Genomic DNA, 72,089 nt, shown 5'->3' on the forward strand with positions numbered 1-72,089 from the left:
AGCAATGAGATATCTTGTAGACTGATGAAAAAGAGAAACTGTTTTGACTCTAATTATTTATGTCTCCAGAGGTAAATGTTAGAGGTTAAAGGTAAATGTACCTATCTGGTTGAGGTTAGACTGTGTTTTCCCACAGGGAGAGCCCTGGTGTCACACACAGAGGTGAGGTCAGACGGAGCACGATAGCAGACTCAAATCACATGGGCAACATGAAGTGGATTTCAAGAAATGACTTGTCAGTTCAATATGACATAAGATAAGCCTTTGTATCCTTTGAATGATGTAGAATTATCAAATTTTTTCAGGGACGTTGACTTTGATGCTTAAGTTGAATTTCCTCTGCAGTAGCTCTCTCTGTCTCTGAACCGCCAGCTGCATGCATGGCTGAGCTGCGAAAAAAAGGCAATGTCCCATGATGATCGGACGACAATCCACCGGTTTGTCAAAACCTGGCAGAATCTCTGGCTCTGGCAATAGCACCTTGTTAGATTGAGGTGCTCAATCAGGGGAGTGCTGGAGTGCCCGGCCAGGTTTGAGAGTGGTGATTACCGGGGCACGGCTGTCCAAAGCTAGTGAAATGCTCCACCTCTCCACAGGAGGCCCTCTGACATTCAAGCCTGCATTTTCTGAATCAGTCTTGAGTGATTAGGGCAGCGACAGGCAAAAGGACAGATCAAACAATTATTCCTCCTCACCCTCCTCTCTATCCTTTTGACATGTGACAGAGCAGGAAGAGTGCAGCTCAGAATATCTACAGTGTTCAGTCAGGCTTACTATAAAAGCGTATTCAGGTGCCTTCTTTTATTTTTGATAAATACATGATTTTTTTCTCTACATTTTACACAAATGTAAACGGAAGTTTTTCACATTGCGTCAAATTTCAACTACAAACTCCAATGTATTTTTATTGGGATGTGACAGATCAACATAAAATAGCACCTCATTGTTAAGCGGAAGGAAATACACATGATATAATTCTTTTGTACAAAATAAAAACTAAAAAACGGTGTGCTTATTGGGTGAGATAAAACACACACACATATACATATATATATATATATATATATATATATATATATATATATATATATATATATATATATATATATATATTGTATATACGTATATATATATATATATATATATATATATATATATATATATATATATATATACTATTTTATCTACATACAATATAGCACATTTGGCTGAAAACTAATTTTGCATGGTAAAATAAGGTGGCGGCAGCAATGCTGCATTAAATTGCAAATTTGTGAGGTGTCTTAAAATTAAAATGCTCTCCATCCAATCTGAGCTTGAACTAGTCCATCTTCACATGTGCGAAGCTGGTAGAGACAAAATTTTATTGTACAAAGTGAAAAGTGAAGGTAAATACAAATGCATGACATTTTTCTCAAGTTTGTACTTGTACTGAGACAACATGTGAAAGCTATTTTTGAGTAATGGTGCTTTGTATATTGGAAATTTGGAAGAAAAAAAGCGTCACCTTGCTTTCTGAGTCATAATTTGAAAGTAGTTTCACAGAAAATGTAACTGCAGTGCTCTTTGTTCCTCCTGTCATTACTGCACCAGGGACACAGCAAAAATGAGTCAGAATGAACAGTGGGAAAGCAGTACAGTATGTTTCAGAGCACAAGAGGGCAGTGTAAAATCTCTCTGACACTCATCCATCCATTCTTCCCAACTAACTCACCTCCCACCTGAAACAACAGCCATAAAACCTGTTGTAGGCTGCCAATCTCCAGTGACTGTTTTCTCCCATATAGCACAAGGCCTGAGATCTGATTACACAGAAAATACTGGATGACAGTCAGGAGGCAAGAGGGTGGTTGGGGGTGACAGTCTTCTGTAACCCTTCAGTGGGTGAGGGAAGTTTCACAGGGTAGAGGACTGTCCATCTGAACAAATGTGCTTTCAGGCATAATAACATTCAGAATTAATACATCTTGTATGGGGCTGGTCACATCATGTTCTGTGGGTGTTTTGCTGCAGGAGGGACTGGTGCACTTAATGCAATAGCTGACATCACAAGAAAAGAACATTATGTGGCAATACGGAAGAATCAGTCAGGAAGTGCAAACTTGGGCACAAATTAGTTTTTAAAATCAACCTAATCTTGCTGCCAAACAAGGTACCAAGTTGCAGTATTTAACTTTTATCGTTAAAGAAATATTGTAAAACATGACAGTATAATATGAGACAGATAATCTGCGGGAAAAAAATAGAGCTCCTCTGCCTCTCCCCCTGAGGTCCTACTGCCATCTGTAGAAATACAGCATCCTATCAGAAACAACCAAAGTCAGAGGGAGGGTCCCTTGTCAATCACCATCATGTATGCACTACACACACTGCCCTCTATGCTCCACGCTCTCTGCAAAACTACAGCTCTTTTCCCACAACAGTGCTTGCAATGAATGTACAGGCTAGTTAGCATGGCATTAATGGCAGCAAATAAACAGTTTTCCTGTAAAGTTACATTGTTTCTCTGCTATTAGCACAGCTGCATTGCATACACAAACATGATTGACAGAGATAAAATCTTCCTCCTGGCTCTGACTGGTTATCTTTGACTGGGAGTGGCGTGTTTCTGCACATGGCAGTAGGACCACAGGGAGGAGGTAGAGTTCAATTTTTTCACAGACTACCTATCTTATACGATTTTGTCACAAAATAGTGACAGTTTTAATAGACATGTAAAAAACATTTTTTATTAACGTTACACACCTCATCTTTAACGACAATGGCTGCATGTGACAAATTTGGCAGAGCTAGAATGGTGTTACTGTGAGCAGCATGTGAAAAGATACCCAAAACATTAGACCCAACTCCAATGCTAAGGAAACTAACTAAATGAAGCAATGTTGGACACACGTTTACTCTACACTTTGACTGTGTGTCATTGTGTGTCTTTGCAGTTTTTTTCAAAAAGTGTAGACTTTAGAAGTGTTCCAGCTCCATAAAAGCCGAGGGATTAAACCTTGGTTTTTCTTCTCCTCTTTTCATTTTTATCCTTTAATTAATATGACCGAGGGGCGGGTGACAGCACCTGAAAAGTGGACACAGCCGCCAGTACCCTGCTGCGGCCAGAGAGCACGCCACTACCCACAATGCACCACAGGCCGATTCCATCAAAGACACAATGCCACACTCACCCCATGTTCCTACTCAATAGGCTTAAGGCTATCTTCCCGTCTCTTTGTTTGCTTCACAATTAATTCATCTATCTGGTTTTGAGAAACCAAAACTAACAAATGCAGCAGACGTGTGTTTGTCCAAAGTAAAACAGGATGGATTTACTGTTTTGTTGTGCTTTTAAAAAAAAAAATTAGGGTAAAATTGTTGATGTGTTTTGTGGCCTTTCGACTCTTACATGTTCATTTTCACTTCCTACCAAGTGGCAAATGATGGCACTTTTGAAGCCTGATCAGCTGTTATTGTCCTTTCCTCAAGTGAATTCCAGTGTCTGGACTGAACGTTTTCCTTTTTTTCTTTTGTACTATATACAACTTCTATTTCTCCAGACCATTTGCTACAAACATAAATGAATGTATTTAGATTCCAAATTGAACAAATAATCTCCCCGCTTCTTGACACATGCTGTTTCAAATTGGACATTTTCTTCTCCAGTTATCTCATGCCAGAGACAGGTGGAAGGTTACGCTGCCGACAGCCGGGATGCTGATTTGAAACTGCCAGCAGTTGTTCTGGAGTATTCCCTTGGTTTGCTTTGAAGTCTACACCCCACAGAGCGTCCTTACTTCTATACGGAGAGCAACGGCTGTATTTACGTCCTATGGGAGAGTAGGTCCCACTGGTATGTTTTTTTTGTTTTGTTTTGGAGGGTATCTCAAAATGTGATTATAGGTGCTCTTTTTTATTGGTTAAAAATCACATGTGCATCCTCAGATATTCATACAGCAAAAGCACCTGCATCACAGCCACAGAGTCCAAACCAATGCAGCTCTCACAATTCTCACAGTCTATTGATTCTCTCTCTGAAATTTATGTTGCTTTCCAGGGGAGACCCCCTGCTGTGGCCCTCGCTGCTTCGCCCCGACAGGAGGGTCACTGTGACACAAGAGCGTTGGGCCAGATGCCGAGTGATCCCAACTGATACACCTTTTGCTTCCAAGAGTCACATTCATCGCGACTGCAGGACAATCAGAGAGGACCTCAATGAAGTACCACACACCAAACCTGAATTACCAGCAGAGCTCACTCTGCTGCTTGATTTTTTTCTTCTTCTTCTTCTTTTTTCTATCAACTGCAAGTGTAAATCTCCGGAGCAAATGCTTTGAGAAAACGATTGAGGATGATGAAGAGGTGGGAAAACTGAAAGAAAGAAAGAGGAAAAAAACAAGATGAGAACAAAACAACCCAGTTGGTGCACCTTTGCCACTGCAAGTGAGTGAAGTCACCCTGTGTTTTTGTAAGGGTGCGTGTGAACAAAATCTGCTTTGAAGTGCGGGTACAGCACTGTACTGTGGCATCACTACGGTCACTACTAAGCCCCCGCAAAAATGTGCCGGGTGATTATAGAAAATGCTATAGAATCCAGTCATAAATCAACTAAACTTTCATGCAAATAGCCCTTTCTATGAAGCATTTATGTACTGTGTGTATAGTGGCCTCAATGGTGAGTAAAAGGAACATTTTGCGTCTTAAAAAGAGAAATCACTGAGACATCACAGCACAGACACACACTGAACCTTCAAGGTCAAAGACTGCGAAATAATAAAACACTGAGTCGAAGAAAGAGACACACACACAAACACGCAATTGGGAGGTAAGACAAAACTAGAGAGTCGTTAAGGCTTTTATCTTCTGGTTTGAAGGAGAAAGATCCACCTGACATCCCAGAGGGCGCTGATCAATCACGGCCTGACTGGTTCAAACTGTTTGTGCTGGATTCCACATTTATCACCATCCGATGGAGCTCCGTGTCCGTCTACAGCGCCTGAAAAAAGAGGGAGCACATTCAATTAGGGCATGGTAAAATAGATTCACTTCTTGATTTATAGTGCACGACTAATTACACAAGGCCTTTTATTTTCTTCAAAATGCAGATGGAGCTGAGACTTACCGTAGTACCTAAGGATCTTATTGTGCTATGGTAAAAAAAAGAGAAAAGGTTCTTTATGTTACGACAAATGTAAGAGACGCTTTGATGTTTTGAAACAAAAAATACTTTTAACTTTTAAAACATGTTTCATTTGAGACTTCACAGAAACATCTGTAGATGATGTTTCTGTGAAATGGCATGTAAAAAAAATCATGAAAACAAAGTTAGAATAGTTGATCTTTAATGGTGATTTCATGCAAAATTGTAGATAATATTTGTATTATTACTATGGTAGCATGTTTAAGCTATGCTAAATAACATTAGGGCTAGGAAACTAATCAGTCCCTTGATCTATCAAAAGTCACTGTACACTATAATTTATTTCCCTTTTTATTAGGGAATATATATATATATATATATATATATATATATATATATATATATATATATATATATATATATATATATATATATATGGAATTTATTTACAATCAAAGATAAATATTTCCTTTTCAGCTAAGATTATAATCAGAATCAATCAGAGCTAGTAATCAAAAATTACATCTAATTATTAATGAACGACTATAGGTTTTAAATGCTACACTGAAGAAAAGAAACACAAACAAACCCAAAGACTAACTTTGATTCTAATCTCTAATCTAAAGAGAGGAGGGGAAGGAAAATTACCAATGTCTTTAACTGAGATCCATGAGCCTTCTGCATCATGAGGGAAATAAAAAGTTGCAAATCTGTAAACCCTATTGTTTCATGGAGCATTTATAGATTCTTATAAATGTTGCACAGCTTGATTTAGGGAGTGCCCCAGTCAATAAGTAACTGTGTATTCAGCATGTAGAGGAATTTTGGCTACAGGTAGCCTGGCCTTTGACTCCCTGTGCAATTCATCTTGAAAACAAAATTCTTCCTCCCAGCACAGACTGGGCTTTCTCCCCTTGACTGTCTCCGGTCGATTTTTGACCGGTCCAATCAGTGAACAGAAGGAGACAATGCTTTATTTTCTGCGCTGTTTTAGAATTGTAGTCTGCCTGTAGTTTTTGCAATGGCAGCTGAGGAAGTGAACAAAGTCGTGCAGTTCGTATTGGCCATGTTTCCAAAAATGTAAACCTTACTTAGGTCGGCACTTCCCTCTTTGGAGGAGGGTTGCTTACAGCACAGGCAATTTCCGGTAAGCTTCTGAGTATCATACTGCGACATTACATTACATTACCCATTGTTATGGGCAAAAGTTAGCAATAGGCTAAATTTAAAACCTCAACACAGTCCACACTTTCAGGAAGGCAGCAATCATTTCTCAACAGCCGAGAGCCCAGACCCTCTGTGTAGTACACAGTGCTGGTTTTTACCAGGCTACTGGTACTCACTTTCAAAAAGAACTATTGAGTTAAGTTATCTAAAAAACAACTGACAATTGTTCACTTATCTGCACTGAATCAAGTCTTTTGAGTAGATGTTTGTGATCTCGTGAATCTTTGACTACATCAAAAAATAACATAGCACTGGCTAATGAGTTGATGTTATCATTTGTAACCAGTGCTACTACTGTAACTGTGCTATAGCCTGATGTAAAGCCTGACAGAGCAAAAATATTATTATTTATTAGAAACTGTATGTTTATGTCATTTCTTTAAGTGGAGACACTAGCACGCCCCTTCAGGGGAACATAAGAAAGACTTAACAATAGGTACAATCTACAGGCAGATCACCAGGGCACACATCGGTTCATGAATATCATTAAGTGGGATCTGTTTTTGTATTACACCGGGATTACATCTAACCCTGGAATGTAGCCTGATTGTGAGTACACATGAAAAATGTAAGAGCACAACTAATTAATCATCATGTTAAACCATCCCAGTTGGTATTTTATGTAGCAAAGATATTGATGGGATGGTGATAAAGATTGAGCCTTTCTCTCTCTCCCTGCATATAGCACATATAGTCAGTTCCTTCTGGCAGCTGCAGGATCTAAAGCGTTGCAGGCCTCACTTGCCACAGGTAATGAGAGAGAATATTCTGCAGATTGATGAGACAAAAGTCTAATCTTGAAGGTGTGCATTCCTTTCCATTTGATATAAAAAGCATGTCAGAAAAATATATATAGTCAAAGTAGTAGTACCATGAATTCTTCTCTGATGAAAATCATCAAGGAGAATATCAGGTTGTTATTTCGAAACCTTATGCTCAAGCACCCTTGGATTATGTAGCAAGAGAATAAATCAAAGATCATTAGCAAGAACATGCATGTACATGGATTTTCTTAATAAATAAATAAATGTTTTGTAATAGTCTAGTCAAATTCTAGATGTAAATTAGACATTTTGGTGACATAACCAGGTATTGGACTTAGTGGCCACTTACTTTCTTATGTAAGCTTAAGTTGGCTTTGAATTTTTCCCTTAATAAACTAAATACCCAGATTATCTGCCACATAGCAGAACTAGCCGGCTGATTTGAACTATTTCAGTAAGATAAACATAAAAAAAATCAACAGAAATAAAACCTCATGGCACTCTATGCTATTATTGACTGTATAAAACAGCTTGATGTAATATCCTGTTATTAGTTTTTATTGCTATTTTATCATGAAATAAAGTGATTAAATGGATCTAATGGTGAAAAATTAAAGTACTGAATGGATAGTGACACATTCTTTCTTGCTAGATTTGTCTTGTGTAATGTAGAAGAGTTCTCTCATTACAGACATTTTATGTTCTAATTTATAAAATGAAGAGGGGACACAGCAACCTATCTAACAAAAATATTAAATGCAGTACCTAGTGTGTTACCATAGTATCATCTAATGATAGCATCTCTCTTATTAAATTCACAACTGATTTGAGTGTTTGAAGTTGCAAAATATCTTTGAGTTGAATATTTACACCAACAAAACTGTTGTGCTAAGATAATAGACAGTTGTGGTTTCACAAAAACCGAGGATATTTTTCGAGTGAAACATTTGTACAGTGACAGTTTTGCAAATTCATGACAGCTTTTGTGTCAACAACTTGCAAAGTGATGCAAACATTTTTTAAAGTTAAACAGTCAGAGTTTACCTGCCTTTTTATTCTCAGATTTGCAAAAACGGCAATAAGAGACATTATTGATAAGTAAAAAGAGTACTGACTCCTGTTAATTCCAAACCACACGTGTCAACTGATCAATATTGAGTGCCTAAAAAGGTAGTAGTGACACCTCTTGATATTTTCTTTCACTCTGATAGAGTGTTTTAATAATCTAAATTAAGTGATATTATCAAAGAATAAATACAGAATACAAAATTAAGTACAATACTCAAAAAACTACCTTGATAAGAATACTTTTTCCTGTTAATTCTGTTTTCTTCCTAGTAGATTTTTGTCATAAATAAAAGCACCCACATTCCTAAAAAAAATTCCTCACTTTGAGGAAGTTTTTGCAATCCCCAACCTTCCAAGTTATTAATCTATTTTCCAGTCTAGTTTCATTCAGTAAAAGTGAGGTTGGTGCCGCAGCATCTATAACAAAGTCAGTTATCTCAAGCCACTGGATCCGTGCTAAGGGAAGGTGCCAGAAACTTGGTGTAAAGTTGGAAATGTAGACACTTTTTTCTCTGGTAAACCAAAAAGGATTTCACACTCTCACTTAAAACAGTTGACACCCCCTATTAGGTGTTAGGTCTCACATGAGAGATGAGAATATGATGTTGGCTTGAAGAGAAGACTGTCCCTAGGGACAAATGATGAGAACCACATTCTTGGGAGACTTAAGCCACCATAAAAATGATTATGATGAATAATAATAATGCACAAAAGCCAACATGAGACTTTTGAAAAAGATTTATGTATAATTTTAATGTAGCTGTTTTACCTGACAAGAATTCCAAATTATGCTGAAGCTTATAATTCTAAATACCTTAAACAAAGTCCCTGTGATTGCTAAAAGAGGTTTTCTTTGGATTTTCTACAACAAGTTTTCATAACTGAGATGTCTCATTTTAATTACACAGATTTATTTCTTTAGCTTTTTAGGCTACTTGTTATGTTTGATTAGATTTTTTTTTCAAAGAAGGATTTGAAGTTGCAGTAAAAAGAGCTTAGACTTAAAAAAAAATAAAACTGCTTTGACACTGACAAGAGGTTCCACTCTGATTAAATTTGAGAGCTGCTGATCAACCTCCAGTTAAGGCCAACCGATCAGGACCGAGGTGTCAGCACAGAGCTTAGCTGGAGACATGAATGCCACACTCCTTTTTTAAGCGAGATGAAAGAATGTTCCGCTTGATATGTACACCTCCTAAACACTTTGACGGAGGCGATCGACCAATCCCTCCCCAAAGACGAGCGGTGACAACAGATGATCTACTCAGGTAAGCACCATCTTGCTTTTCAAAGTGCTTTACACTGCAACTCATCATAAGAGGTTGATTTCAAAGTCATTGCAAGTCTGCAGCGCGACAGATTTCCTGCCCATGTGGATATGTGACGAAGTCACGGATGTCTTGGAGGCACAGGTGATAATAGGGCCTTAATCGCCCTGCTGGTTCTGCTTGTCCCTCTCAATGTCACATATCCGGATGAATGCAGTAAAAATCAGTCCTTAGCTGGAATAATGCCACTTTATCTGCTTTTGTCAGACCAAGGTCTTGGTCACAAGAAGTGGGTGAAAGATGAAAGGTGTGCATGATTTGTGAAATTTTTAAAGCCAGTGTGCTGTATAATCACTAGGTTAATACTATTTGGATGGTACAAGTTTGAAACTCAAGGATTAAAAATAAAGCTGAAATGCATATTTTTGCATGCAAGATGTAAAGGCTTTTTGAAATAGAGGTGGCTCCTTAGCATTTTCGACACATGCAGGTGATCAGAGCTTAGGCGTGTAATGATTTCACCTCTTGGTCATTGAGTTGTGTTTAGCAATAACACTGTTGTTAAAAGGACATTAAAAAAGCTGATAAGTTGCTGATGTTTAACCAAAGTGCAGTATGGTCATTGCAATGCACTGACCATACTTTTCTGCAAAACTCATTTTAAATCTACTACTTTACTTTTAGTGACATTACAAAAGGCATCAGGTGACCTCTTGTGGCTTGTGTTTTTTTTTTTTTCTTTTGCTTGCATTTGGATGTCTTTGGTCAAATCCCCCTTTAACTGTGTTTTCCTATATTCTGCATGGGTTGGAGGAACACTGACAGCTATCATGGACATTCTTTGTGAAGAAGGACATTTTCATTCTGGAATATTCAGATTCAAAGATCTTCAGTGATATTTTAAAGCAAGGTTTAAAGGAACATAACATGGTCAGTTTGTTGAATTTTAAATTTTCATGTTTCCATGATGTTTTGTGCCGCACGTCATATATGTTTACAAGTATGTTTTTTACAAGTTAAAGTCAAGTGACTTGATATAACATTTTCACAGCAAATGTAAACCATCTAGTTTACCTGAAACCATGGCATTGTCTCAGGTTATCAATTCAACTCATTAGCCTTTAACTTATTTTACAGAAGAACATTTCTATTTGTTGTATTGTGAACATACTTTATATTGTTTTGCACCACAATTTTAAAGGCAAACAACAGAAAACACAATTCTTCCAGCAGGATTGTCTGACAAAGAAAGCTCTCGGCCACTCTACCTTCTCTTACCCCTGACTCCGCTCCCCGTACCTCATTGAGCTTTGCCGAACCGGCCCCCCTGCTGCGCGATACCATCTCATTTGTCATGTATCAAATGCAAACTTCAATGTATTGCCCTCACATATGCTGTGGAAGCAAAGAATATGATGGCCTGGCTGCTGTCCAATTCGCAGCTGAATAAACACAAGGGCCATTTGCAGGTTGGCAGACGCCAAGATGTTTGTCTTTCAAGGCAATCTTCCACCATCTCTCCCCTCCAGTTTGCCCCACTGTCAACTCAAACACAAAGGTGGATAGTCGATGAAAACTAAGCACTGAACAAGTCACTGTGCTGCTCATAGGCTGACATAAATTGTTGTGACAGGCGGAGAAACATGAAATAATGTGTAAGATAATAAATCAAATAGAACAAAAGGCTGGCTGTGCAGAGGTGCTGCATTGTGCTTGACACAATGGCACCACTAATGTTTGGAAAGACATGGATAGAACCTGTGGGGTCTGGACTTTGCTGAAGTGTATTTGCTGGAGGGTAGTGTTGTTAAGCAGCACAACCATAAATGATTTAAGTGTAGCAACACACACGCACTCAAATTCAAAAATAATATTAGTTGTGGAGTTATTTAACCAATTACAAAGGACCCCTGCCAATCTGCAGTTCAGTGTTTGCCAATTCACCTATTCACAGATTTTCCTATGAAACTTAACTCCAAATTGGTCGCAGAAGGTTCAGCTATTCATAAATGTTTTTTCATAGAGTGTATGTAAAATATTCTAAAGAAAATTCATATTGGAAGTTTGAAAAAAGAGGCATAATGGGCATCCTATTTAAGGCAGCAATCCAGGAGCGACATTGATTTTCCTCACTGCTGATTGACTGAACCCTCAAAAGTGGAGATAAGTAAGGCCATAGATGTTAGATACCGTTGCAGTGCCAAGACAGTTTCCACCACATACTAAAGAATATTAATATATATTGTATTTTCAAATCATTAAAATGGGCAGCAATAAGAGTTTTTAGAGGAGTCTCAAGTGTTTGCGAATTTCAGTCCCTATCCTCCAGTAATACCAGAGGTTCAGGATATATAGCCACGAAAAATTCAAAAACAAAAAATGTAAAACTGTGAAAGCTCCAAGTGTGTTCCAGTAAAGGAACATCCATAAGTTGTTGTGATAGATTTATGTTTTTGGTCAGCATAGGAGATGCATAGAGGTGAATCAAGTAAATATCAGGTGCAAAAACATATGATTTTGTCTTTCAGAGCATTTGGATCTTTACAGTGGTGACTGTCAATACATTAATTGTGACCCAAACTTCTTTTGAGATAAAGATATGATAAACATAATTTCCATACAGAAAGTTAAAATATATTTTAAATTTTTAAATCTTCATTATATTTTTAAAAAGAATTTGTAATGGCAAAGATTGGCTCCTCTAAGTACAAGTTAAAAAAGAAAAAAATCAGGAATTGGCCTGCAAAATTTCTGAATTTCTATTCTAAAGGCAGTAGGAGAACATTCATGCAAGTGTTATTTTCTAGTAATTAGCAGCAACAGTTTATATATATATATATATATATATATATATATATATACATATATATATATATATATATAGACAGAACTTTATTAGTTATGTCTATATATATATAGACAGAACTGAATGTCTAAAATGTGCTATTTTAGACATTCAGTCATTCAGAAAATGTAATTGGACTTTTATCATATATTTTTTTTAATTATTAGTTAGTTATACATAATATATTGTCACCTTCCTAAAATAATGGCCTTAGTCTTTTCTTTGTGACAAAATAGTTTTATTTATTTATTTAGTTAGTTTTGACATTTGGCAAAAAAATTACTTAGGTCTTTATTTTAGGAAGGTGATGATATGGAAGACAGGTTTATATTCCAACATATAAAATAAATATATATACAATACATTCATAAAAACTGTGTATGTCATTCGGTATTATACTCTACTTGAAAAATAAACCCTATTGGATGAACTCAAAAAAGTTGGGGGACAAATCTACCAACTGGAAAACTGATCAGAAGAAACAACAAAACAAAACAAAAAGCTGCTACTTCATCTATTCATGACCAGGCTCTTGTTTGGAGGTGGCCTTTTTTACAAAACACAAAAGCAAGCAGGTTGTCCAGTTTCTGTCGATTTAAACAAATAACGATGCAACAAAAGTGCTTCCAGTGAATGGGAAATACACTGCTGAATTACCAGTGGAGCTCCACAATAGTTAGCCATGCATCACAACAGCCAGGACAGGCTCAATATTAACATTTCCTTTGACACGTGGCAAAAAGGGTTTTTTAACCCACCGAGGTTGAATAGGAATCAGTGAATAATAAGAAATTAAAAGCTACAGAGGACACAGGGGAAGAGTGAGGGAGAAAGCCAAATCCTTGCCCCGGGGCTTAATGTTAGAACACAATGGCCGCTGAAACAGCAAAGGAGTTGACGTTTCTTATTCGCCCCCTCCTCCTAGAGCCACCTGCATCACAATTAACCTCATGGCAACCTTGAGGTCTCTGATTAGTGATGGCCTATTGTCTCGAACCCATTAATGCTCGGCCCCCAGTCTGCCCTCAGCACACTTGCATCAACAAATCAAACCCGGTTTCCGGCATGGGCTCTTACTGTAGGGAGCTGGCCTCTTTTGCGGGACAACTAGCTAAGAGTTGGGAGCCGAGAGGGCCTGCAGGGAACAGCTGTAAGCACCTGTGACCTCAAGTAAAAGTTGCAAGAAGAAATGTATAAAGTATACTTAAAATTAAATCAGCATAACAAGATTTAGCCCCATACAGATGTCTTTTGTTTGTGTCCCACTTTAATATTCCGTATTATATTTTTGTTCTTATTAACCACCTTTTGAATTATGTTTTCCTTTATTAAAGGGCCACAGCTTTCCAACCCAATGTACCATTGTGAGAGAAAATAATAGATCCTGTTATTAACTCATGTATTAACTTAGACTGGCCAAAATTTATAGAGAGCTAAGTTGATTCTACTAACTATACGCAGACCTGATTGCTACCAGTCCTGTAGAACAACAAAATTCCTTGTGACAACAAGTAGACTAGAAAATTCAAGAGCAAGTGATTCACTGACAACTGTTGATCTGGAAAGGGTCCAAAAGTTATGAGGTTTGGGACAGCAGCAATCTCAGTTACAGCCATTATCTATGAATTTACAATAGAAAAATTGTGGCTCACCTTACCAGAAGTAGCCAGGCTATAACTGCATTTCTCTACAAGCAGATTGATGATGATCAAGACTTTTGAGAAAGTTTTTGTGGTCTGATAAAACATAAATTGACTTTTTTCGTAGAACTGTAAACCACCACACAGTTTTAGAAAAAGCACATAATATTAAGAGTAAAGCATAGTGATAGTAATCTGTAAGTTTAGGGCCACTTCTCTGGTTCAGGATCTGGACAGGTTACCTTTAGCTCAATTGCCCTTAGCTGATGCAGCAAGATAATGTTCCAAAGCATAGCAACGAGGCCATATCTGCTTGACTGAAAACAAACCAAAACACACAGTATGGTCTGAAATAAGACTGAGATGATGAGAAATGATCTTAAACAGACTTTCACGCTGTCAGTTATTGCAAACGTTTGATCGCAGTTGTTGTCACCAAGGGTGCAATGCTATTTGCTAGGTTTGGGGAGCATTTGCTTTTCATACAGGCTCAAATTTGTTTGGATTGATTTTCCCTTAATAAATAGCAACATCATTTGAAAATTAAACTTTAATTTTCCTCAGGTTGTATCGGTTATTTTGGAACGTTTGTTCAATTGCCTAAAACAGTGAAGCAAAACCTGAAGAAATCAGCAAAGAGACAAATATTTTCACTCTGCACTGTACGCCATTGTATTTTTAATAGAATACTGAGAAATGACCTATTCAGTCTAAGGAATGCATCGGTGACTCTCTGGAGAAGTGAAAGACTTAGAAGAGGGAGCATTCGAGGAATTAAAATCGTGCCAGATGTTGGGAGCCCCTCAAGGACTAAAGCGACACATTAAACATAATATCACCTCGTGCACTGGAGTGCAATCACTAGTTCTCTCCAGGGAGCTGTTACACTATGTGTTGCTGCCACAGTTTAAATCTCAAGAAGTAAAAAGTAATGCAGCACAGACGGGGGGTTGGCCCACTCAAAGAGGACACTTGGGAGATGGAGCGGGGTTTGCCACTGTGGTGCAGACTGTGTTTCTATTTGTACTGGTTTAAAAAAGAATCAACAGAGTCAGTTCAAAGAATTCGGGTTGAAATAATTTATAAAATATTTATATGCATAATTTCGTAACAGAAATGATAAAAAAAATTGTGTAAAGATAAAACATGTTATTTACAATACAATAAAAACTAACTGGAAAATCTATTAATATGGCATAATATCAAACAATACTATGGTTGATATTTATCAATTAGAAAGCTTTTCAAGTTTTTTGATAAGTGTTAAATCTGAGATGTGTGATAAAACTGTTAGGTTAAAATTGAAGACTAAATTACAGCAATGTCATTTCTGTAATGAAATGATATGACTGCAATTATTACACTCTAATTATTGTAAATACAAGATGTTTAATTTGAGTTTGATAATTAGCTGTGCTCTGAAGTAATACATTAATTTCATATCACAGGGTCTGAAATTGTGCGTTGGCACTAGGGATAATTCACAGAGTGAAAGATGCCACACTCACTTTGTGTGTTTGTGTGTTGTAATCTGAGCATCTTCATTTTATGTCCCGTCTTAGAACGTACTTAGTACGTAGCCCGTAAAGTAAGAAAAAAACTTTTTACAGCATCCAGGCAAATAAAAACACAGTATTATCAGGAATCCAAATAATTTAAACATGCACAATAAGAATTAAACAGAAAGTAGAAACTAATAAAATTGATTCAAAAAAATTAAAAATGTGGAAATGTGTTATTTTTTTCTGCATAGTTTGTGAATTTAGTCTCTTATGTTTTCTTCTTTTCTGGTGTCTTTCTACACAATTAAAATCCCCTGCATTTGCACAATAGTGTGACAAGGATATTAGACTAGAAGCAACTTTGTCTGTTCTATGTGTTTTATGCAAAACAGTGCTCATTCCCAGTATACCTTTGCATCAATGCGCAGAGCAAGACCCACAAAGGCATGAAGGGATGAATTTGTTGTGGAGGAACTTGGCTGACCAGCTCAGTACCGATGTCAACCTGACAGAACACCCTCAGGATGAGTTAGAGAGAACATTTCAACCCAGTGAAATGATTACAGACTAATACCATTCTGCCATTTTATGATATATTATCATATACAGGTAATAGTAAGTTATGGATATGTTTATAAGTATATCTTCAAATAAATGCCAGCAAATATTTGATATACCCTGGGACATATTGGCAACTTGTTCAGGGTGTAGCCCTCCTCTCACCAAGGAGTGCTGTCTGTTTTTAGAAATAAATAGCGAAAAGTTGTTGATTTTGCTTAAATGTCTCTTTGTTATGGAGAGCTTATCTCTTATTATATCATTGTAAACTTTCATCATCTGTTCATGGCTCCTCCACTGCATTAAATTGCTTTCATTACAGTGCTACAGGGCATTTGAGTTTCGCAGCCAGTTTGCTCCAGATAAAGATTTTAATTAAGTAGATTATGAAACCTCTTGGGCTGATTTTTTTTTTTTTTTTTTGCTCCATTCTTATTCTCAGTAAGTAATTTCAACTTAGTAAAAGAATTAGTTAAAAAATTAAGTTTTCTAAATCTCATCAGTCATCAAAAGGGAAGCTTTGTTACACATTTACTCTCCACCAATCACATCTTCTTTTGCCAATAAGTTGCAGATGCTATTGAGTTTCTTTCTGCAGGTAAAAGGTCAACAAGAAGATAAATGGGTTTAATTTAGCGCAATCCGTTATGCAATTTCATATTCATCGAGGTCCATTGAGATTCAAAATTGTAAACAAGAGATTCTCTTCTCCAGAAGCCAGGCAAGCCATTAAGCATTTAATTCAACCAAGCCCAGGTGTATCTCTCTGTCTAACTAAGCAATAAAACAGTTCAGACCACTTATGCAGTGTCCAGTGTGCAGGTGGCAGAGAAGCTTCTGGGGCACACCTGCCAGCTGATTCACCCATTAGAGGACGTGCCACACCGTCTACAGGCTCCGTCCCATGAGGGAGTCCGGGACCATGCAGGTGCAGATGCAGATAAACCTGTGATGGATTACACCAAATTTAGCACTAGTTTCCTCAAAAACCTCTTTTGTGAGTTCAAATGATGGAACTGAATGTTTAGTTACAGTGCATTGGAAAAGGTTTTGTTTACATGGGGAAGTAAGAATCTTAGAATGTTAGCCACATGAAAGAATAAAGTCAAATTAGGCAGGAAGATATAGATTGAAGATGTGGGTTTTGCAAAACAAAAGAAATCCTATTTCATGAATTTTCTCATGTGCTGACAAATGGCATGTCCCCAAACCAGAATGTAAATTATTGGGGTTTTGATGTGATGGAGCAACACAAAGTAGTGCATTGTTGACAAATAGAAGAACAATGATGTCTGTTTAAAAAAAGATTGAATCAAGATGCTAAAAACAAATTGAAGCCATAGTTTTCAGAATGTTTTGTAAAGATTTTGAGTACCTCGTAATATTATTTTTCTTCCATTTGACAATTATGCACTTGTGTTCATCTATCACATAAAATCCCAGTAAAATAAAATGTTTGCATTTGTAATGTGACAAAGTGTGAATACTTAAAGGGGTGTGAATACATTTCCAAGGCTCTCTTTGTGAAACAAATCACTCTTGCGAAGAAAAAGAAAAGAACATGAAATTGATTTACAAGTTAACAAAATGCTCAGTCTCTGTCATTTCAATTTACATTTTTGTATTGTCTGCAAACTGTGAAACATCAAATTCTTTGAAAAATTCAGAGGCCACAAAACCATCAACAGCTTTTTTGGTTTTATGTGCCAACTGCAAACAAACTATGTTCACATCAACTAAAAAAGACAAAATGGAGCATCATGACAAAGGAGAATCCAAAGTCCACAGTTGTGTACATAAATAACGTTTTGTCTGTGTTCTGACGATCTGTGCTACCTCATCATATTTTCTTACACTAGCGAGTCTAGAGAGCTATGCCAATTTGTCGGTACTGCTCTTTGAAACTGCTATAACTTGTTGAGGCTTGTGAATAGTGCAGTTATGTCTCCACACTATGATAGATGCCAAGGAGATGAAAATAAAAGACTTTGCAGGCAGCCTTCTTGGTGTTGACACTTCATTCAACTCAACAGCCTCTCTGTCACCCCGGATTTACACTACATGCATCTCCACTTTGCTGCACACTTTGCCAGTGGAGTAGCTGTTTCTGACCACTCTGATGTAGAGCATGGACATTAATCCATCATGCCATAGTCCATAATTTCCATGAGCTCATTGAAAAGCAACTCAACACCATGTGTCACCGGACCATGTTATTAACATGAACAAGGTCTACATAACGTTTGACTAAATTATTTCTAAATTATTGTGACCTATATTCCAGTGCAATTACATAATTATTTTTCCCCTCATGATGGAGTTTTTTACTGATGTGACATAGTCCAGAAAATATGGTATACTGTATACCAAATCTTTTAATTGTTAAACTGCTTTGCTGTACAAAATAGCTTTTTGGTGTGACCACTACTGACCATTTATTGTTTCTTTAGTACTTATTCTAACACATTTTTGGTCACTTATCCAAGATAGAAAAACTGAAACAGCAAGGAAACAACTAATTTTCCCTGTGTTCATCACATACTTAGAATTCAAACTCTTTTTTACAAGTTATCTTCATTTAATATCTTCAAATAAACGGTGGAAGACATTACTGACACTGAATAGCTAATGTGATTAAAACTCAATAATCTACTTCAATTGTCCTCGGCATTGAACTGCAAGTAACTCCATTCTGCAAACACACCCTGGTATGAAGAAAACCTCAGCTTACACTGGCTTCACCAGATTGTTGCTACAGAATGTTAAAGGAAAAATAAAGATTTCATTTAACTTTACCAATTAATTACAAAGCAGAAAATGGCTTTGTAAACAACAAATGAAATATAAAAATGTTACAATTGCAGCAGGGGTTGGACAAATCATATCCATCTGCTGTTTTGGATGAATTCAAAACCCACTAAGCTGTAAGCTGTAAATGTTGTCCTGAGGGGTTAATTTAAATATAAGCATGTTTTTTATAACATAGAAAAGTTGTACTTTAGTAACTGATCTCCCAAATTAGTGATATTTTCTCAAATTTCATTGTATCCCCTAACAAACATATTTCATTAAAGCTTTTTTTTTTCTTTCTAATGAAAACTTTACTAAGTCAAACTTTTTTGATGTTAAACAAAATAGTAATTTGTCAACAGCTGGTAATGAATAACACCAAAACTCATAAGCACCTGGGATGTTTATCCAGGAATATAAATAGTGGGTGCTCTATTAATATTTTTAAGGGAATGCGTAGGCATGGCATTATGTTCAACAAGATTTATCAGTGTGAGAAATTATTTCCCCGACCCCCCACGATTGCAATTCTTTATTCTTGCCACTGTCTAAACTGAATAATTTAATTAAAACGGAATTATTATTTTCCCTTACACACAAACTGTAAGATAACCCAAAGTAACTTCAGACAAGTGAGTATATACATTCTTGTTGTACTTTAGACACAGATGATATAAATTTAGGGCAAGAATAAAGGAGTTTGATTATTGTGTATCCATGCAGAACTCTTCAGCCAGAAATGGGCTATTTCTTTGTGCAGAAAAACTCCCTGGAGTATTTTGTTATACTGTTATATGATAGCATAGCTAAATGAACATTTAATTTTAATGTAGATATGTTAGTTTAATAGTTTCTGGTCATCATGCAAAATATAAACATATATGCTAATATTATTGATGTCTTGGTGATAATACACACAATTTTTGCTTCATAGTTATTTATCGCTAGCTAGTTTATATTAATCTGTGCTTTCAATACTTTAAAATAGTGGTCAGTTAAATGCATGGATGTTTGCAGTTGCTCTAATTTCAGTATGACTGATTCAGGTACTCTGACAAAAATTTCAGAGTGAAGATGTTCAAATAAGTAATCAAAAAACTTGTATAACTGCAACAGAAGCAAAAGGTGGTTCCAAAAACTATTGACTCAAAACATAAACCAGACTGCAATTTTCTAGTTTTATTCGGAAAAATTATTGATATGTGTTATGTGTTTTGATCTGTCACATAAAATAAACAAAATAAATAAGTCAACACAATGCAGAAAAGTTAATGTGGTGTAAATATTTTCGTGAGGCAGTGCAGGTACATGTAAGCAACAAACACATTGGGGTGTTTGGTGTTTTCCAGGTTGATTTTGGAAGAAATTCTGAGCGACACAGTTTTCCGGTCAAATAATCAAAACAACTGCTACTGTGCAACTCAAGCCAACAGTTCTGCCTTGGTAAAATATGATACCAGGTGAAGCCACAAGCCTTGACAGGTCACCATTTTGGGGCCACTAATTTGGTCCCATTCTGGCAGTAGCAACTCCCAGCACAGCAGCAAGACAATTATATCCAGGTGCAAGGATTTGATTCAACAAATTCTAGGTGGATCATTTCTACATGCGCCAAGCCCCCCAGCCCTCCGCTTTCATCAACCCCACCCCTCTGCTGTGTTGTCTGTCTTCTGGGCCAGCTTTGAACAGATGCCCTTGAAAAATCCACAGCCCTCATGTGTGACTGAGGACCTTGACAAAAAATCTGAAGCACTTCCAGAAACTTGAATGTCATGAACCACGTTGTATATTATAATAATTGGAGTGGCAGCAAGTGGAAACATTCCCCTGAATATTCCAGGAGATAATGGGACATGCTAATGAGCATGGAATCAAGCCAATCCAAGAAATGAGAGAGGAGGAGAAAGGGTGAAAGGTGCCCAAAAGAAAAAGAAAAAGGATAAATTAAAGACAGTGATACATTTGGGTGCACGGGCTGTGATCTATGTTTGCTCTGTGTTTTTGGAAAGCACAATAGCAGTGTACAGTTCCTCCTGTCAAACTGTCGATGCACATTCAGGGGAAGTATAATTTAGGAACTCGCACCTGGCAGACTCTGGGATTTCATGCCATGCTGCTATGCCAGGGCGCGCGAGTAATGCTGAGCTAAACCCACAGCATTTCCCTGCTTGCTACACGCAAAACATGACAAAGTGGACATAAATATCAATGCTTTTCCAGGTGAGAGTTCTATCAAACTGATTTACTTCCCAGAGGACTTTGACACAAACTGCTTGGAATCTAAATTAAAAATTTGAGTGGTGTCTTACTTTTGACCAAATTGGATATAAAAGAAAATCTGTCAATGCAACAGTCACTCAGTGGCTATGAGCCAGTGGTGGAAAACAAAAATATAACTTAACAGTAACTTTACACAAATATTGTACAATAGTAAGAAAGCACATGATGCATAAAAAAATCTGGATCTGCTTGGTGAAGCTTGCTTCTAAACCAACCAGGGAAAAGCTCCTGTCAGAGCACTTTTTGGATAAAATTAGTCAGAAGGCCATTCCTTAGAAAGACCACCACAGTTACATGTTTTCTCCTTTCATCGATATTGGCTCACACTGTGGTTTTCTGGAGTCACAATATCCTGGACTTTCCTTCATAACCCTAACCCAACAGATAAATGTGAATTTCTAAGATGTGTTTGTTTTTATCAGTACTTGAATTTCCTCAGATTGAGGCATGAGGTGCTGCTTTTTGAGATATTTTAGTTACTTTGCGTTGACAGGTTCCTTTCTCTGTGATTTCTTTGTGTTACAGGTTTGGCAGAAATAATCTCTCGGTGAAAATCAGACTGAAGAATAACAATTGAACAGTTCTATTTTTTTTATATATTTTGGATCACCGTTGTTTACCTTCATCATCACACCATCATTTGAAAACTGGAGTTTGTATTTACTTGTCTGATATTCTTATTTGTTTATTGGTCAGGAACAACTATATGTGGCAAAAGGGCAAAAGTCTGTTGTGGATTACTTTTCCCACCCCTTTGTCCAGAGCATGTGAAGTCAATCCAATAGCTTATAAAGAAGCTTATGTAGCCCAATTATACCAGTCTGAAGTAGTTAAGGGCCCCTGGGTTTATTAAACCCATTAAATTACAAATAATAACACTCTCGTGTTTAACCCTTTGTTAAGTTTCACTTTAGAGTAATAATACACCAGTACTTTTCTATTCTTTTCACCCAATAATATAGCTTTGAGCAAGAATAATATTCTCCAAATACTATTCTACAAGAAATCAAACACACACCTGTATGAGATTTTGAACATATATTGAACACAATAATAAATTCACAGAAATGGTAAATGTTTCAGTCTTTTGGTTTCACAAAACCTATGTTAATTAATGTGGGCCCACACTTCAATGTTCACCTAAGCCGGCAATAATTAATTAAAATATAATTCCCCCCAAAAAGACCCGTTGCAGGCCTGATGTGATGACGAAGCGTGGAATTTCGTACCTTACTCAAAAAGGAAAATCTTGAACCTTCTTGGAATTTCACCTGTTCTTAGTCCCAGTTGGCAAGATGTCTTCAGCTCTTTCACCAGTCCCTTGGTCCACAGGATTCAGGAAACAGCAGGAAAATCCAACGCAGACACAAAACTCTCAGTGTAAGCTCATCTCTCTGCACTAAGCTCAACTCTGGAACGCTCCCACGACGGAAACCTTAGTTAAGTCTTCTGTTAGCTGAGTTAGCTCACAGTACTCAATGTCCATCCACTGTGCTAATGAATGCTAATGCGTTAGCCAGCATTACATATCACACTAGCTGCAAACGTGAGTGTAGAGTCGATATCTATTAACACACTGTCGAGTTGAAAGCCTAGATATCTGCTAAAACACTCGTTTATTAATAACTCCGCCACGTTTTTTCAGCGCGGCTCACCTCTTTCTTTCCCATTTCTTTTTTTCTTACTTCCTGTCTCTCCTTGACCCTCAGCCAACCACGGACCAGTGAAGTTGCTTTGTTTTACCCCACTTCCTCTTACAAACATAAGTCCTTCAAAATAAAATATGGTGAACATTACTTTCCTATAAAACGGTTTTAAATACATTTCTTTTTGTTAACACTTATTTATAACAATTTTGACATATTTAAGCAAATATGCTTGACACATTCTAACTTATTATTCCTTCCATGAACTTAACTCAATACAAAATGCCCTTATTTTGGACTGGGTTACACTTATATACACTTCCTGCTTGTTTGATGGTCTATAATAGCGTAATATTTCCAATACATCATATTATAAGTATATTAAGTGGGTCTATAGGGAAGCATCTTATTAAAAATGCTGCATTGCATCTTTGCCTTACAACAAACTCTGTCATCAGTGGCACACTACATCTCAATCCTGCGGACAGTTGATTGGATTTACTCAAAACTTGGGGCTGGAGAAAGTCTCATGCTGTGAGTAAAATTGACTTAGGCCCTGTACTCAGAGAGAAAGATGAAGGGCATCCAGTCTTATCATTCTCCATCCCATGTCCCCCTGCAGCCTCTTGCATACTTTCCATGTGAGAATCTGCCTCATATGATATCAACATCAAGTTGGGACGCAAAGTCAAGGGACTTTGAATCAGGAGTGATAAAGCCTTTGGGAGCTGAGATCATCTGGCAGAGATGTGAGCAGGAAAGCCTTGTGAATAAGATGAATCTTCAAGTTTGCTGATGATTTGGGAATTTTTTTAAGTTACTTCTGCTTGCTTTGTTAAAATCATCAATTCATTAATTTCAGGGACTAAACTAATATTTCTGACTGATAAATGTGTTCATGGCATTAACATTTTATTGTATCCTGCTTTTATTTGATAAACCTCTGCAGCCTCTCTAGAACAGTAATATATAAAAATGCAGACTGTGTAACCAGGGGTGCTGTGTATAATTTCATTCCCAATGCATCCTCACTGGGGTGCTGCTTCTTAGGCTTTAGCCAGAACACAAGCCTTTATTTGATTTAGGGAACTCTCCCTCCCTCTTCCATGTGTCTCCTCCGCTCATGAAGTGTCCCAGTATGGAATGTCTGCATTATTGCGCCGCTGACAGAGATTGATGCTTCACCAAAACCATCTGCACATGCAGCAATCATCAACTTGAATGAACTTAATTGCAGACAAAAGAGAGGGGATTAAGAAAGAGGCTGTTTAGGAGAAGAAAATATGATGATTTAATTTTGGAAGTTGGGAAACACATGTTTGGGGGAGCAAACAGAGATTTCTTGGTGGATATTTAGGATTAGAACAGGTCCACTGGCGAGTGATGCCTCTGATGAAATGCATGTAGGCATAATTTGTTTGATCTACAAGTAGTTAAAGCTAATCAGGGAAGGTTGATCACAACACCCTCCACCACCAACCAAAAGCTAAAATGTCTTAAACTTTGTATTTGTCACCGACAGTAAATCAGAGGCACCTTGATTTTTTCAAAGGCACAGCTAGGTGGGGGTTGCTAATTATCTTGGGACTGCAGATCAATGACCAGATAATTACCGTTTTACAGTTTAAGTAGGTGAGAGGTGCAGTTTGATGTGAAAGTAAGGTAAGGATAATAGAAGTATGAATAAATATGACAAATAAATCACAAAATAAACCAAAATGTTGCATCAAATTGAAGACTACCTTCTACACTGTTGAGTACAAACTCATGAAAAAGCTTTTTTTTTTTCTCCAGCTCCCCAACAAGAAACAATTGAATCTTTATCATTTTCTAACTCAGCACTATTCCACTTTTATTACATGGCATGCTGCCCCGTCTTTTACACTTTCAGGACTGGTTACATGGGAAACAGGAAGTTATTGAGAAATTATTAGAAGTTACTAATCACTTTAATTTAAGAAAAAGGTAAAAGGGACTGTAGAAATAAGCAAGTTTAAACAAGCATGAGTTTTTCGTATGACCATTTCTTGATTTATGAATTTCGGCAGGTATCAAACTTATTTAAATAGCATGTTCTCTAGCCTTTCTCATTTTGAAGAATGCCTTAGAGAAGCACCAATAATGTGGCAATGGACATATCATAACATAACAGTTATGATTCACATCAGCATAACACATCAGCATAAAAGAAACCACAAAGAATACCCCAGTAGGATAAACTGTTCAAACTCTTTGCATTGTGTCACCTTTTTGTCTAACAGGCCTCAGGATCAGAGCACTAATCCTTCACACTCTCCTTGGTTATAATTAGCTTTCAGTGCCTGATGCAAACACTATTTTAAACATGTTTCTATGGGCTCTAATCCTGTTCCAATCTGTCTTCCTATGGGAAGTACTAAATAGAGGGGTTGAGGAAAAAAGGCAGGGTAACTGACTACCTTTTTTGGTTCACTCTCATGGTGCCTCATACTTTGTCTTGTCAGCGAAGCCTTATGACTATGTTTGCATAAATAGGCTGTTATTTCTTTCTGTTTTGGATTCAGCATGAAAGAAAATATTTAGATTTGCCTGACTGGAAAGTGTGACTAAAACTTGAAAATTGTTTAATTTATTCAACAAAAGAACGCAAGAAAAAAAAACCAACACTAAAACATTTGGATTAAACATCAGACTCCTTTATTTTCAACTTTTACAAAACTCATCACTTGCATAATTAAAAGCATAAACAACTCCCGCAGAGCAGTGACAGTTTAAACAGTAAGACTCAATTACAGATTGAGACTTTAAGGATAAACAAGATCATTTCTAAAGATTTTCCACATACACAGACAAATTATGGGGGGATTTAAACACGAAAGTGCTGAAATAATTTGCAAAAATGGGTGCTTTCAAAACAATCCTCCTATACTCACCATTAGGTAAGCAACATGCAGCCATTTATGTGTGTGATGATGACAGAGCAGCAGTTCTCTGTGAAGCAGTGACAGATGAACAGTAACATCACATAAGACTGGGAGCAACTTTTAACTGGGGGTTCTGCTCTTTTCAGAGACATCTTATCACTTGTCCATATAACCCAGTCCACTACTGCGTGTGGCATTGTGTAACTAATGACAAAGTGTGGATGCAGGGCAGGGGATTGTCATATGCTAAAGAAATGTCCTAAATAAAGTTAAGTCATGTGACAACTAAACATTAGTCCTGATATTTACTTCACTGACAGTAAACAGGTGTTCACATCAACTTAAACCATGATTTGATATCAGTACCAGAACAAATGTTATTGTATCCTTTGAGCCTTTTTAGATTGTCACTTTGCAAACTGAAGGTATGTGTCTTATTGAGATTTTATGTGAAAAACAAATAGAGTGTAGAATTGTTTAGTGCAATGAAAGAGTGTATCATTTTTCTTTTTGGATTATGTCTACACACTGTGCGTTTTGAAAAGTATGTTCTTTTTTGTAAATAAAAGAAAATACAAGACCCATATATAATTGGATTTAAAACGTAACTTTTCACTGGGGCATTCTAACTCATGAGGACGTGCAGATCTGAATCATTTTGTTTTAGGTCTGTGTGTAAGCTTAGTGTCATTGTCCCACAAGAAGGCAAATCTCTGTCCAAGTTTTAAGACTTTTGCAACCTTGCAACCAGCCATGTATTTAGCACACACCTCCTCCCAGTAACGTTTGTCGGCTTCCCTGTCCCTGTTGAAGAAATGCATGCCTACTGCATATTGTTGTGCACTACATGTTTCACCTTGTGGATGGTATATTATGTGTGATGTACAGTATTAGTTTCATTTCATGCATAATGTTTTTCATACAGGCAAAGAGTTAATATGGTCTTCTCTGACCTGGACCTCTTTGTCCACATACTTGCTTTGTCTATTTTATGGCTTGCTTTACAAACGACACTCCTGGTTTTCTTGAATCAAATGCTTTCTTCTTAGCAATGGTTAAATTTGTGCAGTGTGCATCTCTTAGGTGTCCTTTCTGACAGAATCCACCACCTGAGCTGTAGATCTCTGCAGCTCCCCAGACGTTACAGTAAAAACTTTTGGCTGCATCTCTGATTGGGAAGGCCATGTCTTGCACTTTGTGATCGGAGTGTAAGAAGCTGTATTCATGCTTTTTTGGTGAGCTCTGAATTGAAGTGGTTGTGCTTGATTTTTTGGGGGGTTACCAGAGTACAGAAGTCTACAATACAAAAGCACACCAAGCTATTCATATTTATTTTATTTTATTTTTTTATGGAAAATGGAAAACAGTGAATAGGTTTCATATATACTGTACTTCAGAACTGAAAAATCTTACATGCCTTATAATGTAAGGTTATAATGTGACAAAATATAAAAATGCTTAATGGGCACAAATACTTTTGTCAGGTATTTTATTATAATAATGAAAAGCTTTAAAATTGAATCTGTAACATACATTTTTGAGATGCCACAGCTGCAGCGAAGCCCTCATAAACAACAGTACTAGTGAGGCAATATGTTGCCTGTTGTTCTGATGCGGGATCGCACATTGCTCTAACATAAACTTTCATTCAGGGTGGGGCTGCAGAGCTCCCATTTTTTTTTAGCAGGTTCAGACCTTGTTAGACGCTTAAAGCTTTGCTGTTTTTCAGAACTTGATCTTGTGAAAGGATCTGACCTTTCACGAGCGTTAACATTTTATTTGCCCTTTTGCTGGAGTGCTTTCATTATACCTCTGCAAAGCTGAGCTGCAGCGCGCAGGCATTCAAGTAACTTCACACACACAAAAAAAGAGGGAACATCTTCAAATGAGTTGGAGTAATGAAAGAAGCTCAGTGTTTTTGTGTTTTCTGTGTGGAGGTGACACATTTTATTGTAAAGGTCTTTATTATTGCAGAGCTTATTCAAACACATTCCAGTCTGGCAGTGAAGTGCTTCCATATGTCGACATAAAAATCCATCACACTGAACTTACCTCGGCCAAGAGAGAGAGTCCTCTAGAACTGCAATGACCCAATCAGAGCGGGTTATTTTTGCTCTTTATGTCACTCAGACGCTTTATAGCTTTTTTTTTTCTTTATTGCAAACCCAAACACTTGTCAATAAGCATTTTTGATATTTATCCTTCCAAGGAAGTATGTTGCTGTGAGGATTTTGCCAGAAGTGAGGAAATAATCATTTCCATCGCAGGTGGAAAACACCAATTAGTGATTAATTGGAGAAGGAGGGAAAATAATAAACAGCAAACACCTGGACCCAGCAGATTTGGGCCAATTGTTATCAATCAAGCCATGAGTGAGCAACGGGCAGCTGGAAGGAAGCAGGAAAAAAAGAAAGAAAACACACACACACACAAGCTTTGCAATGCAGAAAATGCTTTCTTCATAAATTAATATTAGCAGACAAATTTAACGATCACAGTTGCAACTGTCAAGCGGTTGGTTACTCGGTTAGAACAGATAAATCTTTTTTGTGAAAACATAAAATGGTGCACTAATGAAAGACTGAATTTGTTGATAATACACACTACAACAAGAAAAGAATAGAAAGTAAAGCTTGATTCATTTATGCATCTTCATCAAAATTAGATCTTGAGTTGTATGTACTTTGAATCCTTAACCATTACATGTCTACTAGTTAACTTCAATATCACATTGTTGTGTGTTAAAAGAATCTGGAATCGCTTTAAACCTCCTGGATGTGTTTCTTGTAGTCAAAAAGGTGTTTTCTCATATCCCATGTGAGGAGATTGTGGAGGTCATTGCAGCTTCTGGGACCAAAGTGACACTATTACATCACCAATTTGTATCCATTCTCACCGAAACCTCTCACAGTATCACTCAGTTAACTGTGGGATCAAAGAACATCAGAGTCAGAGATGTAAAAATGGAGCTGGAGTCAGCTGCTGCAAACAGATTGGGGCTATGTGCTGCACACTGGCGGCTTGCCGAGAAGTATTTGGTACATCTCACTTAGTTTGGAGTTATTGGCAACTTCCTTAAACCGAAGCATTTTCCATTGGTTTTATTGTCTTGTTAGAAACCATTACAGCCACTGTTTTATTTACTTTCTTTTGGTTTTGAAGTTTTCTTTGCATTCCTCTTCTCTTGGAATCAGTTTGGGCTTGGATGTCCAAATTCCCTCCTCTGACAGCATCATGTAATATATCCTGGCTGTGTTAGATTGGTGCAGAGTCCTACAAACACTCCCACACAGATAGAAACATTCAGGGTCCAAGTCTTTCCTGGCTCTCACAGTCGCTCGCCTTGCATTTCCACCTGTGTCCCGCTGATGCAGCTGGCAAAAAAGTGCTTTGTGCCAAGTGCTCCTTTACGCTGATGATACCTTGATTTCTGCATTCGGTTGCCAAATTTTACCTTTAATTGCCCTCTTTCTGCATTGCTTGTATAATTGTAAATGGGTGCACACACATGCTGCAGAGATGGCCTGGGATTGAGGCATCAGCATTAGCTGGCTGCTGTTGATTTGTTGCTTAGCGGTGTTGTGATCCTACAGATAAGATGTCAGAATGACTGAAAGGTCACCTCAAATGTGGAATGAAAATATGTTTCTAGCTTACCTGCACGCTTCCAGCAAGTAATAAAATTTTACTATGGGGTTTAGGGTCGGGGGTTGAGTTCTGGATTGAGAACACTAACAGTTTTATTCCATTCTTAACCGTCTCTGGATGAGAAGAGCTTTCATAATAAAAGGATGGAAACTGTCCAGATGTGCACACGACAAACACAAGGCAAGTAAAGCTTTCTTGAATTGCTATACCTGTTCATCAGATTCAATCACACATTACCAATAAAGATAGTATATGTTGACATTACCACAGAGAATAGCAGCAGTTGTGTTTGCACAAACCGAGTAACCAGGGGGAATTATGAATCCAGTTTATTTCTTAGCACACTTTTTTTTTTTTTTTCCTGGAATGATTCAGCCACTAGGGAGCGAGAAAATGCAACTCGTTTTATTTAAAATATCTTCACTCAAAACACAAGGCAGGCAAAACAACTTATATTTATTGCTAGTTGTCTTTGAAAAATATTTAGAAGGCTTTGGGCCGCAGCCCAAAGAAAGAAAATAAAAAGACAAAATAAAATAGAAAGGGAAAAAGAAACCAAGAGGATATGTGACCCTGAGACTCTGTGCATGTGCAGAGGATAGAGAGAATGTTTGACGTGATGACATGTTGTTCATACTGAATTCGGGAAGAAATACTGCCACATAAAAGGTGCTTTTTATTATGACTTTCACATATCAATCTAGAGGTCTGATTTTGTCCTTTTTTTAAGTTAGAGAAATAGTTGACACCCCACATAAGATATTTAGAACAAAGGTGAATCGGGTAATAATCTGAAGTCATTGTTTAAATGTTTAAATAAAAAAGTTTACAACAAAATAAGAACTATCCATACCACTGTCCATATCACACTTACGGTGTTGTACAATACAGTTATATCCTGGCATGTTTTGGTTCCAGCTATGATTTCACCCAAAATCACCTTCACTCTAATAATACGAAGCATAGTGATGCAGAAAGGATCAGTTCAAAGCTGTTCCTGATTATCTTTGGCTGGTCGTCCTCACTGCAGAATAAGGTGTCATTTTCAGACTTATCAGACAAACAGATGTCGATAAGCGGCTCCGTAAGTGAGAAGACCTTCCCTCCATTGAGCAACGTTAAGGCACCATATGTACATTAAATCAAAAAACATGGGCAAATGATTAATTAATTAAAAGAAATGCTGCCAGGACTTGAGCTTTCCATCTACACCACTAACATGTGGTGGGAATGAATATGCGGAGGTTGGTTTAGCTCTTAAATTGAGCTTAATGTTTGGAAAATACATTCTTTTGATCTAAAAATGTGGCTTATGTCCCATGATATCTTTAGCCAATAACTCCACTTTTCCTGTTTATAATTGTTCTAAACAAAAATATTGAACATTATCCTCGGTTAACACCATTTCACCAACTCAAACAACTTTTATTGCAAATTTAAACAGCATCAGCCTTCTTTTGACATTCCACCTTTGAACCACAACGTTGGATAAACCTACTAATACTTTTTGTTTAGAAATATGCTAAACAATGTCCAAACATTAAATAGAAGTCTGGATTAAAATTGGTATTTGGTCAATATTTAAAACAGCTGAAGACATGTAAAAAAAAAATGATATAGGTTTATTAGCAATTTAGATAAGATTAACTAGGAAAGAAAAAGAAAATCTGAAATGAGCCAGGATCTGACGAATAGAGCGGTATAGCAGAGACTTATTACCTATATCCTCCACATTGAAGTCCGTTCCGACGGTTTTCCTTTTTCCCTGTTTATCCAGAGCAAGCAACGTATGAACACGCGTGTTTGTTTTCCGTGAGACTTCAGAGGTGCGCAGCGGTCTCACGCTGCCGCAGAGCGCTAATTGGAGTGGCCTCATTTAGCAACGAGTCAATAAAAAAAAAAATGGAGACGCGTCACGAGGACACCGTGTCAGTGCCTCCACAAATCTCCCGCGCACTCTCAACTTTAATGGCGTGTCAGACTTCACAACTGATGCGAAGGGGGTCACCGTGAGCCGATGTTTCACTCTAACGAACCTCCTCTCTTCCCCAAATCCCTGGTATCGCGGTAGCAAAGCGGAGATTAATGTCCCAGTGCTGTGACATGGCTAAATAAATAAATAATAATAATAATAATTAAGAGTAATAGAGTAATAACAATAAGAATAAAGAAACAAATCCTACATACAATACAAGGCATCACCCCACCCCATATATATATATATATATATATATATATATATATATATATATATATATATATATATATATATATATATATATAAAATGTCCCCTTGATTAGTGGATTCATTCTGCAATACACAGAGCACAGAGAACATAAACTTTCTTATATTTAGAGGGGATTTTATCTAAAGGTCTGATTACATTTTCATTTACACCTTTAGTACAGGCTGAAAATATGACAGTAGACAAGGCGTATTCCCACTATAATAAGCAATGTTTCTGATAAGCTCATTTTAAGCCTGTATGTTTAATAAATTATTTGCACATTCCACCATTTGAAGCACCATAGCAATTCAGCTATATAATGTTGCTCCCCCCCTCCCACACACACACACAAACCAAATTAGACAAAACTTCCGTTTCTCAACTATTGCTTCAAATAATCTTTTATGCCTTTGCTCTGCCCTAGAAGCTAACATCTCCACACATGAAGATGATGGGGTGGTGAACGTTTAGATATACAACACACGGGGAAACAAATGCTTAGAAAGGCTAATAAAAATATAAAAAAACACAATTTAAGTACAGTCCTTTAAGGGTTAATGCCAGTTATGTAGTGATACTTATGAAATGATAACCCTTGTTTAAAATGCTAAATAGAATTTAATTATTTGAATTATTTTTCGGTATGGTAAACTGTAGAATAATAATGTGAAATATAGAAGAGATAAACGATTATCGAATATTAATTCCTGACACCATCTGGATTTTTGTTGTATGTATTTTTTTTTTCGATTGATTCTGGTATATGGAATTGCTTTATGGCTGCAACTGTATAAAAATGTGACGGTTTTATAAATGCCTGCAAACTAATAAAGTGCACTAAAGTGCCCTTGACTTGAATTTGACCTCCAAGTGGAGCAGATACAGTTTATGGATAGCGACGTTTCTTTCACTCCCTAAATTGCATTTTTTTTTTTTTTTTGCAAAAAAACAAAAAAACATTAAAGTTAAATCCAAGTGCAAATGTCGAATCTATTGATTTGGTTCTGCTCTGTAATCAGTTAGACGCCCCCCGCCTCCCCTCCAAAAAAATAAAAAATAAATAAATAAATAGTTAGTCTTAAGGCTGAAATTATCTGCTAATTGTTATTGCATGCGTTCAAAAAAAATGTCTGCAAAGAGAAAAAAAAGTACTTCCCTCTGAAATCAGAACCTAAGAAAGCACGAGAAACAAATCTCCTCATGTTTCATTTTCTTTCCAAACGTGCCACGATAGCCTGCACCCATCCACAGACTGTTGTTTGTTGTCAAACAGACAATTCCGCCTCTAAATGTGTGAGCAGCAGCTTTCTGATGCGCAGATAAGCTGCAGACTGCGCCTGTACCTTTGCTAGCACACACACTTCAGGCTCGGTTTGCTGGCCACAAGTGAAGTGCTGCTGATAAATATTCATGACGGTGGCACTTGCGCCTTCTCAGATATCTGGAACGGCTGTCATTTCCAGACGTGCGCGTAAATATATCTGAAATAGATGTTTTGGATGCCCCGTGTCCCCCCTGCCCGTCCCCCACCCCGCCATACTATTTGAGCAACTTGTCGTCAACACATTTTTTACGAGCTTTTTATTTTTATTTATTTATTTATTTATTTTTTATGTATGTGATTGCTTGGAGTGTATAGGTTCACAGTGTAAAAACTGTTTGAAATTAAATAGCGTGTTCAAAGACCGGATTTTTCCTGTAAGTCGACCTGGCAGGCAAGACTATAGGCGTTGCCAAGCAATTTTTTATTGGGGTTCGTGCACTTAATAAAATTCCCCGATCCGATATCCAAGAAAAATGTGTGAACATTGAGTAAAATAAATTGCTTAAACATCCACGATAGCTAATGACCAAATGTTTCGGAAAAAATAAAAATAAAAAAAAATAAAATAAAATAAATAATAATAATAATAATAATAATAATAATAATAATAATAATAATAATAATAATAAACAAACTAAATTGTGCTCAGTGCTGTTTGTGCAGGTGAGAGTAATTCGTGAAGCTACATGTAATAATAATAAAAATGAACTGTAAAAGTTTCGAAAAATCGTAGAAATGTTGCTTGTCCATGTCTGAACACGGGAGCAGCAAGTTACACTGTAAAACATTCCTGTTGATTTATCAAGAAAATTGTAGTTTTTAATTTACTGTTGGAACAATGGCAATAATTAATGGTTTTCGCAATAAACCCACTGATGTTGTCTTACAGATTTGAAACGCCTTCTGAAAACAATCTGGTTCACTGGAATAACACTGACCAACCAGGAAAAACAGGAGGACTGCACCCTGAACCAAGACGGGATACTATTCTTAACTATAGTGGAATACTCTTCACTGATCAACATTTTTTTCTTTAATTATTATTTTTTACAAAAGAAAAAGACACATTCTTAATGTATTAAATTCAGGAAGGTGTACAACAAACCTGCACCATAACGTACATTAATTGTTTTAAATTGTGTTCTGTTCAAAGGTAAGTCTGCAAATTATTGTTGCTTCATTTTATGGTAAAACCGTTTTGTAGTGGTACCACTATTATTTAGTTATTCAACACAGAACTTACTGGATGGTCGTTGAGAGCAACGCACAGTTTAGAATGTAACAAAAATGCTTCAACTCTAATGTGGTTCTAGAAAAACAAGATCGTCTCATGAAGAAGACTTGAAGCTTATTATTTAGACCATGTATTTTAGTCAGGAGAGGGGAAAAAAGCGTTTCTCCTGCCTTAGAAGTTGTTCTTTTCTGCCTATTTTTAATTCCAAATTGATAAACTGTTGGAGTACATATTAGTATTTAAGTTAAAAAAAAATTGCAATTTGGAATTATTTATATTCCGACATTATGCCCCAATTGCGTCTGGCATCTCCCTTGCATGCCTGTTGTTGTTGACTGTAAAGTTCTGCACACAATTAAAGAAGAACAATCAACTCAAATTTGCAGCTCTGTGCAGCAGTGGGTGATCAGGAATTCACACAGAACTCCTAACATCTTGGGAAGTCTTTAACGCTCCAGCGCTTCCCTTTTGTAAATGATGGCAACGGAGCTGGATTTCAATGACAAACAAAGCCGTTTTATCTGAAAGTCGGTCATAGTTTTAAACGAAATGCACGCGTCCACTTACATTTTTTTTTTGTTTTGTTTTGTTTTGTTTTAATCTATACAGCTGCTAAGTGATTTCCTCGGCCTGGGAAGTGCGAATTTTCCCCCTGTCGCGGTGCCTCATTGGTGCATCTGCACTGAGTCCAGATAGATAGATAGTGTTAAATAGAGTCGAAAAAAAGTCATTTTATTGCCATCCTTCATTTATCTTCACGTGTAATAGTCCGTGAAAAGAAAATATGAATACATTTCAATACATTTCCAGCATAATCATCTCATATGAAGCTTGCTTTGCTGCTATATGTTGCAGCGTTTTGAGTTTTTCTTTTCTCTTCTCTCTCTTTTTCTTAAGGGTTTACATTTTTATTTCGGCTGCATGTGTCTGCAGACTGACAGATCGCGGCGGATCCGTGCGCCCTGGCAGTGTTAACCATGATCAGTGGCGGCTGCTGATGTGATCTCTGCCTAATGGGGCGGTCAAGCAAGCTGCAGCCAGGAACAATGAAGTGTGTGTGGAAAAAGGAGGGATGAGTGGAGAAGGGGAGGAGGGGTCCCACGTTGACTCTCAGACTCTCCCTCTTTCCCTCTCTCTTACTCTCTCTGTTTCTTTTTCTCCCTCTCTGTCTCTATCTCCTTCTCTGTCTCTCGCTCTCTCTCTCTTTTTATCTTAATCTAGGATAGGAAATCCGGGAGAAAAGCGCAAGAAGAAAAAGGAAAAAGAAAATAAATTAGATTTGAAAATTAGATTCCCGAACAATTAAGTAACGCAAAATAGCTTACTCCGGTTTTATCCACCGAGGAACAACAGCCGTGATTAATCGATTTAATTTGCGCATTACTGGAGGGCAGAGCGGTGGATGTTAATTTTGGATAAACAGAAGATCCAGAAGCAGCAGAAAGAGAGAAAGAGGGGGGAAGTGAATTTAGTAGTTATTATCGAGTGTCAGGAAAGTTCTAACACACACACGCCACACCTCACACACACCCTCGTCATCTCTCCATTACTCTCTCTCTGTGTCTCCCTCGGTCTCTCTCTCTCTTTCTCTCTCTCTCACACACACCGCGCGCAAACACACACACATACGCACACACACACGTCATTATAATGAAGGCTTTAACTTATTTGCTTTAGAATTATTCACGTAAATAAATTACTTTACATAGGAAAAGGTCTGATTTGGTACTTTTTATCAGTATAATTTAAAAATCAACCCCCAATAACCTCCAATGAAATGCATGTTCTGTATTTTTTACAGTCCTTTAATATAGTACGAAATGTATCCAAACATTTTTTTTTCATTATTATTATTAATATTATTATTGTAAACTAAAATTTGACATACTGTACGAGCGCATTTCTCCATAAATACCGATCATATTCTAACATGTTACCGGCCCTTTTACATGCGGATAAATATGGAAAAATCCATACTTTACATGGAATAATACTTCCTCTCAGACAGAGCAATTGACAGATTTTTATATATATATTTAGCACGTACATAAACAGATTGACACGGATTTTTTTTTTCTTTTCACTACACGATTCATCGACATGACATTAAATAACAACAATGATACTCTGTGCTATTCAAACTGGACCTTAATTGGACGAAAATTAAGAAAAAAATAAAAAAATAAAAATATGCTGCACTGGATAGGCTACAAAAAGCACATTAATACTAAGAGTCGGTTAGGTCGACGTGTAGACTGTAGTAATACTGAATAATTCACATTTTGGTACACAACTAAACATTCGTGTCCCCCACAGTAACCTTAGAGGCCACCCTCATATATTTAAGGGACCATTACATTTTTCACAAATCCCCCCCGCCCCCCGCCCCCCTTAAAACTGTGATATTTACAAAATAAAATATTACATTTCCTTTTTTTTTCTTTCTTGCTGTGGGTTCCTGTTTGGTGAAATTCATATTTACAAAAGAGCAAAAAGAAAAATGAAAAAAAAAAAAAATCAGGCCTCTACTCGGAGATAGCATGCTTTTTCTATTGAGATCTGCTTCTGTACAGTCTCTCAGTAAAAGGAGGAGCTGACCGTGTTTCTGTCCATGCATGATGACAGTCTTTGACTTCACCTCCCCTGCTTTTTTCTCAGTCCATCTTTCTGACTTAGGTCGAAAAAGTTTATTTGTTTCTTTTTTCCTTTCTTTTTCCTCATGTCTTCATAAATTTCCCATTGTCTTTTGTGCGTTTTTCAAAAATATTTACACGTACCATTCATTGAAATTTGACGACAGCGTGCTGTGGCTGGTTGTGTGGTGGACTGCTGAAGCTGCTGGTGATATGGAGCTGCTGCTCTGGTTCTCTGTGGACGGTGACACGATGGTGGGAGGCGTGGAGGACTCGTACCCTGAACTGGCAGCTGGGGAAGGCTGCGATGCAGGGTTGGTGGATTCGTGGACCTGGGGTATTGAAAAGGAGGGAAGAGGGGAATTGGGGGGGAAGTACACTCGCTTTACTTAGAAGCAGAAAGCAGAGAAGAGATGCTATTTTACTTCTGACATGACTGCTTTGGACATGCTCACAAATCGAAAACAAAGTAAAGCCCAATTATTCTCACTCAAATCCTAATCTCATTTTGCGCTTGAGAAAAGATAGGATTAACTTTCTTTATCTTGCTAAAAATAAAACAAACAAACCAAAAAATAATAATAAATGAAAAAAATATCTGATTTAAAACAAAAACTAAATTAAAAAAAACTACACATAAAAAGAGAAGAAAACGACATTACACATATAACACATATAACACATATAACAGGAGTTTCTAATGTTATTTTGCAAAGAGAAAGAAACACACACACACACACACACCCACACGTATATATCATTTACAATATTAATATCTTTTTTCTTTTACCTTCATGTGTTTTCGGAGGGAGCTGGGATGCGTGTACGACTTGTCGCACATTTTGCACAGATACGGCTTGTCCGACGTGTGGACGTGCATGTGTTTCTTGCGGTCACTGCTGTTTGCGAACCTCCTGTCGCAGCCGTCGAACTCGCACTTAAAAGGCTTCTCACCTAAATAATGCAAGGAATGAAATATGTTTTTGGTTTTTTGCTGTTGTTTTGATTTTTAAAGATGATAAAATGATAAAAATGCATGTTGTTGTTTTTTTTTTACAAGTTGTGATCAAACACTGTGCAGGACGCATGCACTGCATACAATTCATTAAGGTTAAAATTATATTTAGACAATATTTTTGCAGTGAAGTATTTTCTGTCGACAGCTGTAAAGCACCGCTCTACTCTAGTAAATAACCACCCGGATCGCATGCACGTTTCGGATGGGATTTTGTCAGCACCGATTTGGCAGGATATTTTTTGCCATTTCTTACCGGTATGAGTCCTTTTGTGAATTTTTAGATTTTCCGATCGGGCAAACACTTTGCCGCAGCCGGGAAACGGACACGGAAAGGGCTTTTCTCCGGTGTGCACTCTGATGTGATTTACAAGTTTGTATTTGGCTTTAAAGGGCTTCCCTTCTCTGGAGCAGTCCTCCCAAAAGCAGATATGGTTCGTCTGTTCAGGCCCCCCCACGTGCTCCACTGTCAGGTGGGTCACCAGCTCGTGCATGGTGCTGAAAGTTTTGTTACACGACTTTTTGGGGTTTGTCAACTGCTCCGGCTCGATCCACTTGCAGATGAGCTCCTGCTTGATGGGCTGCCTCATGTAGCGGAAAAAGGCCCCCGCTCCGTGGTGCGCAGCCATATTCATGTTCATGGGGCCGTAGCCGTGTAGCTGTGTGGATGCGTAGTGATCGGAACGCGGGCTCGTGACATGCCCATACTGATCAGCCCGGCCGTACACGTCCCCCGAGAAGCCCAGTCGCATCTGGCTGTTCACCACGTTGGAGGACGCGTGGCTCGCCGCCTGCTCGTGGAGCCCTGGGAAGAGCAGGTGCCCCGCCGCGTCCGAATGTCCATGCGGCCCCCCGAAGCTGCCGGAGGCAAACAGGCTGTGCTGCGCCCCAGCCGCGTCCCCGAAACCCCGATTTCTGAAGAGAAAGTCCCTGGTGGAGTTGAACGCCGCCGTGGAGTAGGAACCAACGTGGGTCGGGTGATGGTGGTGTCCCAGGGCGGCCGCCGCTGCATAGCCGGGAGCCTGGGATGAGAACGCTGTCTGCCCGGAGCTGATGTCGTGGGAGCTGTGGTTGATCTTGAAGGCGCCCATGCCGTCCGCGAAAGGGTTGATCCCCAGCGCCACTTCCCGCTCCGCCACCTCTCCTGTTGAGTGATGCCGAGAGGAGCCGAAAGTAGTGACTCCTATGGTGGGATACTGCGGTCCTGCGTCCAAGAGCATCTTCAGTCTTGACTCTTCGAGACGACTGAGCGCAGAACTCAAAGAAAACACGCGCAGATATTCTTCCTCCTCCTCTCTCTCTGCAGCTTATCTCTTCTGAACTCGAATCCAACGAATTCTGTTTACTTTTTTTTTTTTCGTTCACGACGGAAGGAATTCCCCTGCACCGCTCATCCGATGCGTACGCAAAAACCATGTATTTACTACATGTAATATTGTCTTTTTGCGGTTTATCTTCCTGTGGCGCTACTTTCACCTCCTCAGTCAGACGGTGAGCTCTAGACTGATAGTCGCAATCATTCCTGCAGATAAATGAATTGAAAAGACAACACAGTCCAGCCCTGATGAATGGGAGAGGAGAGGGGGCGGTCACGTGGGAGCTGCAGCTGCTCGTTCATTGGTGCTCCCCAATAACATGCACTCACCAAATAACAATCCACCATGCTGTGGCCCGCACGTCCATGTCTCTTGACATCATCAGTCGCAGATATTTTCAGATTGCTGACTGGGAATTTAGTTAAACGGCTAAATAGTAGGGGAGGGAAAAAAATACACATTTTACCTCAGAACATAAGGGAAATATGTGATAACCGTAAAGTGTTACATTTTCTTTGTCAACCACATTAAATTGGGAAGAGTAGCCCTTTGATGCGTAATTGGAAACATTTAGTTCAATTAAGCACTTTGACGAACGGATTTTAATTCGTCAAGTCTGTCCGTCTAATGTTTCATAAAAGAAAAAAATATATAATTTTTGGATTGAATCGGCTTCTAGTAGTCAGGAGAGTTTTTGTTCTCAGATAGAAGCTCTTTAATTTTGCAGGAAAATTGGAGACTTTTCCATTTCAAGTATGTTTCTTTAAATACCAACAAGGAGTCTCGTCTAACTACTGACACGACCTTCTGTTTTTTTTTTTTTTTTTTTTTTTTATTATGAAATTATCACTTTACCTCAAAGGATATCAAAATCTGAATACCTTGTTTGCCTGTCTAAATTGTGGAACATCTGTGATTTCGGTTTTCACGTTAGTGTTTAACTTGGACCTATACCACGATCCCTAATGCGTCCATCGCGATTCGCCTGCTTTGCGGTAGAGCAACATGGCCCCTTCTTTGCAGGCCAGTGGTGCATATAGTCCATGGTGTTGTCGAAGTTATCAAGTGGGATTTGCGGTGTTCTCTCTACAGGAGCCTCCGGGTGCTGGTGGTTAAAGCCAAAAGAAACAACCCAGACCACGCCATTATGGGTCACTCGAATTGTATTCTAGAATCTGAACGCTGCTTTTCCAAATCAGTCTTGGAAACCCAAGAGGGGAAGGTTTGGTATGAATACGCAAAAGAAGAAAAAACATTGCTTTAAGAAAACATAAAAGTTCCGGAGCAGAGATTTGAGGTTTTGGGGGCTTTCTTAAGGCATGAACTTAATATGCATTGCAGAATTCAAATAAATCTTTGATATCAAATTTGCAAGCGACACAACAGCAGGCAATGAGCAACAAGTGAGAATAAACATAAATCTGGGTGACAAAAAAAAATGTTGAGCAAAAGTTATTCAAATGAATAAGAGACGTAATTTTAAGGTGCAAATAATGTTGCATAATTAAAAGAGCATTTCTTGTTTAGTGCAGTAACTAGAATGCGCAGAATTTAAATGTCACCACCATGTTTATTGTCACGGATTTACAGTAGATTTAAAGCCAACACCTCTTTATGAGATGTCGCTGCAATATGTGGCGTTTATGTTTATGATCCTGTGCATGATTCCTGCCTACATGTCGCCAAGCGCTACTCGGTGACTCATTGAGTGAGTGCATGCTCAACTTGGATCAGAAATAGCCCCTTGCCGACCAAGTTTTGCATTACACTGCTCACTGTTGCTGTGATGCCCCTCTTTGAATTCTGCAGCTGTGAGTCGGTCGCGCGTAAAGGCCTTTTAATAAACGTCTTCGAGATCCACCACGTCTCCAAATATTGACTTACGATCTAACGCGATGCTGTCAGCGAAGGCACTGACAGATCAATTCGTGGCAAATGTAAAATAACAGTGCAGTTTTATCTTTCATTTGAAATACTGAGAAATGACAATCAACCAGGCAAGTGCATATAATTCATTTTATACCATTACTTTGTTTCAGTTATCTGAAAAGGAAAGTCACCTAAACGCTCCTGCCATCATTCGGACCTCTTTTTAGTACAAACATAAAAGAAAAGCAATGAGATGAAATTAATGCTCTCTAGTCTTTCGGCTTAAACTCAAAAACATATATAAAAGCTTAACGTTAACACCAAAGCGACCTGTTCTCTATATGAAAACTTTTAAAAGCGCATTTCTTCTTAACATTTGAGTTTTTACATAAATATTAAACACACAATATAGTCCAAACGTTGAAAAACGTGAGGTGTTCAAACAGCTTTTAGAAAATAAGCAGGTTAAAAACTTATAAAGCAGAGAAGTGATGGATAACAAGAAGAAAAATCCACATTTCACCTCCCAGGGAATTGTTATTGATTCTGCAACTTTGTTTCACGAATGTCTAACCATGCAATATCTGCTCACTGTTAAATTAACTTTTTTAAACGATCACATTTGTCAGCGAATTAAAATAGAATGTCCTCAAAGGTTGCTAAAAGAAAATTCCCAAGCATTTTTTTCTTTCTTTCAGTATTCAGATCTAACCAGAAATTATTATATAAGATAATGCTATTCTCTGTGGTACTCACAGCATACACTCGTTCTATTTTGGAATTAAAAGTCTTCGACGGAACCACCTCCCGTGACCCTCATCTGCTGCCGTCCTTAGGTCTAACGCAAAGGGGGAAAAAATCGCTCCGAATCATAACAACAGGTCTCGTCCATTACATTTTTCATCCTCTCCGGGAGCATGGCCGCGGGTCCCCCGAATGGTTCAGCCGCTGAACACACACGGACACGGATCCGGATCTCCCTGGGGCTACAGCGGCGAGCCAACTCCGCTGTAGACGCTGCAGAGCAGGGGCGGCTGCATATTTTAATACGAAGCTTCCTCCAAAGCGCTTAACTATTTTTTTTTTCTTCGGTCTATTTTAAAGCTCGACACGCGGCGCGATTCTTTGCACAACTTTTTTTCTACCCCTCCACTACTATCAACGATCATTTTACGTGCGTAAAATTGTGCGTAATTCGAGCTTATAGTCGGGGCTGCGCGCGTTGCGGTTGAAAATGAAGATATCACTGCATTATTTATGATCGACATAACTTTATAAATATATACGTCAATATGCACGCTCTTTCATGTAGCCGCAGAAAGAAATGAGGGCTGAGGGTGTATCCTTTAACTTCAGCCTTTGTTTGCTGCCTCAACATAAAAGGACACCGTATATCCGAATAAACTTTTTAATAGTTATATTCTATAATAACCTTTGCATAACTATTTTTCGCAAGCGCTGCCTCCAGCACAGAGCATGCGCACTGGCTGCTCGCTGTCACTAAGACATTTTTCATCACGTTGGGAACTGTCACTGGTGACGTCAATCACAGAGCTCTGACCAATTAGAGCGCGGGGTGATTGTTTGGCTCCACGGGCTGCAGCGCCTACCATGAATCTCTATTCAGTATCAAAGCGTCCTGCTGCTGCCTCTCAACCGAATGGGATTCCATGTTGTCTGCAGATAGACTTAACTTTATAAAGTTTTTTTTTTTCTTTATTTTTTTTTTTTTGCCATTGCGATTAAAATATATTTGCCATCATCATTATTATTTTGCCTGCTGTCAAGTTATTCTAAAATTAGGAAGTAATGAGCGTGGATGCTTTGGGAAGCCCCGTGATGGACCCTGCGTTTTCCAAACGGAACACGGCGCTGAGATTAGTTGACTTGGCAGGGGCTCACCACCATCACCATCATCACCACCATACCCCTCAGAGCGTGACAGGCTTCCCGGGGTTCGGCAGCCATCCACACTCAATGGCTCACTCGCACCCTGGGGAGATTACTGCGGAACCCCGCCTGGGGCCGAGTCCATTCGGGCCAGAACACATGGGGCACTCCGCGGCCCTCAAAATCAGCCCAGCCCATCATTATCCCCACCACCATCACCACCACCACAATCATCATATGGCAGGCCACAGTGAAGTGGTCTCCAGTCAAACGGGAGCTTTTGGCCCGGTTCAGCCGACGTCGGTCCCTTATTCTATGCCCCATACTGCCCAGGCTCTATCCGCAGGTAGGGATTTCCTCATCCGGAGAGATCTGACGGCTCAAGCCATGCCGGTACTGACCGACCAGACTGCTGGTCCAGCTTCTCACCACGGAATGTTTGTCTCAACAACAGGTAGCTATCCCGGACACTATGGTCACCACCCTGACGCAGGGAACCACACCACCCTCTTCTCCGGACTCCACCACGAGCAGCCTTCCAGCGGATCACCGGGTGGCCAGGCGCTGAATGGACAAATAAGGTTAGGACTACCTGGAGAAATGTACGTTCGGTCTGATCACTTGAGTCAAGTAGCAAGCTCCAGGGCTGATCCCTTCTCCGCCTCGCCTCTGCACGGCTACGGCGGTCTGAATCTAAACATGAATCTCGGCGCTCACCACCACCACCACCACCACCACCCGCACCATCCCCACCACCACCACGGAGGACCGGGGGCTTTTTTCCGCTACATGAGGCAGCCGATAAAGCAAGAGCTGATTTGCAAGTGGCTGGAGCCGGAGCACTCGCCCAAGAAACTCTGCTCTAAAACTTACAGCACCATGCACGAACTCGTCACGCATGTGACGGTGGAGCATGTCGGAGGACCGGAGCAGGCGAACCACATTTGCTTTTGGGAAGAGTGTCCGAGGGAAGGCAAGCCGTTTAAGGCGAAATACAAACTGGTGAATCACATTCGAGTACACACCGGTGAGAAACCGTTTCCCTGCCCCTTCCCTGGCTGCGGTAAAGTGTTTGCAAGATCCGAGAATCTAAAAATTCATAAAAGGACACACACAGGTGAGTGCTAAAAAAAAAAAATGCATATACGTAAAATGCTTTGAAAGTTTTTAAAATGCATGGAGTAAAATCATCAAGTTGCATGAATAAATTATTAACCTCTAAAACTATTTTAGCAATATTTTCAAATTTGCCCCCATTTTAAAAGTTCGAAAATGCTGCAATAACCCGCACGCAACAGGCACCTGTTATAAGAATGTATTGCAAGTTTCTCAAAGGACGGATTTGGAGGGGGGTGGGGGGATTATGGTATAGCTCACTCAGGCGTTTGACGGTTCAAACCTCTTGTTTACACCGCGGTACAAAAGCTGGAGGCCCACGTCACGTCTTGTGTGAGCAGCTCAGTGTGTGCCAAAACCATGACTGGATAGCAAAAGTTGGAGAGAGTGCATCTTTCACAATAACTGATACGTTGATGTTTCGTTATTAAAATGTTTTGTTCTTTTTTCACTTCTTTTGACGACTGTTTTTTAATTACATGGTGGATTTGGAGTGCTTTGCATTCAGTCACTAGAGCAGTTTTTTTGTTTTTTCTGCCTTAATCTACTGCACTGCATCTGTGCGTGATGAAGAACTGTTTCAAATAGTGGTTTGCAAGCCAAATGCAACAAGTTGACTTGTGCAGATCAGATCAGAGTATACTAGTATATAAGGAGTTTGCATACTGACTTGTGTGTGTGCTGCCCAGATGTAGCATTAAAAAAAAATATTGAATGGGTCAATATGGCTGCCTGCCTCTGAGCCAGAAGGAAAATAAAGGCCTCAAAATGTCGAGTCAGACTTGTAAATGATTACAGTGACTACAGCAGTCCCCCAGCCCCCTCCACACACACATACACACACACCACCTCCCTCTTCTGCTCCATTCCTGCACCCCCCCCCCCCCCCCCCCCCCCCCCCCCCCCTCCAATGTATTATTCATATCATTTGCTCACATTACCTAAGTACAAATCTGTTGAATTATTTCTGTGTGTTGACTCCCGAGGGGCCTGGTCTTTTTGGTATCATGTTTAAAACCCAAGCTGAAAGTGTGGTTATGACTAGGGTCTGCCCCTGGGGTCTGTTTCCTCGAACGGTTTCTTGTACTACACTAATATCCTTGATTGGCTCTCTCAACCCAACAGCTGAAGGTCAAATTGATATTCAACCCGCAAGTGTAATTAGACAGAGGCAATTACATATTCTCAAAAGCTTTAATCGGAGGAGGAGAAGAAGAAAAAACTCAGCCGTGGATGATTTCCGTCTAATTTATTCAGATTGTCTTTTTTTCACCTCTTTCTCCCTCACTTTTCACTCATATTTAATCAGAAATACTCAATAATAAAAAGCCAATTTAGATTCAGTCCATATTTGAGGGGCTGGAAAAGAATCGGGTAGCCTGTGCTACCAATCAATATCCTGAGGATATTGTGTTGTTCTTAATATTTATCAGCGTTTTCAGTCAGGTGTAAATCGACAGTGGCCAGATAAAGACACAGGACAGCAGGAGCAGGAGACTCGTTCCAAAAGACTCACATCTCCAGAAAACTTTAGACAATGCAACTATGGACATGATTAATAGATGTATATGTTAGAAAATTTTGATTTGCAATAAATAAATAAATAAATAAATAAAAGTTTCCCCAAATGAATCAACCCAAAAAAATCAACTTCACGTATTCATATTGCTTTTGAAGGTAATAGTAATTGGCTGTTGTTTGTTTTATTATTTTACCCCAATGCAAGCAAAAAATAAGTCAACAGAAAAAAAAATTCAGTTGATCATCTTATGTGTATGAGAACCAATAAATGCAAGCTTAAAACTAATCCAGTTGTTTGTATAGCTATATATATATATATATATATATATATATATATATATATATATATATATATATATATATATACAGTTAAAAAAACATGCACTCTTATTTTGCTCTATATAGGTCTAATTCCTTTCCAGGTATGTAGAAAAAATGACTTAATCTTGAAGTATGATGTCCACAAAATGCATTCGATAACAACTAAAGATATAACTAAAAATGTCGACGACCCTCATAACAACTATTCATAGTTTCTAATGGTACGACTGGTGACTGATTTTGCACCTCCATTATATATCAACACAAACCGATCAAATGGTCAGATTCAGCTGTAAATATAACACAGTGCAGTCAAATGCAATTGATGCCAACTGGTAAAACGCCACCTATCTACGGACGCTCAGCAGAATGCTTAGAGATTTTGTCCCTCATCTTGAGCAAACAAATGAAACGCTTGTATTTAGCAACAGGATTCAATAGGGTTAACGAGCAACATCAAATATTTAATGCATTTTATGTCTTATTGTGTCTCCACGCTGCAAACAGGCGAGAAACCCTTTAAGTGTGAATTCGACGGCTGCGACCGACGCTTCGCCAACAGTAGCGACAGGAAGAAGCATTCCCACGTGCACACCAGCGACAAGCCCTACAACTGCAAAGTTCGGGGCTGCGACAAGTCCTACACGCACCCCAGCTCCCTGCGGAAGCACATGAAGGTGCACTGCAAGTCCCCCCCGCCCAGCTCGGGCTATGAGTCGTCCACTCCCTCTCTGGTGTCCCCGTCTTCGGACTTGGGTCGGGAGCCAGCCGGGGGGCCGTCGATGGTGTCAGAGCCGCCGGTGGGGTCATCTCAGCAGCAGCAGCCAGCTAATTTAAGCGAGTGGTACGTGTGCCACAGCTCAGGTGCTAGCGGTGGCCAGACACCACCCAGCGGCCACTCCACACCCGACCCTTCGGAGGAACCTGCTTACAGGAACCCCCAGCCAAGGGACGCGTTTTGAGTTCCTCCCCAGCACTCATTTCCAAACACTCAACTTCTAAAATGGTTTGGCTTTAGTGCCTGTATACCTGTGAGGGCCCTCTGGGCCCTTCCCCCCCCACCCACACACCCCCAATCCCTTGTTTTGTTGTGGATAAGCCACCAAAACTGGTACTCAGAGCCAAGAGACTCACTTAACTGCAATGGATGGAAAATGCGCAATCCTTCCAGCTTTCAAGTAACAGGAGCATATATTTTATTATTATTATTATTATTATTATTATTATTATTATTATTATTATTATTATTATTATTATTATTATTATTATTATTATTATTATTATTATTATTATTATTTTGAAGTTTATCCAAAACTGATGGATGGGTGCTTCCCCTGCGAGCTGTTCCACTTGTCGAGAGAGTCGTGTAAATCTCATTAGACTATGTCGTACATTATTGTAGGCTGTAAACATGAGGGTGTGCAACTTTTTTTTTTTTTTTTTTGTAAAAAAAACAACAACAAAAAAAAAAACAACAAAAGAAAATCCTTTCTGCCTTCAGTATGATTTTTTAATTTATTTTTCAATCGGACATGGAGGTATTTTTTAGGATCGAACCAAAGTGCATGTTTTCAAAACCGGAGCAGAGTTGTACATTTGTAAATTTTGTACAAGTTTCAATGTGTTTGGATGTTGACTAGATTTGTAAGGAGCGGTTTACATCTTTTTGTATTATTTTATTTGCAATGGATTTGTGCAAAAAAAAAGGGAGAAAAACAACCCCCCGCCCCCAGCTGTTTCATAAGCTTAAAGTATTTCGTATATGACGTCAATTATAAATGTTTTATCAAAGTAAAAAAAAAAAAAAAAAAAGAAATCTGGTGATTTTTTGTATCGTTGTCTGTTTTTAAATTTATTTTTGTTTTATCTAAAAATTGAGCACTAAATGCGTACCGAACTGCCTTGTATTTTGTGAGTATTTGGAATAAATCTTGTATGAAAGTGAAACAATTTTGAGCAACGCAGATCTGTGGGAAATAGATTATTTTGCAACATAAGGACAAAAAAGTCAACATTTCTGCTGTCTCAATACTTCGTTTGAATAGAATTCTTACGTATGTATATATATATATATATATATATATATATATATATATATATATATATATATATATATATATATGTATATTTTTTTTTTCCCAAATTATTTTTCCAACACAGATCGTTCATCAAGTCTTTGAACCCACAGAACACCAGCAATTACTATTACAGTTTTAATTTTTTATTTACCAGCGGAAGAGGGAAAGTATCGCGCATTATGCTCTACTCGTGTTAAATCTTACTTACTCAGCTCAGCTTTGCTTTGACCCAGACTGTGGGCTGCGAGCTTGATGAAAGGCTACAATATTCGGATCCAGACTTCAAAGAGCCATTTTGCACAAAGAAACCATTTTTTTTTTCTTTTTCGCACAACGGTGAATCCTCATGGTGAATTAAGATTTCTATAGCAATAGCCAAGTCAAACTCAAATGATATGGGGCCAGGTCCCAAGGACTCAAAAGCAGGCTCCAAAGAATGTAATATTTGCTACCCATGGGGTAGGAAACGGTAATCTACGTCCTTTATGCTGCAAACCAGAGCGGCAAAAAAGAAAGGGGGGAAAAATATATTCTTTTGCTTAAGGCCTACTTTAAGAAAAAAATCAAAGGAGTGGCCGCTGAGACGCGGTTGTTTGTCACCGTAATGGACTTCTTTTGCAAAACGAGGCTCAAAGAAGACGCTCATATTTCTGCGTCTATACATTAGCGATAACGACGCGTTTTAATTGCAAGGAGGGAAGTTAATTGTCGTCTACAAAGAAGTGCGAAAGGAATATTTTAATTTCCTTTAAATTGTAGTGAAAGTAGGTCAGCTGTTCGGGAGGGAAAACTTCTGGCGGCGCGTAGAGTTTCACTCTGGCCTTGACTTAACCAGAAGAGGGTCGGGGGGGAGACGGGGGGAAACGGCAATACTGATACTTTTACAGAGTTTGGTTAAGTTCATGACGGAAAGCAGTTCAAAAGAAGAGAAGGAGGAGGAGGATGCCTCTCTCCCTGCACCAGCTCCTGTCGCTTGCGCAAAAAGAAAGAGAGAGAGAGAGAGAGAGACTGAGGAAAAAAAAAGTTGGATCTCAATTGAAAGCGATTCTTTGAAGTGGGGAGTTGGTATCAGAGGGATTCTTTCTGGGTCGTCTGAACGACGTTGATGACACGGAAAGCCTTTTGTCGCCGATTTGCTGGGATCCTCTCTCTCTATTTCAACTCTGAGCATCAAAATAGAAAAGAATGTACGACGTTTAAAAAAAAAAAAAAAGGCCGTTTGGTTAGAAAATAAGTAAGAGGGCGAGCTTGGATAAAGCAGTGAGCGACTGACAATTAGATAAGGAAAACTTTTTTTTTTTCCGGATTCGGTTTTGAAGTTTGAATAAAATTATTTTACTTTGACAGCGGAAACTACAGTTAGAGCATAATTTCTGCACGTTTGTTAGTGCCTGTACTGCAGTCGCTAAGTGACCTTTATGGTTATTAACAATACAACACCAATCAAGAGTTGCTTTGACAAAGTTGCTACTGTCCCTTAAAGTCTGCTCTCTGGAATGGATGGTCGCAGCTCCTAGATATGGTTATGCTGCAAAACTAAGAGCAATATTTTCTGAAAAGACGATCGATATGACCTTATTATCGATCAGAGTGGCCTATTAGCTATCTTTCGTTTAGTGAATTTCCGCCATATGGAAATATAAAATTGTACTTCATATTGTTTTGGCTGGGGAAATAGGACAATTACGTCACCATTATTGGCGAAGGTGTCAATTTTGACGCAAAACAGAGAAATTCAGCATTATTGAAATAGAGTCTTATTATTTGCATCCAATTAGGGTTTTTCCATGTGTAATCTAAATTAAAACATGGTCATAAATGCCTAACGTATCAAATATGGTACTGATCCAAGACAAACCCCAGCGCGGTTTTTAAAAATCTCTCTTTTTTACAAGTCAGTTGAGTTTGCAATCTGCATTATTTGACTAACCCATGATGGTGAAAATGTAAGATATCCAGTTTTAATACATAAAAAAATAAATAATCAAAAGAGTCACATGCACACCGTTTTTGAAATTAGGTATGTTAAACAAATACATCATCATACATGCCTTCACTATTCATTATGATATAATAAGTAAACATCTCAGTTTTTTTCTCATTTTTAAACACTTTACCAAGCATGTCTTACTGATCAATTTTAAGTAGTTTAATTTAATCCGGGTGATATTTGAAAACAGATTGACAGATTAAAGTTATATTTCTTGAGGGTTATCTGGATAATTTGTGATCAATGTGTTTTTGAGTGAGTAAATTAATAGTGTGCAAATCTTTGAAACATGTAAATACATCTAGGTATAAACTAATGGTTTGGATTTGTAGGACGGATTTAAGGTAAATATGATCATCTTTACGCTCTGATTCTGTTGGGGACCTTTGATCTGAGAACAACCTGAGGGTGAAGAATCAAGAACAGGTGTGTGTGCGTGCGTATGTGTGTGTGAGTACTAGAGACCCTTGTGACCACAAACAGTCCCTGGAAACCAGTGGCCGAAGGGCAGTTTCACCGGAAATACATATCCACATTAATTACCGTTGTTCGAAGATCTGAAAAGAAATGGGAGGTTCTCAACTTCCAAAGCGTTACAAAGGCAAAAGAAAATGAATCTATTTCATTTCTTGCTAGAGAATGTCACCGCCACGGCTGCGTCCAACACAAGGTCTCATTTGAGTGTGAAATATCATTTCTTTGTAAAATAATGGAGGCGGTAATCCGACTTCCGGAAACTGTCCGGCGTTATTGAACAAAGCCCCTTTAATAGGGGGATTAGCAGTCTTGGAGTAAAAAGGAATCCCCCCTCCCCCCTTACACACACACACCGCTTTCCACCTCCCTCTTGTACTCCACGCCTATACGCAACTCCAACTCTAAACCATCAGCACTTCTAGCACCAACCAGGTCACAATTATCAGGAATGAAGTGGCCGGAATTGGCATGGTAATGGGAAAGAACAGGCAAGGCTGAGGGCAGGTGCAATAGTAATCTGAGAAAGGAAGAAGAAGAAGAAAAGATGGCTTCACTTGACCAATGAGATTAATTAGAATTATTACATAAAGAGCCACGTCCCTGTTTTCGTAAATTCGCGTCACTTTTTAATTCCAGGACCTCGATGGAATACGCAGAGGTGAGGTCAAAAAGCCAAACCGCGCACCGCGCATAAGTTAAACACAACCATAAAGGCTGTCACGAATATTAAATATTTCACCCTGATACCATCCAAGGTTAAGTTTCCAAAGGGGAAACCGCGCGATCACGCTGACTGTGATATATTGGCCAGCACGGGCTTCCGTGATAAAGATTTACGACTGCCTTTAAAGCCGAATTAACTGCATTTGGTGTGCATGAAAAAGTAATAAAAATAAATAAATAAATAAAAACAGTGAGCAGGCTGCAGTCGCTTTTGTAAAGAGAAGTCCAAATACACACATCACTATATATATTATTTAATGCTTCCACTTTCCTACACTCCTGTGCAAATTTTAGGAACTCCATCAGTGTGAATCACTCCTCTTTGCTATCCAGCACCCCGTATATGTAGGGCTCGAACACGGATTTCTAACAACCCTCCACATTATATGGCAGAATGTGCCACATACTTCACACCTGCACCCTGAATAGCGGCTCCCTTTCAGACCGTGATACGCCTGTTGGCCCTGCTCTCAATGCAGCTGCGTGAGTGAATCGGGCGACCCGCTTATTTGCTCTCTTTTGATCTGAGATCTCTCATTTGGTGCGGCAGTTCTGAGTTGAGGACTATCTAGTTAGCAGGAGCCGTGTGATGACTTGCATTACCCCCCCACCCCCTCCCCTGCTTCAACAAGCAGATTTTACACATGCGTGAGGAGGAGAACTTGTTGCCTCAACTGGATAGACATTTAGTTCAAATGTCGCTGGAGTCTTATTCAGTCAGAAGGCGTGCGTTTGGTAGGAAAAATATGAAGAGTAATGCGTTCAAAAAATAGAGTGGACGTCTACGTATGTATTTATTCAGGCTGTTTCAGGTCTCCCAGTCTTTGTATTTATCGAGGTCAGAGAAGAGTCGAGAATGTCATATTAAACCAAAGCTGTCAGGCTTTTTTTTTTTTTTTTTTTTTTTTTTTTAGCCAATGTGGTCAACCCCAGCAACCTCTGAGGCACAGTTAAAGATTAATAGACGTCTTTAAGTGTTGTTTGAACTTTCACTTTTTAACCATCAACCTATAGAAGGAAACCTCTTTAATCAAACGGAGACTGTAGTTTTGACTGTAATACAATTGAACATGAATTACGATGAAGTTGAAATGATTCTTCGCCGTTCACTTTTCCAGCACATTTCCATTTGGCTTAAATAGATATTTGCTATAATTTAATGCTTTATAGACAAGAATAAATGAATTAAAACAGATACACGTTACAGTCACATTGTCACAGATGATATTTGTTTTTTTTAAAATTAAAAATATGAAATGACAGCAACTTTCCTCTTTAGCTTTTTGCAACATTCTCAATGCATTTTTAGATGACAACAATTGTAAATTGGCCCTGACGTCCTCATGCGTTTTATTTTTTTCTGTGTCCAGTTTTTTTTTTTAAGAAAAAAAAGAGCACTTGCTATAAACAGTTTCCATTTAAAATGAACTGAGTTAAACAGAACTTAACAGACTAGTCTGAATATCTTTTCAACCACATTTTTACTTGTTTAAGCTGTAAAAAAGTAACAATATTTACAGTATTGCTATATAAATTCGTTTACACTTCTGTTGACACATTTTCATATCTCAGACCCGTTTTGAACTTATTTAGATGAAAGGCGATGTTGGCTTTTCTCCATTCAGCCAAATTTTATTCCGGCTTATGTGACTATACGAATTGGGTTTCTTCGCAAACTGTTTTTGCAGCTTCATTACAGGCCTAGACAAGCCGTGAAAACTTCTTACTCAAAACACAGTTCTACATTTTTGAGTCTAGAAATAACCGAAAACATGTCCTGACAGATTTTTGACCAAGTCTTGCGATTATAAAGTAAACTAATCTGATCTATGAGGATTTTTTGTTTCCTCTAGAGCTTTGTTTGTCATGCAAACGTTTGGTTTCATTATATCCAGCATATTATAAATAAGAACTTAGACTTAGTTGGGTTTATGTCTTCGAAAATAATATAAAAAAAAGTAAAACCAGGCTCTGAAAGCAGATTTACGCTGTGGATACATCCATATTTTCCATGTTCAAGACGCACAAATCCAGCTTAAGAAAACGGTGAAAGCCGGAGCGCTACTAAAATAAAAACAAGAATACATTTCCTCGCTTCCTACTGGAAGTGCTTCACAAACAGGGAAATGGGCCGTTTTAAGGACAAAAAAGGAAAAAAAAAAAGATCCCTCCTACTGATTTAGTCAGTCATAATGGCCAAAGTGCGTTCACACACTCGATAAAAGAGACAGTACATCATCATATATCAAAATAACACGCAGTATTAGGAGATGCAAATGCTGCCAGCATTATGAATCATTGCTTTATCTGCACTATTTCACACGTCGGATGGGGAAACTGCGCACAAACAGACGCGCAAACGCACAGTTTGAGTAGCAGTATAATGCCCGTGATCACTCTAGCAGCATCAAAAGAGTTTGGGTCATTTCGCCATCTCCCGCAGGAAAGACATTACGCCTCTCTCGTATTTACATACTCTTTAATATTTGTCAAACATTCATAAATTACACACTAATGAAATGTTCGACGGTCCTTGGAGATGCAGCTAATGAAGACATAGACTTTTTTTCCCCTCTTCTTTTGCTTCGTGACATGTCTTTGTTGAGTTTTTAATACCACTCCCTACATCACGCTCTATTAACTATTATTATAGTTATGTCAGGCCACCGCTGACACGTTGCGACATGAGGATCACCTGCTGTAGGTGGGCCCGCCGTGGGAAACCAAATGACCTCCATCTATAATACCAATAGCCTATAAAAGTGCTAAACGTTTGTAAGACTTTTTTTTTTTTTTTTTTTCGAATAATCTTCCAACAAAGCATCGGGGTGCACATTATTGCCTTCTTTAAATTGGAAAAAAAAATGAAATTGCTTGTTCTTTTTTATTCGTTCGGGGATTTATTTATTTATTTATTTATTTATTTATTTATTTAATTTTATTTTTTTACCCAGCCCTTTTAAGTCCAAACTAAAATGTTATTGAAGTAAATGCTGCCACGCTCGGCTTGGGTGACCGCTATACCGCAGCGTCAAGAGACGCTTCTTGGACTGAGGAAGAAAAGAGCAGGAAAGGAAGAGGAGGTGTAGAGGAGTAAAGAGGGAAGATACCAATTATGGAGAATTGTCACCAACGTGGAGTTACTCTGGCCATGTTTTCGTTTCACTTATTGATTGAGTCGTTTTATTATCATTGCAAAACAGCTTAAAACTCTCAAACAAAAATAAAAAAAAGAACCTGAACAAGCAAAAAAGGACACAAAAAACTAAAAGTAACTTATAACAAAAAAAAAAAAAAAAAATTAAAAATTCAGAACGTTGACTTCATTGTCACTGCGACAAATATGGATCCTTGGAGACGTGTTTATTTGACAGAGCAAATCCCCAGCGTGTCAAGGTTGTCATATCCCCCTCCCCTTTCAATGTCCAATGCAAATGTCTCGGCAGCAGCATGACGCGTTTATTACCTTGTCAATCATTTGGAGACGCGCAATATTGAAACAAACGACTACGCGTCTGGTAATGGAATCAATGTCAATTAAGTAATATTTAATCTTTTTTTAAAGTTATTTTTGTGATTTTAATAGGCTATAATAATATGTGTAGATTATTATTATTATTATTATTATTATTATTATTATTATTATTACAACTTGTTCTTTGAGAATCTTTTGAACTACAGAACACTTGATCCTGACACAAAAGAGAACTTCCCTCTAATTTTATTCGCGCTCAGAAGGCTCTCTGTAAGGCTTATCCTCCTTGTCCATGAGTCAGTTCAACAAAAGAAAAAAAAAGTTTCAATAAGATTCGTTTTTTTTTTCTATTCCCTCCCTCTCCCCTTCCCACTTGCTTTCAATAATAAACCCACCACTGCGACATTCTTTGAGCTTACGCGCTATCTTCATACACTGATTTGTGTGGTCAGGGAAACTGTTCAGACCAGACCAGAACCAAAACTTGGAGGATTCTTTCTTTTAGTCATTTTTCCCCATAAAATTAATATTTAGTTTATATATATATATATATATATATATATATATATATATATATATACATACATAGTAGGAAAATCCAAAACAAACAGATCAGGCGCTCAGAGTAAGGTAAGTATTGCTGTCTGGTAGCTGGGAGCGCGCCCCTGTCTCTCTTATTTCCTTTTTTCCTCTCTGTCCCTACCCAGACGCTAGAGCTGTCTAATTTCCCGGCATAATTAACTTTATGCTCAAAATCAATTGTTTCCTGTACGCAGCCAGGGTCCAGGACTCCAAGCAGCGAGAGGCCTATTTGAGCATGTGAGAAAGCAGGAAGCAGCCCTACCTGCCACTCATTAAGCCCACAAAAACTCAATAGAAAGAGGGGGGGAGAAAGAGGGATTAGACCTGCTCGTTATACCTGCCGCGCAATTAACACTGCTTATTCTTCTAATCCCTCTGTACTGGAAATAATTCAGTGCGGCAATAAGGACGCGAAAGACAATTCAGATCAAATGTCTAAATTGTAGAACAATGGCTCTTTTTAATTTTCGTTTTACCATTAACGCGTGTAAAGATAATTATAAGAAGTTTCCTATTGGATGAGGAAGTTGGGTTGCCATGCCGTCTACTCCGCAGTTAGTGTGGATGTTTCCTCCTCTAATTTTCATCTGAATTAGGTCTAGAGATGCGTCCTCCTCCTCTTCCTCCTCCTTCTTCTGCGTGAGGCGGGTATAATCACACCGCCCTTTTGGAAACGGAGGTAAAGCAGCAACTCTTTGTGCCCGTTGTGTTGTAGGTGAATCGCAGCACACTTGAACTGAAAGAGGACTTGACCTTTGCCTTTATGCTTCCCACCCCAATGTTTGTCTAAATCACAATCGTCTTTTGTGCTTGGGGACATGCGCGGCCCGCGACACGTCCCATTTAAGGCGGATGGATGTTCCCCCCATCACACAAAAGCGCAGAGCGGGTCCATGGTTCATGTAGGTGTTTTGTAACTAAGAACAAAAAACGTAATATAGGACTACTGGATTTTTAAAATAATATACAGAATAAACATATGCATAAACAGCTGAGAATGCAAATTGGGAACTTATTTTTCTGTTTTAGCTGTTACACACCAACTTTTTTTTTTTTGTGCTCCCGTCATCAGTTTTGTGGGTCAGCGTAGCTCTCAGATGTGCGATTTCTTCTGTTTCTCCACCAACAAACATCACGTCACAGCTTGAGATTTTACAACTGATGATAGATGATCACCGCTCAACAAAAGGGCACCTTGAACTCTAAACATCACAATCTGGTACATTTTTAGGTTCACAACAAATAGAAGAGGAACAGAAATCACATCATGACGTGGCATGACAGAAGAAACGTGGTCAAAACAAAACATTCATAGAGATGACGTAATTTCACGACATTTTTTTTGGTACCTGTATTAGACATAGGCGCATGTAATCATTTCCTTGGATATTTTTAATTCATATTTATCCACGTTGATAAATGCTTCATGAATATTCATGTGAATATAGTTTTTTTTTTCTTATTTCAAATACCAAAATTCTCAAAAAGAAAGATAAAAAAAAATGTCATTAGTAACTCATTATCAAATAGAATTGAGTTTTATTTCCTTTGTTTTTTTCAGGTTATGTAATTTATTATTAATTAGTTTTGTCTGTTAATTGATTATTTTTAGGCTTTTGTCACCAATCACCCCACACACGCGCGCGCGCGCACATCCACACGCGCTCACACATTATGTGTGTGCGTGTATAATATTACTGATTTTGAACAACACATTTTCACCCCCCCCCCCCCCCCGTCACACACACACACACACACACACACCACCATCACAAAAGACATGTTCCTAACTTTTTTTTTTTTACAGTATCTTTATTCTGTGCAGTTGCAACCTTGTTTCAACTCTTCTCTTCTCTTCTCTTCTCTTCTCTTCTCTTCTCTTCTCTTCTCTTCTCTTCTCTTCTCTTCTCTTCTCTTCTCTTCTCTTCTCTCCTCTCCTCTCCTCTTCTCTTCTCTTCTCTAAAAGCTGCGGGATGGCTGCATTGGGAGCGATAGAAAAACATTATAAGGGAGGCCGTAAAAGCACCGCTGTTTATGACAGAAGGGGACATGATGGCGCAGCTCTCAGCCTATAGGGGAGCAAGAGTGCGTTCATTTATCACGACTGCATGGCAGCGTGCGAGATGACAGAGGATCCAGATCAACCCCACCAACACGCCTCTTTTTTCCCTTTATCATGAAGCGATATTAGACGCTTCTTGATAAAGGAAGCATCTAATGTCATATATCATCGTCTGTATGATGACGATGATGATAAAAACTGCCCTGCTCTGTTTTTTTTTTTTCCGGCCTGTATGGTTTTCAACATATCGATGACATTATGTCAAAACATGTGAGTGACATATTTTGCTAAAAGAAAGAAGCGCAGTCAACTTTTGGTTGGTACTGAAAATGCAACTCATTCCCACCTTACGCTGCGTTTCCCTTGACACCAGGCAACAATAAGCGGTCCCTAACATCTATCTTCCACTTTTAAAACTTGAAAACAACTTGTTTCCCCTGCAAGTGTGCCTGCCTGGTCCAACCCTGGTCACATAATCTGATTTGCAGAACAACCGCCTTTGGTGGCATATTTCAGGGGTAGGAGTGTGACCTCTAAAGAGCTACTTTTATTGAACTGCTTTTAGTATTTTTCCTCACAGGTGATTATCTGTTAGCAGATACTTTACCCACTTAATTGACTTCAGCATTGAAGATCTCACAAGGGTTTCTGAATGTCATAATTAATGTGCAAGGCAGATTTGGAAATGAGAAGACTGGCTTGGCCTTGAGGGATCGTGGGAGAATGTGTGGAATTTCATGAGCCTAGCACTTAGCCTGCAGAAAGATCTGCAAATTGAGTTGCTGCAATCACTCTGCGACATTTTGCCAGTCTTTCTTTCACTCTTTGCACAGTAATTAAAATGCTATAATCTGCAACTCTTTTAAAAGTTTAAAATGTGCACAGAGCAGTGAGCTTAATTTATGTGTAGCTCACTAGTGATCTTTGGAATATTTGTTTTTCTCACAAAAGGAGTTTTCATTGTGGGACGGATGTTAAATGACTTACAAAATATGAGTAGGAAACCAGCACTAGTTATAGACAGAGGGCTTTTATGCTCCTAAGTCACTCCCTGTTATGTGTGGGTTTGGGTCGGCTATGAGGTTTTGGATTCCCCCAAAAAATGCTGTATGTTTAAAAAAAAAAAGAATAAATAAGTAAACAGTTAACAAAAAAGAATAAGAGTTTTCAAAACTGTTCAATTTGTTTCCAAAGAAAAAATACAAAAACATCAAGGCATTTTTTAAATTTTTTTACATAGGATATTTGGGGATGAAGCTAATGCACCACTGTTTTCGAAATAAGATCTTATATTCAAATGTTCACCCTCATTTGATGTAACAGCAAATACATTTTCCATACTTTTTTCTTCTAGTTTAGTGTATTACAGGGACGTGGACACAGCATCACATACAGGACTGGCACAGTTACTGCAACATTTTGGGTCTCATAAAATAAACTTCTTGACCAGATTGTATTGTATTCTGGGTCTCCAGCAGTTTGGGTACAATATCAAACCACATACAGTGATAATATGTGAGGGGAGTTGTGTGAGGTGGAAGCTCGGCTGGCAACTGGAACTCCAAGAAGGAGCTTCGGAAAAATAGGTGGTGTTTGTGAGAACAAGCATTTAGGCATGGGAGATTCAATGATTTCTCAAACATGAATCCAAGAATCCAAGCAACACTTCAGGTATGTTTTTGATGAGGGAATAACATTATTACTGGGGTACTATTTTGCATAACACCCCACATTTATGTTAAGTGACTGTGCTATTGCCAGAGTTAATCTTAGTAGAAAGCTGAGCTTATTTGTGGGAAAATATACACGTGTTAGCTTGTTAGCAATAGGTTTCAAAAGTGTATCACTATTTCAATCGTATTGTATACCTTAGTTGCATAACTGCTCTTATTTCTTGTTTCTAAGTTGACAGAATGCGCAAAAATGATGAATAATCAGGGAATGACACTGACTGTATTTAAAGTTTTATACTTACATGATTCAGAAACATGTGAGAAAATACATTTAGATAAAATGTATGCATTAGTTATTGACATAAATTCTAACAGTTGCTGTTAACGCTGGATTTGACGTCATTCAAGAGCCTGACTTTTATTTTAAAAATTTCTTCTCATAATTACAAATATTTTTCTTGATATATTCCAAATCAAAATGTGCACACTTTGAAAAAAAACAAAATGAAAGACTTTAACGTCAAGTCAAATTTTGACTCACTCACATCTATCGGCACCCTGCTGTGGCCACGTCTCGAAACTATTTCCCACCAGACATGGACCACAGATGCTCCCTGGAAGAATCCTTAGGAGGAGAAAGCAACTTGGCCGCAGCTAAAAAGCGCCGAATTCCTACAGTCAGGAGCATTAAATCGACACCCGGGACCCTTTCTCAGCCTCTCCTCCCTCTCCTTTCTGCGGACTGACATGTCTGATAGACCACACTTTCTTGCCGCATTGTGGCCCCTGTCATCCTAACAATGTACATCTTTGGGACACCAATTTTCGAGGCCTTTGATCTGTGGACCGAGAAGAAACAGAGTTATGGAGAGGAGAGGGTGACAGACTTCTTTTTTCTTCTCTCTTAAGGTTCCACTTTAACAAAGCTAAAAGAATGAATGTGGCCTTTGCAGAACCCTTCCCTCTGTCAGCGCTCACATAAATGTCATATTTTTGCAAAGCTTGTAAGATTTTAAGTGCAATAGAATCAAAGACTGATTTCAGGGCATTCAGGTCTTTGAGCTGGAACAAGTTGCGGTTCTCTTACCCGCACAAATTTCTTCTAACCACTCTAAGCATGCAAATAGATTGACAGCACACATCATCTTGACTTTGATGTGGTTAAAACTCAACAATTTTAAATGAATAAATAAACACATGGATTTGATTTGACTAATTCAGTAAGATCCAGCAAAGACTAACAAAACATCAGCAATGACTGCAGATCAAATATTTCCCTATAGAAATTTTTTGCTGGATTAATTTGAGGAATGACTATTTGAGCAAGGGGACGGACAAGACCCTGAGAAAAAGACACAACCCCTCAACCCCCCAAACATGAATGCAGGTATTGTTCCCGGCTTTCAAATTCTGATTCACCATATCATAACCCCTGCAAGGAAAAAAAACATCAATATTCCGGGTGGGTGGATAGGATGGGTTTCTATGGAAAAACCTAAGGAGTTTTTTTCTTTGCACCAAACAGATCTAGCACAGAAAAATTCAGAGGCATCAACTGTGCGACTCAGAGGGGCTTTTTGCGCAGACATTCTGAAATGAAAATTAAGCTTCCAATTACACATTTGAAAAAAAGAAAACACAAAATGAAGCCCTTTCATTTGAAAATTGAAAGACTAAATTTGTGACAGTTTTCCTTTTCAGTAAAAAAAAAAAAAATGCAGTCACACCTGGCATTAAATTACGTTGACATTGTACTTTCTACGTTTTATTCTTCGTATAAACCGACAGCAGACAGGATAGCTGGCAGCTGAAATGTCTCAATTTCTACATTTGTGCACATTTGATCTGTCCTCCCTATCTCACGGCATAGAAAAAAAAGAAAGAAAAAAAAAGAAAAACCAACACTAAAATACACAGGACTAACCGGAGACTAGTCCCTTTGTTGTGCCAAAGGCAGCTGCCCGGCCCTCTATTATCAGGGAGCAGACTGACCACATCCTTCCCCGCTGCCCCTTCGCCAACCCATTGCACAAAAAGAGAGGGATGTTCTGCTTGCATGGGCAACACTGTCGTTCCAGCCCTTAGCAGTCCTCTTACACCCCATTGAAAAGAGTGGGAGTAGTGGACACAGCCTGATCTACGAAGTACAAAGGGCCCTCCGTAGAGTCCCATTGGAGTGAAAGGAATGAAGGGAATGGAAATTCATGAAAGAGGGTCGCAAGGCTTAGAAAAAGAACGGAAGTTTTTTTGTTGTGCTTGATTTCCCTTCTGAACTAAAGGATGGAGTGGCTGGATAAACCACTTGTAGGCAGTTTACTCACCTCTTATAGCAAGAAATCAATTGTCTTTTAAAGTATGTCCTTTTTTGGCAGAAATATAGCTTATCACAATAAAAATGGTCTATATTTGACAGCCAAACTTATTATAGTTTATGTACTATAGGTTATATTTGATGTTTACTATGTTTTGAACCACTCTTGCATAAATTGGGCCACGTGTGACTCCCTCCATCTGCCCCTCCAAATTCTTTTTAGTTTTGAAAACTGATTAAGATGTTTAAAAAAATTCTAATTATGGTTTAGAGTACCTTCAGTGTTGGCAGAGAAGTCCAGTCCAGCTTTGAGCCTTCTATACATTTGGGTTTTTTGCTTATCTCATCAACAGGTGCAGGGGTGACTCCAGCAAGTTGTATGAGGATTTGCCAAATGACATCCTCCCCCCTATGCTGGCACTATTTTTAGAGTAGACAATAGTATTCAACCTTTTCTTTTTTTGTTTCTTACATATAAAATGGTTTCCTAAATATTAGACTGGGCCTCAAGACCATTCATTTCAGGTCTGATCAGCTCCGCAAGCAATGCTCAAACGTACAGATTCTTTTGAAGATGACAGACATAGCGAACTGAAATAGCAGGTAATGGGAATCTGTAATTCAAGTACCAACTTCAGCACCTTTATTCAAGCGGTGTGCAGCTGTCTTTTCTTGCAGTGCTTATGCTGTAGTAACAAAAGGCCAATCCTTATAGGCCTCTGGTTTGAGCATATCTGCAAAAGAAACACAATTTTTGAGGTGAAACTGATTTTTTGAAAATCCCCAGATTTCATGACATCCTGCATGGGTAGAAAAACGCCATGGATCATAACTCCCGAAAGTTAACAAAGATACGATTAGAAAGTTTGACATTTAATATGTTGCCTGTCAGAGGAAGGACAGGGAGGCCCATGTGTCCCGTTGGGAATCCCATGCTGGCAGGGTTTATGTGGACACACACACAATTTAAACAAGGATCCAACATGAGCCTGTTGTTTCAAAATGGCCTCCTGATTTATACCCATCTAGGTTTTAAGGGGCTTGTCATTTCTGCTGAAATAGAGGTGTTGACAGCCGCACTTGACAGCTTCTGGCTCATACTGTTTTTATGTTGGCAAGGCATTGCTGTTTCATGTGCTGAATTGAATACTCACCACATAGGCACACTGTATTAAGAAGCACATGCATGTGTTTGTTTTGCTTTGGCTTCATGCTTCAAATTCAAACAATCTTGAAGGTCTTAATGGTCTCAAGTTTCATGATCCAGCAATAAAAGAAAAAGAGCAGCCTTCACAAGTAATTGTCTCTTCTGCAAATACAGAAAAGCAATGTGAGAGTTCAGTTGAAGGTGGTAAAAACACACAAATAAATGGTTCAACACGGAGGTGGGCTATTAGTATCCCTTTGAGAAAATCATGCAGTCTGAGAATCACTTTTAAAGGCAAATTCCACACGTCACAGTGCAGACATGGCACAGTCAGGCTGCTCTTTCCATATCAACATTTGTGTGGGCTGCACAGCAGCGCCCAGGCCAAAAGGAAACATGCATGGGAGTTCTCTGTCTTTAGTTAGCAAAAGCCTAGCTCCTTGTGGCTCCACTGAACAGGCAAACAACTGAACACAGGCAGCTCTCAGAGGAACTCTGTCCAATGAGCTTGATAAGGCTGAAACTCGTTCTGTACGCTGTGGTTAACTTGTAACGGAGATCCGTTGGTTGTTACCACACACAGCAGGTCTCACACATCTCGCATAAATAAAGGAGACCCTGTGTTTTGCTACCAGGTTATTCCAGACTCGAGTGAGTGCTATTTTAACTCTGTGACACCGCACACCCCCCCCTTGCAATATAATTACATCATCTTGAGCCATGTCATTCAGACAGTAGCATGTGAAGCATGTAAACCCCACACTCAGTCATATATCACCCTGCTTTGTTTGACGTTTATGCACAGCAATGGTCTTATGTAACTATGAGCATGTAGTGTTCAGTCAAACATTTAATGCCTTGTAAAACAGTCAACAATGTGTAATGTACAGTGAATGGAGAGGCTCCTGTCTGTGAGAGGACATTAATAAGATTGCAGTAGTAATATGCCATCATGAACCACTAATAATTCAACACACTCAGTTTGGAGTAAGAAAGAAATATATGCAAATGTGTCAAAACTTATTTGTCTCACGACAGATTACTTTTAATGTTATTTTTTGTCAAACTTTACTGCTTCAGATCATCAAATACATTTTACCACCACACAAATATAACCATATAACAAACCACATACGTTTTTTTTAAAATCCTGATTTCATCTCTTCAGTGAAAAAGCTCCAGGAAAGGTTCACCTCTGGTCCATAGTGTCTTTCAATGGTGCTTTCTATGTAAAAGCAAAAGTATGGCATGAAGGGCAACAGTAGCTCCTTCAGTGATTTTTATGGGAGCGAAACGTAGTTAAACATATGAGCTCTAAGCCGGAACTGAAATGTGTGCCTACAAAACGGAGTTAGTCACAGTAATAGCTCCTACAATTGCAGTGTCTATGAGAAAGGAAAGGTTAAACACAAAGAGGAAGAGTCATTTTTTTTAATTTGTAGAGAAAGAGAACATACTCCTTCACAGTCACCCACAAAATGCTTACATGTTAGACAATGGGTTCATGAGTACGCCAGTGTCCTCTTGATAGTTAAGGGGTTAAGGTTTTGGTCCACCCAACGACCCCCTTCAGGAAGCTGGGAACATAAGTTTCTATGAAGAGAAAAACAGAGAGAAATAAAGTTAATACAGAATACAAAATATTTCCCAATGTATGAACTCCCTAGAGGACAATCTCCGGCCCACTGTCCAAATCCAGAAAGAGTATAGCATAACTAAAAACCTGCAGGCACATGTCCATTCACCTTGATAATACAGTTAACTTATCCAGTCCGAGAGGTTCAAATTGATGTGGAGGATCTGCAGAGATCCATTGCTCAGGTGGGAGTATCTGTTGACTGGACAGGTTCATCCCACACATCTGACATCCATGGAAGAATGGCAAAAAGAAAGACGTTGTTGAAAGAAAGCCATAAATCCTTTTTGCAGCTCATCATGAATAAAGTGGGTGACAGCAAATGTGGAAAAAAGTGTTCTAGTTAAGTAAAACTGAAGCTGAATGCTGTGTCCCACATGCAAACTCTATACACAGTGAAAAAATAACCAAACTAACTACCTAACTAGACCTTGAAGTCACCGTTTTCTTGTTGAAACGTGGAGTTGGCAGCATCATGTTATGCTATGCTTTTCTTCAGCATGAACAGGGGATCTGATCAGAGTTGTAGGAAGATGAAAACCAATAAACACAGAGTAGCCCTGGTAGAAAACATGCTGCAGGCTGCAAAAAAACAAATCAACTCTTTCTGCACAGGCAACTACAGCTGTGGTCCTTTATATTTTCATATGTTTCTGAGTGCAGGAAAAGAATTCCACTCTGATTCTTCTCAGAACATATCTTAGACACTACTGTCAACATCTGCAAACCATGGTTTCACTCTCTGCTGTATAAAAAGAAATTGAACTCCTTGCCTATTTTGTGCAAAACACAGTCCAAGGCATTCTCTGCAACTGAGTTTCTAACTCTGTTTATGTTCTTTTAGTTTTGGAAATCAAACAATTCAAAAATCTGAAGAGAGCAGAAAAGCAAGAAACCACTGATACATTCAAAATCACATGACAAGATATTTATACATTTCAGAAAATCAGTTTTATCATTCTAAGACAAGATCAGATGCATTAAAAGGATAGAATAGCAGATATATGAAAATCTGGATAAGTCCACAACTGTGCTATTAAATTGTGAAGCTTTTTTCAACACTCAACTGAGACATGCATTGTTTGTCATTCTATTTATATACACTTTCAACATGGCCACAGTTATTTGACATATATTGCCAATGCCACTAATTTCCACTTCGAACAAGCAGTATGATGTCAAAGGGAAGCAGCACATGTCCAACTTAAAAAGATCAGGGCCTAATGAATGCACAAAAGGCAGAGCGAGAGCTTTGAAATAAGGCTGAACACATGGTGCTTGAATGTGTTAACTGAAAGCAAGTTGCCTGTTTCTCCCCATGGGGAACTTGATGTGTGGGAATAGAGGCTCCATGCATGGTTGCCATGCATTGGCCCTTACGTTTTGCACATGTAGGTAAACAATCCCGCCTTGTCTACTGAGAGGCCTGAGTTTATACATGGGTGCAAAACATGTGTTGCAGCCAAAGTCGCATCAAAGGTCACTAAGCTATGCTTTGAACACTTCAAAGCTGGGGGATGAGACTGTAGCTTTTAAGTTTTATGGCAGGTGTAAGCAGGGGTTGCTGACCAGCCCAGGGTGGTCTGCTCCCTGGTCCGCATAAGGTTGCTGGTAGTTAGCCCAGTAGATGTGGTGTTTGGAGGTCTGGGCCTGACTCGGCCAAGGCGTCCTCATGCAGCACGTCACATTTGGACTCTTTGCATCTGAAAGGGTTTCTGGGAGCAGACTGGACACAGGCAGACGTCCACTTCAAGGGTCTCCGGTTTCAGAGGACCTCAGCAGGGTACATCTAAAGGCCTGTCTCAGTCCCGTTTTGAAACAGATACAGTGGCAGAGAGCAGCTAGGGGGCCAAAGCCTGATGACCATACCACAGAGTGACCACACCACTGCAACCCCTCCCCTGACAGACTAGAAACAGACCCTGTAGCAAGTTCAAAGGATCCTAAAGGGGTCTTGCCAAAGTTCATTTGCTGGGCTTCATTCATCTCAGCACCTGATGGGGTTCACTGTGTTGGTTAAAATGTGGGACTTCAAAGGTGGCGAGAATATTAAGACTTCTCATTCCTAATGATTCTTTTAGCTGCAGAACTTTAACAGCTACTTGTTTTTTTTGGAGTTTGCATCCTGTCAAATAAAAAAATAATTTCTCATTTGTAAAAAAAAAAAGAAACTGCAGCAAACATATTTTCTTAAAACATCCACTACTTTTCTTTGGCCTTATGAATGATTTTTTATGAAAATAGAATGGATCTTACTAGATTGCTAAAATGTGAGAAATATCCTCACATCAAGCTGTACAAAGTCCATAATCTCTAAAAGAGCTCCAAGTTCTCGCAGTCAGGAGCTCTTTTATATGCCACATTGCGAACATTGAAATCGACACAAAGTGGCTTAATAACTCCTCCGGTGACATAGTCTGGTAAATTGATCATTTGAACGCTTTACAATATTCATAATTATGCGAGCGGAATACAAGGTGGTGCTGTGCGTCTGCTTGATGATCCCACTATGACAGGCCTATAACAGCCCTCTCTCCTTGAGCTAGTCGGAGAGCCGCATGCACATTGAGAAAAGCCATTACAGGCCCGGGGTGAAGCAGGTGTGTTTGCGGCACTTCACAGATGGCTGGGAGTGCTGTTAATGGGTGAATGGTAAACAGCAGAAAACTTCTTATCTTTGATGTGTGATTGTTTGGACAAGTGTGCCCACTCTAACGTATCTGAAAGGTGGAATGTGAGGTCAGCTCCTCGTATGATTTGATTGACCTCTGCTAACAAGGTTTCTCACACTCATGGCACACTTTATTATACATTTCACTGGAATTTTGTACAGTTTGCTTTAGGCTCATATAAGATTTTGACATTTGGAGCTTTTTGAATAGAAACACCATTATTTGCTTGAATGTATATTGCAAGACCTGGCTACATTTATTCAAAACGGAATAGAAGTCAAATATCCATGCTAATACTGCTCAAATAATATAACTAATTGGTTATTACAATTATAATCACAATGTTAAAACAGTTTATTTGTCTTTTAGATAGAGGCAGATTTGCTTTTGTCGTATCACCCGAAGTTTGTAGAGAAGAAAAGAAATCCTCAGAGTGGCATAGCTCTGACTGAAAATGTTTCCAACCTGTCCGATCCAATGCTGTGCTATTAAATTTTAGACATCTACACTTTCAAAAGAAGACTATTGTTGAGGTTTCATTTTATTTTTTTCTTAGCCACCCAAAGATCCTGTATCTTCTAAACATTGTATTGGTTGCGGCTGCTGGAGTAATGTGCATCCTGATGGCTTATCAAGCAAATAAATTTCTAAACAAATATGAGAGCTAGAGAAATACATGAGTAAATTATATTTGATGCTGTTAGACAAATGACAGGCTGTTGCGAAATCTTTACTAATCTTGGCTGACCAGCTGCAATGACGCAGCACCTCCAAGCCAGACCAAAGCATAAGCAAACTACTTTGCTTGCCTAGGGCCCCTAAGTTATCAGGGACCTCCCATAAGTGCTTGAATTTTAACAGAGACCACACATTTAAAATGTATATGTCTGTTTAATGAAAATAAGGGTAATGTCAAATATTATTTGATGATTTAGCATAGATAAAATAGAATATCTGAAATTGTTTAAAATTTTTATTTAAGATGAAAAGTGCAAAGAATTATCTTTGTTTGATTGATGTGTTAACATGGTTAATATTGGATTCTTTAAGTTTAATCTTTCCATTGTGTTTGAGCTCTGTTGGCTCACAAATTCAAATAAGAACAATCATATTAAACCCACTCAACTAAACTTGACCCCTTCTAGAAATCAAGGGAAAAGTTTAGCATTTTTTCAATCTTCTGAGTAGTAGTGTGCAGTAACAGGTGTGGGATGGGGGATAACATTCACTGTGTGCTTTAAACAGCTAGAGAAAAACTTTGGTCACTCCCACATTTTCTGGAGCATTCTATTAAAATGACTTTAAATCATAGAATAATTGTACAGAAACATAACATATAGTTTTTTTTAACCATAACTTTAAAAAAAAAAGGTGCAGCTTGATACTAGTCTTGTCCCATTGTCGATCTCATAGACAGCTAATTCTAAATCTGTATTAACGATGATTCTTATTATATTTAAACAGAACAAAACACACATGTGGATAGTGGCTAAATCAACTAGAATGCTAACGGTTAGCCTTATTACAAACCAGCTGACCAGCAGTCTGCAAAAACACCTGGGGAGAGGTGTCACTCCAGAACCTCTATTGACATCTAAGGATTTCTGTAATGGAACAAAGGAACAAATTTGTGTTGGAACAAAACATTTAAAACTTTATCATACCTTAATAACGAGAATACCCAGATGGCCACTGCACAAGGATTATTATTTTATTTTATTTTTTCCTGTAACATGCCTTACAACTTCCATTTTTCCAGAGCAGCCAAAAAGATGAAGAACTTCTTACAGACTATTTATTAATTGTTTCCTATTAAAAAGGAACACTTTGCAACACCCAGAGACACATCATCTTCACAGAATGTGGGTCGTCTTTCTGCTTCATTGTTGCACTGAGATCTTGAAGTGAGATGATTAAAAAGTGCATTACCTGGCGCTTCATTGAATGAGCCATGCTAAATTGGCCATTTTCCACCTTGTGATAGATTGAGCTTGTATAGACGCGCTTTGTTTTTCTGTCGCCCAGTCGTCACCTATTATCAAAGACAAATTTTCAATATCACACTGGGAGTCCAATTAGGGATTTACATTGTGACAGTATTTTTCACTTTAATTACCGTGCGCGGCGCAAAGGTTTGACGCATTTCCTTATTTATCAAGCAACATAGTGGAATGAAATTCATCAAGGAAATGGATAGTTACTGGAAAGTGTAATTGCGGCTCTTTTTGCAGGTGAGAGGAAATCAAAACTAAGATGTTGCTACACAGCATTTCCATATTTTAGTTCAAAAGATCTATGGTGACGTGGGGATTGAAAACAAATGGAAAGAGGAGGATTAAAATATTGAACTTCTCAATTGAAGTAACACAATTCCTGTGGGTACTATGCCACAGGTACCCAAAACACAATAGGTTGTGGGATTTGGGAGAACATGTAAGGTCAGTGATATAAATTTAATTCTGCTTCATGTTGGGCACACAGTGGGAGTCCCTTTTTAACCGGCAGCACTGGAAGCCGCAACTGGATGGCCACCAAATTCGACTGGTACGCTGAGGCGTTTGACAGAGGCATTCAGGGACTCACTCGTAACACTTAAAACCTAAACGCCTCATTGCTAGAGATGGCTGCAGAAGTGATGAAGTTAAATGACTTCACATTGAAATTTCCTGTGGGTTTCCAGACTTCACATATGGAGACAGTAAGAGTCCAATGGCCCCGGATAAATGTTAATTTTCTTCTTGCGGGTCTGCAGGGTAAGAGGATTGCTGACAGTTCCTCTATGTGGACGTACTTTGAATAATCATCTCATTTTTATGAGAAAAAAATGCAATAAATAAAAAATACTGTGGCGATCCTCACTAAGTGATGGTTCCCTGGAAGCACGGCCTGCAGTAGATTGAAGCAACCCATGGCACCCTGCTTAATACCCAATTTCCATAGAGTATCTCTATCAGCTCCTTTGTGTGACCCTGCAAATATCCTCTGGGCCTCTTCATTAGTCTGTCAGGCCTGTGTGCAAAGGCTCTCCAGTTAATTTGCCCTGGCGAGACTGTTTTCCTGACTGGAGATTGGCCTGGAAGGAAAAAAAAATTGCCTGCTGCAGTCACTTGAAGATTCATAGAGGCATCCTTCATGCAAATATATATATATAGCTGGTTTCTGTTTCTCTGTTTTTCAGCACGTCCCTGCTCATCCATTTTAAGTGCTCCAGCAAATCTCTCACACCACTCATTGGCTTGTTTATTGCCAGCTTTCTGGGGCCAATCTTGTCATGCACTGGTGATATGAGCACGGTGGTGGTTCTTCTTTTTTCTGCATTGTTTGGCCGACCACTTGCTGCTACAATTGACCTGCAAGTGGAGCTGATGACCAAGATGACTAACCCCTGGGGAGCCCAAGTCAGGGAAATCATGCGAGAGATGGAGAAAGACAGCCAGACAGACCAACTCACACAACACAACAAAACAAAACACAACACAACATACACACACACACACACACTCTCTGTACCGTATTTCCACAGCGCTCTCAGTGGCTGTGCTCCCTAGTTGAAGCATTTGCGGCAAGGAGAGATGCCACATTTATGCAGCACAAGGCCGTCATTTCTTTCTGGGGTTTAGGAGCTCCTAGTGTGATGTTGGCGTGATGCGCCCGGCTTTGACAGGTGCTGCCATCCCAGCAGCTCAGCCAGGCCCGCCGACCAGACATGAGATGTCTGCTCAAGCCGCGGAAGATCCAGAACCTTGCTGGGAGCATGATCCCAAACTTGGCACGGAGCGCAGCAACAATCACTGGAGCCGATTTAATTGTGTTACTCTTGGGGATAAAGAAGTCAGGAGAAAAAGAAGCAAAAGGCTCGGAATCGCCATCACATTTTACCTCAGAACACAAATGCTACATTTTTTTATATAGAAAGTGTCTTGCAATCACTAAGACACCTTATTATTTATTTTTATATGCGTGTACATATATTTTTATTATTATTTTATTTTATTTTTTTACATTTTCACGTTACGAGAGACTTCTAAAGAGTCACTGCTTTCTAGGACTCCTTCTGCTGTTTTTGGGGGTATCTCTAGCTTTCTACTTCTAAGAAATTTTGCAATGTAGCTCAAGATTAATCAGGTAAAATCTGACAACTGTCTGTCAATCTGTCTATAGTTTTATTCCGTGACAGTGAGCTATGTGACTTTTATTTAAATTTTATATATATATATATATTTGTTAAAATTGTCACTGTGTTATGTTAGTATAAAATGAAACAGATAATGGGTGAAAAAATCAAGCTCCTCCACCTCCTCTTGGTGCTGATATTGCCGTCTGAAGAAACGCACCACCCCCAGTCAAAAACAACCATTCAGAGTGAGCAGAAGCATCTTAGCGCTGTCGATCAAACTTGTGCATCCTCTGCTTAATGTGCTAATGGTGGAGAAAAAACGTATTGTTTCATGAAAGTTGCTTTCCCCCTGTTATTGGTGGCAGTGCTAAGTAGACTGAGCATTCACAACAGCTTCTGCAGATCGGGAGAAGCTGTAGTATAGCATAGAGCAAGAGGGAAACTGTGCGCAGCATGTACATGAGCAAGATTGACATCGCTAAGACCCGCCTCCTGACTGACTGATTGTTTCTGATCGAGATGTGTATTTCTGTAGTTTTCACTGGTAGCACTGGGAGAAGGCTGAAGAGCAAAAATTTTTTCCACAGATTGCCTAAAACATTGGTTTTATAAAAGTTACATATCCCAGGTTCAATGCTTCCATTCAGATACATATTATTAAGTAGGTTTTTTGTATAGAACAGACTTCTAATGTAGTGTGGGGTAGCAGTGGTTAGCACTATTGCAAGAGAATCTCTGATCCAAATTCCTGCCTGGTGATGGACAGATGGACGGAAACAAATATGTGGACATTTTTTTTATCTAAAAAATATTCACACTTTTTAGATATTTATGTGTAAAATAAAATTACAAACCTCCAATCACTAACCTCCATTTCAGGATAATACACTTTACCACATTAAACCCCGTTAAAGAACCCCAAGACATGCAACTGGAACTTGAAAAAGTTGAAGGGGTATGACTGCTCTCGCAATGCAATATGTATGTAGCCTTAACAGCTCCCTCCTCGGGCTTCAGATGAAGCATTTTCGTTTTTTAAATTGCCAAGGCAGGGTGCATCCTCCAATAGCTGTGCCGTGTGTGATCTGAGGGGAAACAGAAGGAGACAAACCCTCACCGCGAAACATGTCTTTTTCCCCTCCAGGATTGTGTAGCTGCACATGGAAAACATTAAGCAATTTATGGATCGAATAGGGACGGGCTAATAAATGTCAGGCAATTTCAACAAGCAGAACCAAACCAAACTGGGTGTGACTCCATCGGTAGCCTCCCGAGATGGTGCTACATTCAATAAGAATAAACAGTCCTGACCAGATCATGTCTTACTCTGTAATTAACTCACATGAAGGTATTATTATTTATGATATAAGAATGAGGAAGGGACAGCAAATTGATTATAAATTGAAAGAAAGGTTAGA

General features: G+C 38.7%; 2 protein-coding genes and 1 long non-coding RNA gene across 4 annotated transcripts; 1 reads left to right on the forward strand and 2 right to left on the reverse strand.

The window, feature by feature from the left end:
- Window positions 1-3,874: 3,874 nt before the first annotated feature.
- Window positions 3,875-5,099, reverse strand: LOC116711587 (uncharacterized). The gene is made up of 2 exons (XR_004337276.1): window positions 4,870-5,099; window positions 3,875-4,353 (listed from the first exon to the last, which is right to left on the reverse strand). It is a non-coding gene; the product is annotated as an uncharacterized LOC116711587 (long non-coding RNA).
- Window positions 5,100-35,763: 30,664 nt separating this feature from the next.
- Window positions 35,764-39,796, reverse strand: zic1 (zic family member 1 (odd-paired homolog, Drosophila)). Its single transcript, XM_032550853.1, has 3 exons — window positions 37,952-39,796; window positions 37,471-37,634; window positions 35,764-37,012 (listed from the first exon to the last, which is right to left on the reverse strand). Exons 1-3 carry the CDS (start codon window positions 38,913-38,915, stop codon window positions 36,815-36,817), a joined length of 1,326 nt encoding a protein of 441 aa, XP_032406744.1. The 5' UTR covers window positions 38,916-39,796; the 3' UTR covers window positions 35,764-36,814.
- A 1,840-nt stretch (window positions 39,797-41,636) lies between these two features.
- zic4 (zic family member 4) lies at window positions 41,637-47,540 on the forward strand. 2 transcript variants are annotated; one of them, XM_032550852.1, is made up of 3 exons: window positions 41,637-43,116; window positions 43,225-43,887; window positions 46,236-47,540. In XM_032550852.1, exons 1-3 carry the CDS (start codon window positions 42,690-42,692, stop codon window positions 46,688-46,690), a joined length of 1,545 nt encoding a protein of 514 aa, XP_032406743.1. In that variant the 5' UTR covers window positions 41,637-42,689; the 3' UTR covers window positions 46,691-47,540. The 2 variants fall into 2 exon arrangements, with proteins under 2 accessions (XP_032406743.1, XP_032406742.1); XM_032550851.1 differs by having other exon boundaries at window positions 41,637-43,887.
- Window positions 47,541-72,089: the final 24,549 nt, after the last annotated feature.

Source organism: Xiphophorus hellerii, chromosome 21 (genome assembly GCF_003331165.1).
Source record: "Xiphophorus hellerii strain 12219 chromosome 21, Xiphophorus_hellerii-4.1, whole genome shotgun sequence".
NCBI classification, from domain to species: domain Eukaryota; kingdom Metazoa; phylum Chordata; class Actinopteri; order Cyprinodontiformes; family Poeciliidae; genus Xiphophorus; species Xiphophorus hellerii.

Coding starts and splice junctions, on each gene's coding strand:
- zic4 (XM_032550851.1), top strand. CDS start 42,690: ATGAGCGTGGATGCTTTGGGAAGCCCCGTGATGGACCCTGCGTTTTCC. Junction 43,888..46,235: donor TCATAAAAGGACACACACAG/GTGAGTGCTAAA, acceptor CGCTGCAAACAG/GCGAGAAACCCTTTAAGTGT.
- zic1 (XM_032550853.1), bottom strand. CDS start 38,915: ATGCTCTTGGACGCAGGACCGCAGTATCCCACCATAGGAGTCACTACT. Junction 37,635..37,951: donor TCACAAAAGGACTCATACCG/GTAAGAAATGGC, acceptor TGCATTATTTAG/GTGAGAAGCCTTTTAAGTGC. Junction 37,013..37,470: donor CCCTCCGAAAACACATGAAG/GTAAAAGAAAAA, acceptor TCAATACCCCAG/GTCCACGAATCCACCAACCC.